Source organism: Rana temporaria (genome assembly GCF_905171775.1).
Source record: "Rana temporaria chromosome 4 unlocalized genomic scaffold, aRanTem1.1 chr4s, whole genome shotgun sequence".
NCBI lineage: Eukaryota > Metazoa > Chordata > Amphibia > Anura > Ranidae > Rana > Rana temporaria.
This window is the reverse complement of record NW_024404456.1, coordinates 602,930-675,018: the sequence shown is the minus strand read 5'-3', so window position 1 is coordinate 675,018 and position 72,089 is coordinate 602,930.

Here is a 72,089-nt window from a genome sequence, read left to right as displayed (position 1 = left end):
CCCTTGATCACCCCCTAGTTAACCCTTTCACCCCCCTTTTGCCAGCGTCACTAAGCGATCGTTTTTCTGATCGCTGTATTAGTGTCGCTCGTGCCACTAGGTAGCTAGTTTTTTTTGAGGTTCGCCGCCATGTTTTTATAGCGTTAGGTACCCCCATAAATTTTCTAACGCTATAAAAACATGGCGGCGAACCTAAAAAAAAAACAAGCTACCTAGTGGCACGAGCGACACTAATACAGCGATCAGAAAAATGATCGCTTAGTGACGCTGGCAAAAGGGGGGTGAAAGGGTTAACTAGGGGGTGATCAAGGGGTTAAAACCTTTATTGGGGGGGGGTAGGGGGCTATCCTGGACCTAACACTAACTGCCTGACACTAACTGCCTGTCACACTGACACTAAATGCAGTGATCAGTAAATGATCACTGCTATTTAGTGACAGTGTGACAGGGGGGGGCTGGGGGGGTGACCGGGGGGGGATTGTATGCCTATGTGTACAGGTGTCAGTGTAGTGCTTGTGTACTCACTGTGTGATGTCTCCGCTCCACCGCCGGACGAATATACCGGCGGGAGGAGCGGTGACATCACTTCCTCCTCTGCCTGTGTTTACAATGCAGGCGGAGGAGGGCGGGGGAGGAAGCGCATTGGCTGGGGAGCGATCCGGAGGGGGCGAACAAAAACGAACCGCCGCCCCCTCATCCCGGATCGCTCGTGAAGATTACCGACCCGCGGCATGTACCGGGGGGGTCCCGATCGGACCCCCGACCCCCGTCAAGCAGGGCACGTACAGGTACGTTGATGTGCCTGTCCGTGCCATTCTGCTGACGTAAATGTACATGAGCGGGTCGGGAACTGGTTAAATAACATCAACTCCATTATTTATTCAAAATTAATTCATCAAAAAGTCAAAAGAAACAAACATATTATTGTTCCTATATAAAGATAGGGATGAAAAAAAATAATCTATTGTACAGGCCCAGTATAAGGGTCAAAAAATAATTATAGCGGTCAGATGAATAGCAACTCATTTCTCCCCTATACGTGTATCCTGTGTTGTTACTCATATATACATAATTATGCAAATGATAATGGCTGCTATATTTATGCAAAAAAGGTGGCGACCAAAATGGCAAGATATAAAATCTGTCATGTTACCCCTGTCAGTGATTAATAAGGCGAGAATGCTTCCAATTGTTGAATACCATACATTTACGTCATATATCCATAAGGGTTTAAACAAAAGTATTATAATATACTTTGTTCTTCATCTTGCAGAGGTTCCTGACCAAATTCGGCGACAGCAGGGAAAAAAATTGTCCGCTCCCTATTGCGGGAGTTACGCAAGGTGCATGGCCGCACACATGACCACATGGCCATCTTAAAAAAGTGGTCTGACCTAAAGAGGCGCCACATGGGCCAGGTCAGACAGATCCGAGATGAATTTCATCCAGGTAAGTTATTGGTGACAGTTATGTAAGGTCATATGTAATTAACCTTAGGGCAGATGTTGTTAACCCAGACGCCATGTTGTGGTAACATATATCACCACCCACGGTATTCATAGTACTGTTGAAAAAAGACATGGGACAGCAGACAGGAACACTTATTAACTATAATTAAACTAAATAAACAAGACACACCATTATTGGACTAATACTGGCCGAGGCTGCTTTATTATTGGATTTCAGACATATATTTTAAATAAATACTTTAATAACTTAAAAAACAGCCTAGTCACTACGGCTCAGGCTGTACCTAAATATATTCCAACTTTAAAATTTATCCAACAACAACTAAACTAAACAGATTTGTCCCCCTTTGTATAATTTTATTTTATTTTATTTTTTAAAACAAAGGTGACCAACTGACCATCCCACATAATTAAAGAAAGGAAGAGGTACAGCGCGAATTCTAGTGTATAGAAATTCTGATGTGATACCAGAAAATTCCTGACGTGACACAAATAAGTGAAGGTGACACAAAATCGTAAGGTCAATTGCTATGCATCACTGAAACGAAACAATTGACTATAAATAAAAATGCACGTGAAAAGCAAAAATAACTTGTAAATGAAAACAATATATGAATGTGTATAAAATCTGTGAATGAATGAGATTGTGCAAGCAAAAAAGACTACAGGTGAGGTATTAGTCCATATGCTCCCAGATATCTTAAAGAAAACTTCTTTAGAAGAATGAACTTCACAGCGAATGTCTTCAGAAAAAAGGATAGTACAGGGCTGACACAACCTTCCACCAAGGCACACCTGAGTGACAAAACAATGCCCTTACCAGATGTGGAGACCACAACGGTGGTCAGACTGGACCCGGGTATATTTAGAGTCACCCAAATGACTGTATGTAGCACACTGGATCTGCTTCAAGCTATTTCCCATCAGTCAGAACGGATGAATGGCTCAGATGCAAAAAGAAAAGAAAAAGGGCCCATAGTGCAACTTTGCAAAACAATTTAATGATCAAAGTAAAATATTGCACTTACAGATAGGTGGAGAATCATAAGCCCAATAAGGTGCACAAAGTGCGGTTTCAAAAGCTGGATCTCGGCGTCCTCTATGGCTTCCGCTTCCTGGGTCAGTTCAGGTTAGCGTGAAAAACATCAGAGTGCAGGCCACACCTATGCATTTCGTCATACGTGACGTCGTCTGGGACTGGCTCATCCCACATAATTAGCAGCCGCGACAAAAAGAAAAGAAAAAGGGGGGGTTGGGGAACACCACAGTCCCGTCTACTGAGGCGACTGAGAGCAAGGCTGACGGAACCCTACTTATATACCCCTAACTAACACTGGATTTTTCCAGAACCAACTGGTACCAGGCCCACAGGCCTAAAAAGTGCGGGAAAAGCACGTGTAGGCCGCGTGATCACCTCGTGCTCACCAAAAAAACACGTTTTCCAGCTAACTAGGCCACGTGAGGACCATCTTACACCTAAAGAGCCCTATTAGGTTCCCAAAAGGGGAACTTGAAACCGTCACTACTAATTTTATTATGTCCTGTCGCTTTCCCATGAGAAAAGGGGGAATTGAAACCTTCTCCCCCTTTTCTATCATTATTCCATCAAGTTAAACCATGGAATTAAAGTGGTGGTGTGGTGGGTTAAAGGGGAAGGGGTGGTATTTTATAACTCAATTACCACTAAATTCCTGTGGTAGACGTGGGGTTATCATAGTAATCCCGTGTAATCCATCAGGCCCTTTTTTTAACATGAGATTGTCTGAATAATACAAAGGAAACACAAACAGCTAATTTTACCATGGTGGCAGCCCAGCTCACACTCAGTCCCCTGTAGTGCCAGCAAGACCCTTTAATATAACATTATCCCATTGGTTAACTGTCTATATAAATACATTTGTATTCATATACAATACAGCAGAGTACACAGAATTTGCATACGTTATTAGAAATCATTTTTACATATATGAACATTGTGTTATTATAGGAGCTCCTCTACCATCTGTGCGCCCCAAGCGCACAAGGCGACAGGCCGCAGAGGAGGAGGAGGATGAAGAGGAGGAGAAGGAGGAGGATGCAGAGGAGGAGAGGGATGAGGAGCAGCCAGGGCCCTCCCAGTCACCACCCCCAGCTCCTGTTGAGGAGCAAGAGGAGGAGCTGCAACCCCCCCCCCCAAACTCCTGGTGGTGAATCGGGTGATGGAGAAGAGGAGCAGGAGGATGAGACGGTTCCTGTGAGCCTCAGTCAGGAGGGTAAATATGTGCACAAAGATTAATAACATTTCAACAATAAGATGTAGATCGAAAAATGGACAGCATTTAAAGCGCACCCGTCAGATTTCAGAACAATAATATGGTATTTATGATAGAAGTATATGTGCTAGACAGTGACACATAACAATTGTATAGACATGATAATGATTGTTTAATAAGCAACATAAATATTTTATTTATTTGGTAACGGTCTTTGAAATCCTAATTTTTTTTTCTTATATCCTAACAGTTTTAAAAAAGATGGAGGAAAAACAAAGACTCCTCCAGAGGAACAATGAGAAAATCCGCTCAAATCGCCGGAAAATGCGGATCCTAGACCTCCAAAATCAACAGCTGGAGCAACAGCAGAGCAAGATTTTTGACGAGATGGCTGAGCTTCAGAAGCTCATGCATAATTACATTTAATTTTTTTTTCTTTTAATAAAAAATGTTATTCTTTTAAAATGTTTCCTTTCTTATTGAGATTGTTAGGTTTTTCAACACATCTAACTTCACATCTAACACATCAACATCAACATCAACACATCTAACTTCATAATAACCAAAAACATTTTATACTATTATTTTATTTAACACAAACCTAAGACAAACTAAAATACACGGACACAGACACGACTAACACAAACTAAACTGTTGAAAAATGAATATAACAAAAGCAACAATATATATATAGATATAAAGAGAGAGAGCGAGAAAGAGAGAGAGTGCAGATTTGCTCTTGCAGACAGGCTAATGGTTGCAGTATAAAGGCCGCAAACCAGGGTTTAACATAAAGTTCAGTGTTTTAGTCACACTTGCTGTTACGATCCGGTGTGGTAGCTTGTAGCGGAGGCTGTTGGTGGATCCGCTGTGCCAGAGAGGTCATGAAGCATTACTCAGCATGAAGGCAGCAGCAGTAGTATTAAAATATAATGTAATTATCACACAGGCAACATTTACAAGCAGTAGTGGTAATAGTACTAGATAGCATCTAAACACTTGGGCAGCAGTATTGGTAATAGTAGTATATAGTGGCAAATAACTTGTGACATAGGTGTCTGAGCAGCAGCAGTAGTAGTAATAGTAGACAATATAGTGTCAAATCACTCGGGAAAGAGGTGCCATGAACAGCAGCAGCAGCAGCAGTGGTAATAGTAGTATATAGTGGCAAATAACTTGTGTCCTGACATAGGTGTTGTGAGCAGCAGCAGTAGTAGTAATAGTAGACAATATAGTGTTTTACCACTCGGGAAAGAGGTGCCATGAACAGCAGCAGCAGCAGTGGTAATAGTAGTATATAGTGGCAAATAACTCGTGACATAGGTGTCGTGACTGAGCAGCAGCAGTAGTAGTAATAGTAGACAATATAGTGTCAAATCACTCGGGAAAGAGGTGCCATGAACAGCAGCAGTGGTAATAGTAGTATATAGTGGCAAATAACTTGTGTCGTGACATAGGTGTCGTGAGCAGCAGCAGTAGTAGTAATAGTAGACAATATAGTGTTTTATCACTCGGGAAAGAGGTGCCATGAACAGCAGCAGCAGCAGCAGTGGTAATAGTAGTATATAGTGGCAAATAACTTGTGACATAGGTGTCATGACTGAGCAGCAGCAGTAGTAGTAGTAGTAGACAATATAGTGTCAAATCACTCGGGAAAGAGGTGCCATGATGAACAGCAGCAGTGGTAATAGTAGTATAGAGTGGCAAATAACTTGTGACATAGGTGTCATGAGCACCAGCAGTAGTAGTAATATTAGACAATATAGTGTCAAATCACTCGGGCAAGAGGTGCCATGATGAACAGCAGCAGCAGCAGTGGTAATAGTAGTATAGAGTGGCAAATAACTTGTGACATAGGTGTCGTGACTGAGCAGCAGTAGTAGTAGACAATATAGTGTCAAATCACTTGGGCAAGAGGTACCATGATGAACAGTAGTAGCAGCAGTGGTAATAGTAGTATAGAGTGGCAAATAACTCGTGACATAGGTGTCGTGACTGAGCAGCAGCAGTAGTAGTAGTAGTAGACAATATAGTGTCAAATCACTCGGGAAAGAGGTGCCATGATGAACAGCAGCAGCAGCAGTGGTAATAGTAGTATAGAGTGCCAAATAACTCGTGACATAGGTGTCGTGAGCAGCAGCAGTAGTAGTGATATTAGACCAGTGTTTCTCAACTCCAGTCCTCGAGGCGCCCCAACAGGTCATGTTTTCAGGATTCCCATCAGATGAAAAGGCTGTGGTAATTACCAAGGCAGGGAAACTGATCAGATCACCTGTGCAAAATAATGGAAATCCTGAATACATGACCTGTTGGTGCGCCTCGAGGACTGGAGTTGAGAAACACTGTATTAGACAATATAGTGTCAAATCACTCGGGCAAGAGGTGCCATGATGAACAGCAGCAGCAGCAGTGGTAATAGTAGTATAGAGTGGCAAATAACTCATGACATAGGTGTCGTGACTGAGCAGCAGCAGTAGTAGTAGTAGACAATATAGTGTCAAATCACTCGGGCAAGAGGTACCATGATGAACAGTAGCAGCAGCAGTGGTAATAGTAGGATAGAGTGGCAAATAACTTGTGACATAGGTGCCGTGAGCAGCAGCAGTAGTAGTAATAGTAGACAATATAGTGTCAAATCGCTCGGGCAAGAGGTACCATCAGCAGCAGCAGTAGTAATAGAAAGTGGCAAATCTCTCGGACAAAAGGTGACAGCAGCAGTATAAGTAATATACACTTAGCCTTTTGGCATTAGCAGTAGGAGCCCATATGGTGGCAAAATTACAAAAGCTTGAAGTTGCAGTAGCATGGTGATTAAATTTGAAAAGCAGAATGACACAGGCCTTAAGTAGCTGTAGCCTGACTATACCATAGTGCCTCATAATTTAAAAGTTTGATTAACGTTATTTCTATGCTATACGTGATTTTTTAAATTCATGATGAGCAATTACTTTTCAATGTGGGCAGCCATGGGGAAGAGCACAGCCCGCTGTGACTCCTCATGGCTGCCCGGGTCCATGACGTCCGACTCTTCATGCTGGAGGCGCTGCTGCTCGCGCTCAGAGATGCCCAACCCCCGGACTATCGGTGCCCCCAACACCGGCTCTCCCTCCTGACCAGGCCCTGACTCCAGGACGTCACCAGTAACCTCCTCATCATCATCATCCTCCTCCTCCTCGTCCTGGGCCTGGTCTTGGTGGAGCAGTGTTGCCTCCTCCTGCTCCACCAAGGCACTCTCCCCAGCTTCGAGCAGGCGATCTAGTGCCCTGTCCAGCAGGAACACTATAGGGAGCACGTCATTGAGGCCAACATGCTCCCTGCTGACCATCTTAGTCACCTGCTCGAAAGGGGCCAACACATGGCAGACCTGGTGTATCTGCCCCCACTCCGCACTGGTGATGTACGGGAGTGTTTGTGATGGCCCGGCAGTGCCTTGCTCCAGCAGGTATTCCTTCACTGCCCTTCGCTGCTCCCACAACCTCTCCAGCATGTGGAGGGTGGAGTTCCACCGCGTCACACTGTCCACAATCAGCCTGTGAAGGGGCAGGCTGTTGTCCCGCTGCAACTTGGACAGGGACGCGGTAGCGGTTGGGGAGCGCCTGAAGTGGCTGGCAATCCTACGCACCCATAGCACAATGTCACTCAACCCGGGATAGGTGCGCAGGAACTTCTGCACCACAAGGTTGAGGACATGTGCCAGACAGGGCACGTGGGTCAGACTGCCAGCCTGGAGGGCGGAGAGTAGGTTGCTGCTGTTGTCACAGACAACCATACCTGCCTGGAGCCTTCGGGGTGTCAGCCACTTCTGGACCTGAGCCTGAAGTGCGGTCAGTACTTCTTGTCCAGTGTGTCTCCGGTCCCCTAAACTAACAAGCTGGAGCACGGCCTGACAGCGCACGTGCCCCACACTTGAGTAGAATACGGGGGCGCTTGCTGGGAGGCTCAGCAGCTGCAGAGACAGTGGCTTGACGGAGACCAGCAGTTCTCCCCTGGACACCCCGGGGCGACACCACAAAATCTGATGCCGCCGATCCCTCCCCAGCACCTCGGAGGGAAACCCAATGGGCCGTGAAGCTGATGTACCGGCCCTGCCCATGCCTGCTGGTCCAGCCATCCATTGTGAGATGCACCCTGTCGCTGACAGCGTGATCCAGCGACAGGGTTACATTCTGCACAATGTGCTGGTGTAGGGCAGGGACACCAGTCCTGGCAAAGAAATGGCGGCTGGGGACACGCCATTGGGGTTGGGCCTGCTCCAACATCTGCCTGAAGGGGTTGCAGTCAACAATGTTGAAGGGAAGCAGATGTTGGGCAATAACCCTTGCCAGGAGCCCATTGAGGGAACGCACACGTCGGTCTCCAGGGGGGAAGGGAGTGGTGCGTTCGAAGGCGTCGGAAAGCGACGCCTGGCGCCGGACGGCAGTGCAGGACACAGACGAGGAGGGTGCTGTGGAAGTAGAGGTCTGGCTGCCGGTACCAGTGCCTCTACTAGAGGGAGCGGAGGGGCATGACCTGCTGGGAACAGATGAAGCTGTGGCAGGGGCTGCTGTACCCTGCTCACTTGTGGTGGTGGCGCTGCTACCACCACCACGCTTCATCTGGTCATACTCCCTGTAACGGAATGACCCGGGACATCCAGAGACTTTGTGAGGATGGGGGATACTCCTGTGTCAGCGTCACTGATAACTCTTGGGTCTGAGTCCACCCTGTGCCTTTTGGGCATGGGGTGGCAAGGGAATCATAATTCATGTATTACATGAGATAGGACATCAATAATAATTAATATTGCAGGATCTTGAGAGATTGCAAGATGTGGGCCCAACCAGTCAATAGTGACTCATTTCTAGTGACATGCTAATTGCATCAGGGCTTGGAAGACATTCCATTGTCCTCGTGTAAAGGTGTTGTAACGAACAGGTGTTAATCCCAGGTCTGCTCCCAGAACTCTAATTATGCATGCTAAAAACTGTTTATGTGTGGAATGTACTTGCGGAGACGGAGTGGGTGAAGGTGTTTTGTTGTTATGCGGTTGATTAAGGAATGTTTAGTAATTAGTAGGGTTGTCCCGAAACCAGTATCGGTATCGGGACCGATTCCGAGTTTTTTCGGCGGTACTCAGACGCCGATACCCCGCCCCGATACACAAATAGAATACTTCCCCCCCAACGCCGCCGCCGCCACGATCCGCTGCCGTTATGCCGCATCCCTGCTACCGCTGACTGTGTAATACGGGCGGGAACATTACAGCTTTGAATAGCTGTAATGATTTGCGCCACGCATAGACAATCCCCCTTGCTCGGGTGAACTGTCCAATCACGAGCGAGGGGGAGTGTCTATACACGCAGCGCGGCGCCAATCATTACAAAGCTATTCAAAGCTGTAATGTTCCTGGCCGGCCGTAGTACTGTACACAGTCGGCGGTAGCAGGTAAGCGGGCCATGGCTGCATATGGGGGGGAGACACATGGCTGGATGGGGGGGGAGACACATGGCTGGATGGGGGGGAGACACATGGCTGGATGGGGGGGGAGACACATGGCTGGATGGGGGGGGAGACACATGGCTGGATGGGGGGGAGACACATGGCTGCATGGGGGGTGACAATGGCTGGATGGGGGAAGACAATGGCTGGATGGGGGGATACATTGCTGGATGGATGGGGGGATACATTGCTGGATGGGGGGTGACAATGGCTGGATGGGGGGTGACAATGGCTGCATGGGGGGTGACAATGGCTGCATGGGGGGTGACAATGGCTGCATGGGGGGATACATTGCTGCATGGGGGGTGACAATGGCTGCATGGGGGGTGACAATGGCTGCATGGGGGGAGACAATGGCTGGATGGGGGGTGAAAATGGCTGCATGGGGGGTGACAATGGCTGGATGGGGGGATACATTGCTGGATGGGGGGTGACAATGGCTGCATGGGGGGTGACAATGGCTGCATGGGGGTGACAATGGCTGCATGGGGGGTGACAATGGCTGGATGGGGGGAGACAATGGCTGGATGGGGGGTGACAATGGCTGCATGGGGGGTGACAATGGCTGGATGGGGGGATACATTGCTGAATGGGGGGTGACAATGGCTGGATGGGGGGATACATGGCTGCATGGGGGGAGACAATGGCTGGATGGGGGATACATGGCTGCATGGGGGGAGACAATGGCTGGATGGGGGGATACATTGCTGCATGGGGGGAGACAATGGCTGGATGGGGGGATACATGGCTGCATGGGGGGAGACAATGGCTGGATGGGGGGAGACAATGGCTGGATGGGGGGATACATGGCTGCATGGGGGAGACAATGGCTGGATGGGGGGAGACAATGGCTGGATGGGGGGATACATGGCTGCATGGGGGGAGACAATGGCTGGATGGGGGGAGACAATGGCTGGATGGGGGGATACATGGCTGCATGGGGGGAGACAATGGCTGGATGGGGGGATACATGGCTGCATCTGTGGGGGGACATGGCTGCATTTGGGGACACATTTTAAAAAAAGTATCGGTATTCGGTATCGGCGACTACTTGAAAAAAAGTATCGGTACTTGTACTCAGTCCTAAAAAAGTGGTATCGGGACAACCCTAGTAATTAGCCTTAGTGTATGACTAGGGGGGTGGAGATCTCATTGTTGCTTTAATGCCTGGTACTGTATAAAAAGCTGAGAAGAAACCATTAAAGTATCATTACATTTGGAACAAGCACAGAGCTGTGTCTCGTCTTGATTCTGGGCAAATGAAATGGGAACGGGTCCTGTTGGTTGGAGTGTCGATAAGCTGTCGTGACTGGGATGGAAGGTCGTAAACGGTGGTGACCGTTACAGTGGTGGCAGCAGTGGGATAATTCCATCCCTTAAAGGACGGCTACAAGGACACAGGACGACGGAGACGCTGTATGAACGGCTGAAGCTCTCTTCCCTCAAGGACTTACTGGAGAGCCGGGGCAGATCGGCCAGCAACCGTAAGAGAAGGGACATTATCACACAACTTGTCGAAATGGATAGAGCGGAGAGGCCCAGCGTAACAGACAGGACACCCGATGAAGAGTTTTGGGACCGGGCTGTTAGACGTGGACTGGCACAGTATGGACCTAATCCTCCACCGGAGATCATAGACCGGGTTATAGCGGCTGTGGATGCCACTTGGCTAGAGCAAAGAGGTGCTGCAGCAGCAGAAGTCACAGCAGCACCAACTGAAGAGAGGGGAGAGGTACAGATGCCAGTCACCATGAAAGTGGAGTTCCAGGGAGCCGGGGCAATTGGCCCCTCTCCCCAGCAACAAGCTGTGGTGGTAAAGCATTTACCCCCAGCTGAATCCCTGGCAGCAGGGCAGGATGTGACTGGCTGCGGAACACAACTGAAGCTGGAGCTAACATCGGGGGATGGGACTGTGGTCTCCCCTCAAAGCGACCCAGCAGAAGGGCTGGCAACGGAGCAGAGTGTCACAAGTCTCTGCTCTCAACTAGCAGGAGAGGGAGTTCCTGTGGGAGTGGATGGGACTGTGGTCTCCACTCAAAGCGACCCAGCAGAAGAGCTGGCAACAGAGCAGAGTGCCACAAGCCTCTGCTCTCAACTAGCAGGAGAGGGAGTTCCTGTGGGAGTGGATGGGACTGTGGTCTCCACTCAAAGCGACCCAGCAGAAGAGCTGGCAACAGAGCAAAGTGCCACAAGCCTCTACTCTCAACTAGCAGGAGAGGGAGTTCCTGGACCAGTGGATGGGACTTCAGTCTCCACTGGTATACCACAGGGATGGGGGCCAGTTGGCCCAGATCCCCAACCACATGATGGACTGAGCCCAGTCACCCTGTCTTCTCTCCAGCGGCTGAAAGGACTCCAGGGAGAAGGGCCAGTCCAGGCCTCTCCCCAGCGGCAGGCAGGTTCTCTGAGAGAGACAGAGGTTGGCGGGGTGAGTAAGGCTCTGTTTGGAGCAATTTATTTGGGGTACGGTACGGATACCAGCATTGGAGGACTGGATCTACTGACTGACTTCGGAGTCAACCCGTTCGGGGTCTCCTCCTGTGTCAGTCTCCCACCGAAAGGGGAGAGATGTAACGGAATGACCCGGGACATCCAGAGACTTTGTGAGGATGGGGGATACTCCTGTGTCAGCGTCACTGATAACTCTTGGATCTGAGTCCACCCTGTGCCTTTTGGGCATGGGGTGGCAAGGGAATTATAATTCATGTATTACATGAGATAGGACATCAATAATAATTCATATTGCAGGATCTTGAGAGATTGCACGATGTGGGCCCAACCAGTCAATAGTGACTCATTTCTAGTGACATGCTAATTGCATCAGGGCTTGGAAGACATTCCATTGTCCTTGTGTAAAGGTGTTGTAACGAACAGGTGTTAATCCCAGGTCTGCTCCCAGAACTCTAATTATGCATACTAAATACTGCTTACGTGTGATAACACTGTCTAGAGCCTATTAAAGCTCAGAGGTGTCAAGCTGTGTGCGGAGACGGAGTGGGTGAAGGTGTTTTGTTGTTATGCGGTTGATTAAGGAATGTTTAGTAATTAGCCTTAGTGTATGATTAGGGGGGTGGAGATCTCATTGTTGCTTTAATGCCTGGTACTGTATAAAAAGCTGAGAAGAAACCATTAAAGTATCATTACATTTGGAACAAGCACAGAGCTGTGTCTCGTCTTGATTCTGGGCAAATGAAATGGGAACGGGTCCTGTCGGTTGGAGTGTCGATAAGCTGTCGTGACAGGGATGGAAGGTCGTAAACGGTGGTGACCGTTACACTCCCGCCAGTGGTTAATTCTTAGTGCTGGTTGAGAGCTGTGGTACCCACCCGAGCCAAGCACTTCCCTCTCTTCACCCTGGCACGACAGATCTGGCAGATGGCTACAGTATGGTTATCTGCTACCAGGGTGAAGTAGGCCCAGACAGGTGACTTCAGCGCCGCCCTCCTGTCAGATGGGGTGACGCTGACTTGCACCTGCTGGGACTCGGTGCGCACAGGTGGAGCTGCCTGCTGCTGCTGACACCTCCTGCTGCCATCACCAGTGGAGACCCTGACGCTGGTCACCCTGGTGACCTGGCGCACCGTTTCCCCAGGGTGCCTACCTTCCTCGTCGTCACTGCTGCTGTGAACCGACAAGGCACTGGCAGGTGGCACCCATGTTGTGTCACCATCGTCTTCGCCCCCAGATATGTCAGACCCAGGGCTGGAATGTGGTGGTCTGAGGGAAACAGCTGACATGGAGCCGCTAGTCGGCTCCGCTGTCCCCTCACCGACGCCTGGGTCTGACTAGGTGCGGTTGTTTCCTGCACAAAAACACCAGCACCACTTGGAAGGGATGTCTCTGGGATACTGACAGCAGGTACCCCATCCTCCCTTCAAAAAGGTCCTGACCATCAGGACAGAACTGGATGTCTGCCTGCTGCAGGGCCTCCCCCAAGATATCCCTCTCACTGTCACTGTCAAACAGTAAGAGGCTGGACTCTTGGGGGCTGGGGGTGGGTACTAAAGGCACCGGTGTACTGGTGGTGCTACTGGGAGTCGGGACTGACGACTCAGTGGCACTGCTGTGCCCCATATACTCCACCACTACTGGAGCCTGAGAAGGCAATATCGGGCGGCTGCCCGAGGGAAAAAATCGCGGATGAGGCGGACTCCCCTTCCACCTGATCCTCTACCACTAGTAGGGGCGCGAGAGGTACCCCGTGCTGGCAGCGACCCAGCACTGGGAGTAACTCCCCTACCCCTGCTGCCACGGCCACGTATGCTGCTCATACTTGCTGATGTGGGGGGGGGGGTAAACTTTATTGGGGGGGGAAATGTGAGGAAGGAGTGTTTTTTTTTTTTTAGCAAGACAGGCACGCAGACAAAGACGCAGACAAAGACGTAGACAGCTACTAAACTATAATAAAACTAGTACACCTAAATTATTATTATTATTTATTTATTTTTTACACTGACTGACAAGGACAAAGACGAGGACTACAAAAGAAAAAAAAAATATGCACTAAACAAACACTAACTACTTACACAAAATTATAGGACTATAAACTAAAGCTAATTTTTTTTTTTTTACACAAAACACAGACACTAAACACACACGAAACTAAGCTACCTTAAAGAAATGTACACTTACACAATGTACACTTACACTAACTACACAGCAATCTAACACTAAGCTACACTAACCTGGACAAAACAACACAAATCTGAGCTTTTAAAAAAGCTGTTGGGTCTTTTGCTTTGAAAAAAGCAGTTTAGAATCAGGAAAATATGAACTGAAATCAGTATAGCAAGGAAGCACAATGCTGATGCTGTAAGCTGTAAGATCACACAGAAACACTCCACTCTCTCTAGCCACCTTGTGAATCTGCACTGAAATACTGCTGGGAGTGATCTTTTATAATGGTCATGCAGGCAGGTTCCTATTGGTTGCTATGGAGGTTGCTAACCTCTGACAACTGTGGTAGGAGAACTCTGATTGGCTCTGATGCAAAAGAAGGGCGGAGAAAATAATCGCGCAATATTCCTTTTCCCGAATATTCGCATTGCGAATATTCGGCAATATAAAATGATCGCTTCAGCTACTCGGCCCAGGGTCTCTAATCATACCAGCAATGCTTTCAGACGTCAATGGAGATCACTAGGATGTGATCTGTTTTAAAAATAAAATTGAAAAAATACGAATATTCGGAATAGCGAATATTGGCCGCGAAATTCGAGTTATTCGCGAATACTCGAATATGCAATATTCGAGCCGAATATTCGCAATGTGAATATTCGTGAGCAACACTACGACACACACAACTTTATTTTCTCTTCAATTCATTTTTTTATTATAATTTTACTTTTAAACAGATTACAGTCATAGAATCAGGAAATAGTAAAAAGGTAGAAATGCGATTGGTCAGGAAAATTACTTGTCTGGAATGTGGAGGCGGAGTCGTGCAATACAATACACAACGTGTTACATTATTATAACAAAGTATTGTAGAAAAGATCACACCATAGAAAATGGGGGAAAAGGAGAAAATAAACCCGGATATTAAGGTGACATTTGTGTACGAGGAACACCTTAACAATTACCACCATTTTATTCTCCAGGGCCTCTGCTATCACATAATATATGTTTGGGGGTTTTATCTAATCTTCAGGCCTAAAATAATGCAAAAAACATCTCTGATGGTGAAAGGGTTAATGTGAGCTAGATGGGATCACTCTGCTGTGCTCACACATTAGAGCTCCCCCTAGCTGCAGCCTGGTGATAACATTGCTAGGAGGTCTATTCATTTATCTGCTCCATACTTCCCATCTTTATATAAACGTCTCCTGACATTTAGGGGTCTATTCATAAAATATGTGCATAGCAATTCCCCCGGGGAAAGTCCATGTACATTCCTTCTGTGTGAATGGGGGAAGGATGAATGTTATTAGGATATTTGCTGTGCTGCTCGAATGGTTTCCATTCATTTACAATAGAAATGATTGCATTTGGCCACTAGATGGAGACAATTTCTATGGTACTTAGCGCCATCTAATGGCCAAATGTGGTATTTTCTGTTTTACGTCAATGGTCAGTATTAAAACCACAGGGCCAGATTTTTGCCACTAGATGGAGCCGATGATCCAATATGTGTCATGATTGGAGGAACGCATGTCACATTCATTCTACAATTTGTTTTATAATAGATCCCTAAATGTCTGTGAAATCTTCCACCACAAAATGTACTCAGCCAATGAGAGGGAATGACTCCATTTTTATTTTTCTCCTGCTATCAATGGCCAACACGGTACAACACTTCATCCATGTCTTTGGTGATCTCTGATCTCCTTATGAAGTGTTTCTTACATGATGAAGATCAGCCATGGAGTATATCTGAGGTGTATATCAGGGTGTGCTTCTTCCCCACATGTCCAGCAACATTCATATACAAGACATTTCCCGCACTCACTAATACACCTCGAGGGGTTGTGTGGGACCCCTGATGTACAGGAAGACAGGACTTCAGTGAGGAACATTTCCCTCACTCAGGACAGGAATACGGCTTCTCCCCTGTGCAGTGGCAGCTGGTGCTCAAAATTTTTGGGGGGCGCAAACAAAACGAAAAAAGCTAGCTGCTACCATAACAATGGTATTTAGCGTCGTGATGTCACTTCTGCTTTTCGTCTGTAAGATGAAACCCGGAAGTAACAGCTATAGCAATGCTCCCAGCGCCCATAGTGGATCCAGGGACACACAGGAAGCTCATCGGCGCTTTGCAAGGCGGGTAAAAAGCCCGCAAATGAAGCGCCATGTCTGCAATCTCGTGATTGCATTGACGTGGCGTTTCCTAGGGCACTGGTGTCCGGCGCCTAAGTTGACTTTCCTAAAGGACATTTTTTTTTGCCTACAGGAGGGGGGGTGGCGCCCCGGGTGTCCCCTATGGACAGGCTGCCACTGCCCCCGTGTGAGATCTCTGATGTGTGGAAAGATTGGCCTTCTGTGAAAAACATTTCCCGCACTCAGAACAGGAAAAAGGCTTCTCCCCCGTGTGTGCTCTCTGATGTTTGGAAAGATAGGACTGATCTGAAAAACATTTCCCGCACTCAGAACAGGAAAAAGGCTTCTCCCCCGTGTGAGATCTCTGATGTTTGGAAAGACTGGACTTATCTAAAAAACATTTCCCGCACTCAGAACAGGAAAAAGGCTTCTCCCCTGTGTGTGCTCTCTGATGTTTGGAAAGATAGGACTTATCTGAAAAACATTTCCCGCACTCAGAACAGGAAAAAGGCTTCTCCCCCGTGTGTGATCTCTGATGTGTGGAAAGACTGGCCTTCTGTGAAAAACATTTCCCGCACTCAGGACAGGAAAAAGGCTTCTCCCCCGTGTGAGATCTCTGATGTGTGGAAAGCTTGGACTTCTCTGAAAAACATTTCCCGCACACAGAACAGGAAAAAGGCTTCTCCCCCGTGTGTAATCTCTGATGTATGGAAAGACTGGACTTCTCTGAAAAACATTTCCCGCACTCAGAACAGGAAAAAGGCTTCTCCCCCGTGTGAGATCTCTGATGTTTGGAAAGATCGGACTTCTGTGAAAAACATTTCCCGCACTCAGGACAGGAATACGGCTTTTCCCCCGTGTGAGATCTCTTATGTGTGGAAAGATTGGATTTCTGTAAAAAACATTTCCCACACTCAGAACAGGAATACGGCTTTTCTCCCGTGTGTAATCTCTGATGCGTGGAAAGATAAGAATTCCGTAAAAAACATTTCCCGCACTCAGAACAGGAAAAAGGCTTCTCCCCCGTGTGTGATCTCTGATGTCTGGAAAGCTTGGACTTAATTGAAAAACATTTTCCGCACTCAGGACATGGAAACCTCTTATGTGTTGGAAAGACAGCACCATCCCGCACAGTCTGAGGTTCCTCAGGATAAGAGGAATACGATGGTCCGGCACCGTCCCGCACAGTCTGAGGTTCCTCAGGATAAGAGGAATACGATAGTCCGGCACCGTCCCGCACAGTCTGAGGTTCCTCAGGATAAGAGGAATACGATGGTCCGGCACCGTCCCGCACAGTCTGAGGTTCCTCAGGATAAGAGGAATACGATGGTCCGGCACCGTCCCGCACAGTCTGAGGTTCCTCAGGATAAGAGGAATACGATAGTCCGGCACCGTCCCGCACAGTCTGAGGTTCCTCGGTATAAGAGAAATACGATGGTCCATCTACACTGTGTGGTGCCGGATGGACATTTGAGGTAGTCGGGTTTTCTCCTGGACTATACTGTGTGATGTCCTCATCTTCTACTTTACAGTCTGGAGACAAAGTGAGACAATCCTCTGAGGTTTTCCTCATCTCCCGTCCATCTACTAAAATAGAAATACAAAGATTATTACTAGACATGAACAGATTGGTTCCCCTAAACCAGGACTCCGCCCACATCAGGCAGCTTTGTTTCTGAGGATCTTACAATTCCCCCCTCAAGGTAACTAGTAAATGGGTCCTCTGATCTCCTACCAGATCATTTCTTTATTCATGGACCTTAGTCAGAGAGTGAGGAAACAACGAGAACTGTCTTTTATAGAAGTGACAGTGATGAGGGGATTATAGGATGAGGGTCAGGAGTATGTAATGTACAGCATAGAGTATATAGTGCAGGGGTCAGGAGTATGTAATGTACAACATAGAGTATATAGTGCAGGGGTCAGGAGTATGTAATGAACATGTAGCACCCTGGTGTTTAGGAAGGGTGGCTAATAAATTGAGTTTCCCAGGTGGTAGTTATCCTTGCTTATTGTTAGGAGATCTACTGATTTCTCTCTAACTTTGGATGGCTGCACCTTTTCTCTTCTGTCACTAGATAGACAAGGGTGTAGCAAGGTCGGATTATGAATGAATGGGGTGCCTCAGCCAATTTGCAGGGGTTTCTTTGGTCCCTTGGCCTGCTGGGAGAGCCTACTTGGGTGGAGTCAGGTGATCGAGGTTCTATGCCACCTGGACAGCTGTCTGGGTGGACGTGTGTTATGTCGCCCGGGTTCTTAGGCCGGAAGCCTGAGGCCTTCCAGGAGCAAGAGAAGCAGCGCAGGGTTGGGAGTGCAGGATTGGATTCCAACCAAGAGTAAAGGTTCAGACGAATGGGGAACCAGTTGTGGTCGGAGGTGGAGGGGAAGCTGTCGCCACTAAGGGACCATCCACCTTGTTACCGGAGACTACAGTTAGTAAGCTGGAGCCAGTACCAGATCTTCTCACCAGCCTGGGACAGTGAAGAAGTGGGAAAGCTTCAGCAGGTGCCAAGCCAGGGGCCCAGCAGGATAGCGGGGGTGAGCGCTTGAGGAATATACAGCAGGTTAGCTGTAGAAGAGCTCAGCAGATTTAGTGGCAACTGAATCTGGAAGACCAGTGAGTAGGGAGGAGCCTAACACCTCCCGATTCGGTTCGCGGCAGAACAAGCGAATGGACCGAAAGTTTGTGCGAACATTCGAACACCGTTAAAGTTTATGGGGCCTGAACGTGAAAAATCAAAAGTGCCCGCAGACTCTATATACTCTGAGCAGCAGTATACAGGCGGTCCCCGGGTTACAAACAAGACAGGGACTGGAGGTTTGTTCTTAAGTTGAATCTGTTTGTAATTTGGAACTGGTACATTTTGTAAGTGTAGCTCCAGCCAAAAAAATCGAATTTTAAGCTTTTTGGAAAACATAGGGAAGGGTTATCACCCCTGTAACATTTGTTTTGCTGTCTGTACCCCGTGTTCAGAAGATTTCACCTCACTTTCTGTCACAATGACAATTGGATTTAGAAAATTTGGGGTTATTAGGTGTGATGCATTTGCCTATATGTCTCAGTCTAATTCTCCCTGCTTACCCTGTGTGATTCTGTCCTCGGCTAACAGGTTATTGACGTGCTAATGTCCCCTCACTATTTCTAAAGGTTAATTGATCTATTGTGTTGTGTGAAGGAGATCTGTGTTTAAGTGGCTTGTGTTAATTATTCTGATTGCTCCAGTGTGGTAATTATCTCTCTATATGCGGGGTCGAGCAGTCCAGTTAATGTATTTAGTACAACTAGTAATCAGCGTCCTTGATGTCATTGTCTAAAGAAAATGTGTTTTCAGCATCGGCTCCGTCGTGTCTGCCTAATCATCTGTATGGAAGCCCCAGTGTGAGGGGGGGCGGAGATTTGTCATTGTAACAGTTTTGGAAATGACATATAAGCTGTGTGATATAACATTAAAGTCTGTCTTGTTCTAGCAGTAAGCCTGGACTCATGTGTGGCTTAATGGGCGATCTCAGGAATATTCCTCCTAGTGGAATATTGGGTGATGTTCTTATGGAAGAAGGGAATCTTTGACGGGGATATCATACCGATACCGTCACAATTGGTTGGCAGCAGCGGGATTTTCCCTTCTACTCTCCTTTACACCCGGATTCCAAGCAGACACTGGAAGAACTACTGGAAGTTCGTGGAAGGATTGCTAGCAACAAAACCAAGCGGGTCATCATAGCAGAATCAATGGAGATAGACAAGGAGGACGGGATTGCAGCAACGCCAGCAGTACAAGAGATGGAGAGACCAGTGATTCAGGAGGAGGAATCGCCAGCCAACAAGCTAATGAGAGAGAAGCTAGCATGGTTCGGCCCGAACCCAACGCCGGATGTGGTGCTGAAAGTGATGGACCTGTTAGCGAAGGAGGCTAAACAAATAAGAGACGCAGAACTACAGAAGGATAAACAAATAAGAGACGCAGAGCTACAGTTAAAACTGGCAGCAGTCCAACAAGCAGCCGCACATTCTCCAAACAGTACAGCACAGCAGACGCAAGGAAGATTCCGTTTAGCGCTTTTAAAGCTTTTGATGAAAAGGACTGTGAGATTGATAACTACCTGGCAGACTTTGAGCGACAATGTAACCTGCACCGAATAGCTAGAGGAGAGTGGGTTGCAATATTGTCAGGCAAACTGTCAGGCAAAGCTTCTGATGCTTTCCGGACCGTGCCAGATCAGGATATCCATATCTACGCCAGGGTTAAAGAAGCGCTCCTGGCTCGTTATGCAGTAACCCCAGAGTCCCACCGACAGAAGTTCAGGGACTCACGCAAAACCACGAAAGACTCTTACGCGGAATGGGCATGCCAGTTGTCCCTGTCGGCCTCTAACTGGGTTAACAGCAGCCAGGCCACCACTGCAGAGGACATTTTGCAACTAATGCTCCTGGAGCAATTTTACAATCACATCCAGACGGACGTCAAAGATTGGGTGAGAGATCGCAGGCCCATGACTCTACCAGAGGCCGCAAAGTTGGCGGATGAATATGCGGATACTCGCAAGACAAACCAGGTCACACCACGGGTACAACCTCCACGACCAACGGCGCCCTCACACCCCCCAGCCGCTAGATACCAACCTCCTAACAGACCGGTGACATCTAGCCCTCGCTATCCACGCCAGGAGGACAACGAACAATGCTGCTTCCGGTGCAAACAGCTGGGTCACTTCAAGCAGAATTGCCCCATGAACGACAACACCAGGTCAAATTGGTCTCAACCTGGGTACCGCCCACCAGCAGCAGCCCATTGTGTAGACTCGGCTTGGGATCTCCAGGAGCTGGGTCCGGAAGAACCATTGGACACCATTTACGAAGTCCTCACGGTACAATCTGGTATTACGGACAACAGGGAACACCATTGTCAGCTGGTCATGGGATGACAGCCATGAGCCGGAGGGGCCCTGGAGAGAGCTGGGCAGAAAGAGGCACCGCCGGCTACCCCCCAAGAAGAAGAGGTCCTGGAAGCCGTATAACAAGCTGACCTGGGAGGAGAAGAAGCGACTGGAGGAGAGGGAGTCGCATCGGGCGTCCCAGATGCGGGCCGAGATGTTCGCCAAGGGCCCACCGGTGGCCCCTTACACCACCACCCAGTTCCTGATGAAGGACCACGTGGAGAGCCTGCAGGACATGAGCAAGCAGGAGCTGATCCGTGAATACATGGAGCTGGAGGAGTGCATAAGCCGCATGGAGGAGGAGAACAACCACCTGAGGTCACAGCAGGCTGACCCCCCCAGGCTCCATGAACTGGAGATGGAGCTGGAGAAGCTCAAAGAGGAGAACTGGCGGCTGCGGAGGGAGCAGAGGGTGGCTGACCCTATGGGGCCCTGATTCCCCCCCCCCCCGAACTCTGAGCACCGGTGCTACAGCATTTCAACAAATATAACTTTTTCTTTTTATGAATCTCCTGTGACTGTCACTTCAGAGCCATAACCTGCCCCTCCCATAGCGGGACACCTAGATGGCGGCGCATAGACACATTCGCCGTCTTCACACTGACTTCTGGTGACTCTGCAGATCGCACAAAGACTTGGGGACTGACCGGCGTGTGATCTGACGACCCGGTGGCATACCTGAGTCTGAAGCAGTTGCCAAGGGAGGTCAGTCACGCCAAACGGAGTTAACCTCGGACTAAAAGCTCTAAACCCGTCAACCCTACTGGACCAGGGAAGAGTCAACCGGGTTTGCCGTAGCAGGGAGAAAAAGGGGGGCCATTGTGATGCATTTGCCTATATGTCTCAGTCTAATTCTCCCTGCTTGCCCTGTGTGATTCTGTCCTCGGCTAACAGGTTATTGACGTGCTAATGTCCCCTCACTTTTTCTAAAGGTTAATTGATCTATTGTGTTGTGTGAAGGAGATCTGTGTTTAAGTGGCTTGTGTTAATTATTCTGATTGCTCCAGTGTGGTAATTATCTCTCTATATGCGGGGTCGAGCGGTCCAGTTAATGTATTTAGTACAACTAGTAATCAGCGTCCTTGATGTCATTGTCTAAAGAAAATGTGTTTTCAGCATCGGCTCCGTCGTGTCTGCGTAATCATCTGTATGGAAGCCCCAGTGTGAGGGGGGGCGGAGATTTGTCATTGTAACAGTTTTGGAAATGACATATAAGCTATGTGATATAACATTAAAGTCTGTCTTGTTCTAGCAGTAAGCCTGGACTCATGTGTGGCTTAATGGGCGATCTCAGGAATATTCCTCCTAGTGGAATATTGGGTCATGTTCTTATGGAAGAAGGGAATCTTTGACGGGGATATCATACCGATACCGTCACATTAGGGAAGCAAGGATTGGTGATAAAGCATCAGTGGAGAGGAGACACCTTTTTCCCATATCAACTCTTACAGGAGAGAATTTCCCTTCCTAGGGGTAGATTTCCTCTCACTTCCTGTTGTCTCCTTCTGTTTGTAAGTAGGAGTCGTTTGTAAGTCGGATGTTTGAAAGTAGGGGATCGCCTGTATATACTATACGGCCTGCCCTATATACTCTTCAGAAAATTGGGCCTTAGCTGTTGGTGGTACCAGAACACAGTAAGTCCTCACCGTTACTCTTGGTGGGTGCAGGAACGGGCCCTGCTGTGAAATATTAGATCAAAAAATGTAATTAACAGGGGCGTGTAAACAGGGGCAGAAAAATTGGGCCTTAGGCAGTGGTGGTAGTGCCCTGAAACAAAAATATTCTTAGAAGCTATCAACATGAACATTGAGGAGGAATAGGATAGTCACTCAGCATAATAGGATAGTCACTCAGCATAGGCAGTCTTCAAGGGATCCCACATCCATAGAAAAATCAATTGGTTACATCAGCATCGGGTGCTTGGTAGCTGGTGATCCAAGACTGATTCATTTTTATGAAGGTGAGCCGATCAACAGAGTCTGTGGACAGGTGCACTCTGTGATCGGTTACAACGCCTCCAGCAGCACTGAATGTGCGTTGGATGCAGGACAGACCAGTAGCTCAATTGCATATTGTGCAAGCTCTGGCTCAGCTGCGATTCCCCTGTTTTTAAACGAATTAGACAACGTTGTCTTCTTTTTTAATTGTGTAAACCAATCCATCTATCGGTCACCCCTTTTTGATTAACTATTGCTGTGTGTTTTTCTATGATTAAAGTTCATTGTACCATCCATAGTGGTCTGTTTTGGTCTACTTTGAGAGAACTTTATTTTCTCACTTTTTTGCAAAAAAATTCTAGACCATCAGAACTGAATTGACATAGTATTCTATGTGAATGAGACTTGGATAGATGCACTGAACTATATGTAGATTTATATATACTACCTCTTTGTAAGGTATTTATAATCGGTTGATCCAGGCATTACTCCATATTTTTCGCTCTGTCCAACAAGGCCAAGACATTGCCTTCCACATGCTGGTAGAGAGCCGGAATGGTCTTCCGTGAAAAGAAATGGCGTTTGGGAACATGCCACTGAGGTACCGCACATTCCACAAATTCACAAAAGGGGGCCGAGTCTACCAGCTGAAAAGGCAGCAGTTGCAGTGCTAGCAATTTAGCCAAGCTAGCATTCAGATGCTGAGCATGTGGATGGCTGGGACCAAATTTCTTTCTACGATTAAGCAACAGGGGTAGGGAAATTTGCCTGCTACAATCAGATGTTGGTTTACCGCTAGAAGATTTCCCGCAAGTACTTGGCACACCTAATTCTACACCTTCATTCCTCTAAGTGCAGGTTTCTGAGAGGACTGAAGGTATAGTGGGGTTGGAGATCCCAGCTGATGAGGAGCAAGGAGAGGTCCGCCTTCTTCTTTCATGTGGGTCTTTTAGGTACGCTTGCCAACAGGGAGGTCGTCATATGTCTGGTCAAGCATGTGGTGCCCAAGCGGTTGCTGTTTTGGCCACGCTTGATACGCTTCAGACATATGTTGCAAACAGAGCAATGGTGCGATCTGTTGCACATGTGTGAAAAAAGGCCCACACCAAAGAACTTTTCAAAATACGTGGGGAGTCAGCAGCGGGGAGTCAGTGACCTCATCATCCCCTCCCTCCTCCTCACTGGAGCAAACTTGGCAGTATGCTGCAGCTGGGGGAACATGACTGCCAGTTTCTTGTCCTTCTTGGGCATCCCCTCTCCCTAGGCTCACGTTACTCCCTTCCTCAACCTGGGTCCCATCATCTGAGCCTTCAAAACGCTGCGCAGCCTCCAGCAGCATGTACCCGACACTGTGGTCGAACAGTTCGGGGGACTCCTCCGTGCATGATGGTGGGGCTAGGGAAGGATTGACTGATGACATGGAGCCAATGGAATAGGCCGCTGTGGCAGCTGCATTGGCAGGCAAACTACTCTGAGCCTGGGTGACAGAGGATGAGGACGGCTTTGTTATCCACTCCACCAACTCTTCTGCATGTTATGGCTCAACGCCGAAAAAAAAGGAGATAGGCTTGGCTAGACTGGATGCAGTGGATATATATATGTAGGAGACTGTATATATGTATGTATATATATATATATATATAAATAATTTAATGGACTGCAGCTCACTGAATCACCTGCCTGCCTGAAAGTATATTAGAAAAAGTACACCAGGAACGGCCTGCAGTCAGATCTAGCTACACTGGATGCAGTATATATATATATTTATTTATTTATATTAAATACACTGCAGCTAACTGAATCACCTGCCTGCTCAATCTAAATTACACTGTCTTCATCCACGCCAACAACACACTACACAGGGCCGACGTGCAGACGGCCTTATATAGTGTGGGGCATGGACTTAGTCCCCCTGAGCCATGATTGGCCAAAGGCACCCTGCCTTTGGCCAAATATGGCTCTCTTAGCTGACGGCGCTGGGATTGACCAAAGTATGAGGGTCATAGTGCATGCTTTGGCCAATCATCATACAGCAATGCACTGCGATCTCGCGGCGCTCGAATATGGCGCGAACGCCCCATAATGTTTGTTTTTCGATGAACGGGCGAACAGCAAATGTTCGAGTGGAACTCATGTTCGAACCGAACATAAAGCTCATCCCTACTAGTGAGAGACCGGGAGCTCAGGGAGAGAATATCTACAGTGAGAGACTGTGTGAGAAGAAGAGAACTATTCTGTGTTACCAAGAGTTATGTAGAACTACCGTTAGTGACTGTAACAAGATTTGTTACCATAGGAGACAGCGGTCCTACCTATACAGAAGTGGTGTCCGACTGGAGGCCTTCCACTGTATAGCAGTCTACCTATAGAAGTCTCGGAGTCTGCCAATTGTCATTGCATCTACTCAAATGTGTCCTGGCCCTAAACCGGCTCTCCAACCATTCTTGTTGAGAGACAATAAAGAGTATGTAATGTACAACATAGAGTATATAGTGCAGGGGTCAGGAGTATGTAATGTACAACATAGAGTATATAGTGCAGGGGCCAGGACTCATGATATTGGTATTCAGTAATCAGTGGTGAGTGAAATGTTTACTGGAGACAAGTTGCAGAGATCCCACACCGCTGCCTCCCATCTCCTGAGACTGCACTCAGTGACTTGGGTCTGAGACTATACAGACATATCCCTCCACCCGGCACAGCCAGCAAATAACAGAGCAAGTAACCCCGGGAGAATTGTTCTGTCAGAGATCTCACTAGACCCGGGCATGGGGCAGAAGACCCAAGGTACATACCCCAGGTGTCTAGGTCAAGCAAACCCTATGGTGAAAATCAAAATTTTTCTGCCAGCTGAACCCCAGAATCTCCATAAATCCAGTCTAAAGACATAAATTGTGTCTGCAGCACAGAGAAGGAAGATTATCCGAGAGAAATACAGGAATACAGGATGGGGAACACAGCTCAGGAAAGTGACCAGGGGATTACAGGCTGATATCACCCAGTCCCCGCCCTACTCTGGACCAATCAGTGAGCAGTATGGGTGGAGGAATGGATTTAGTATTAATGACCCACCTGTGCTGATCTCTGTAGGAGTGTCCTCCTCTATAAATGTCCCCGTTATTCCATCCTCCTCCATAGACTGCTGATCATCCCTCACATACGTCTCTTCTTCTTCTGATTTCACCTCAAATTCTATATCGATTGGATCTCCACTCTAACCAAGAGAATGAGAGAGAATATCATCTGTAAGATATAAACTTACATACAAAATCCACACATCATCTCCACCAGTCCATGTTATAGATGCTCCGCCCCACCGACCTTGTAACAGTGGGGGATGGTGTGACCTTCCTGTGTGGAATCCTGGGAATACAGAGGACGGGGACATCTCTCTGGTGGGTTCCTGGTATTAGATGGCTCCATCATATCCTTGTGTCCTTCTGAAAACTCCTCCATCACTCCATACTCCTCATCCTCCTCTTTATACTCTTCTTTAATATCAATATTATCATCCCCGAGGTTTCCACTCTGAATATATAATAAAACATTCATTATAATAAACATGTTTGTGTATAAATCATAACCACCAATAATTGTTCCTCATCTACCTGATGATGGTGGGGGATGGTGTGACCTTCCTCCATCACCCCATCCTCCTCTTTTATCTCTTCTTTAACCTCAACTTTAGAATCTCTCAGGTTTCCACTCTGAATATAGAATAAAAATGATATCAATGGTAACAATGCAGATAATGTACAGATCCTAATGATACTATCAGTGATTGTTCCTCATCTACCTGATGATGGTGGGGGATGGTGTGACCTTCCTGTGTGGAATCCCGGGAATACAGAGGACGGGGATATCTCTCTGGTGGGTTCCCATTACTGGATCCATCTGTAGGAAACACACACACTGACTGAATACATTGTTTCTATGTGTTTATCAGATGATGGGGGATCTAGGTGGAGCCTCCGTACTGCTCTCTCCTTTACAATAAAGTCTCCTCTTACCCGGTGATGTGAGGGGCGGCCGATTGTCCATCATGACGTCCTTGTAGAGATCCTTGTGTCCTTCTAAATACTCCTACATAGGGAAATAGACAGTGACATCACCTGATACTTACAAAGATAAAGTCATCATCCAGACACATCCCTTGTGTTGAACCTTCACAGACATCAGGAATAGTTATTTCCTCCTCCATAAAGATTATAAAATCAAAATCAACTATCATAAGTAAGAATGATCTCCGGTGTGTTCGCATTGAACATGTGCGGAGCCCGCCAGGAAGTCGGCACCCGCGCTGCGCTAATCACAGCCAGGCAGACATTTCCCGATCTCTGCAGCCGAGCATCGGGAAATGATTAGCACAGCGCGGGTGCCGACTTCCTGGCGGGCTCCGCACGTGTTCAATGCGAACACGCCGGAGCTCATTCTTAATCATAAGTCCACCTCTAAAAAAAAAAAAAAACAACCCGTATTATCGTATAATCTGTTAGTATAAACTGAAATGAAGAGAATGTTCCGGTCTTGTAAGTGGGGGAATGTTCTGACCCTGAAGGGGTTAATCTATGTCTCCACACTATATATGTGTGTATCATCATCTGCTGGAGATAAAAGACGTCACAGTGACTATGGAGGAAGAGGACGGACATGACGGGGTTACTGGGTGTAAATAGAAGATAAGATCTTATTACCTCCTCTGCTGCCGATTCCAAAGATGTCTCCTCACTACTTCCTCCCGACTCACCTCTCACCCGGAACTTCCTGTCTGTCCCTGACATCATTTCCTGTCTTCCATAGAGACTTCTTCTCTCTATGGTAGAAGTGAGATCACCATCTTGTGGAGATCAGAGGAACTGCAGCCCAGAGAAACGTCTCATAGGTGTCCTTTTATGAAAGTGCGGTAAAATACCGCTATTCAGTTCTCAGGCATTCTCAGTGCCTGTTTATGAAGCTTTGTAGATCGATTCTCATGTTGAGATGAGGAGCGATCTACAAAACGGCTGGAAACTCCTGAGAACTGCTTCTCTCACTGTAATCTTGCGTGATGTAGCGGGATTACAGTATGAGGAAGTGAAAAATACAGAAAAAGTTGAACACGAATCAGCACACATTATACACCACATATTAATAAAATAATAAAGTTACATTCCCACCGAATAATATACATTAACCTAATTATTAAAAAAACATTGTTTTTATCAATATTTAAAGCTCATACATGTGCCTATTTACATGTGAATGGTGTATAGGAAATGAATGGAATCCCACATATGTAATGCAGCTATACACCATTCATATCAATGAAAAATACATTTATAATAATTACATTTTTTTTTTTTTAATAAAGTATACAAATATAAACCCCGTATAACTGTAATAGAACAGTCCATGGGTAAAAAGATATTTTAGGGTTTACAATTTTTTTTTACTAATAAATAAAAAATTATATAAAAATGACTTTAATAGCATTTTAACATTTTAATGCAGGTAGACTAATATATATATATATATATATATATATATGTGTGTGTATATACATATATATATATATATATATATATATATACACACACACACATAGAAATAAACAAACACACACACACATATATATATATATGCTATATGATGATGTGTATACATATACATACACTATAAATTCCTAACCTGCTCATTTTGGGGGGTGTATTGGGGGGAAGATGGAATCTGACTGTATAGCTGCTTGTGTGTGAAGCATGGAAGACAAAAGACTTCCTTCTTCCTCCACAATACTCAGCCAGCTTCGGCTTCTCTCTCGGATTCTCCACCTCTGAGATGGTGAATCAGAAAGTGAGAATTCTGTCACAGATCGCCAGTGAGGTGCTGAGATCGCACCTTCATAAACTGCTTTCCGTTTCTGTGACAGTCAGTTACAGATTCTCACTGTGCTGAGATAATCAGTGGAGAGAACATGTTCTCCGCTGATTACCTCAGCTTCATAAACTGTGTATGACCCAGGGGAGGGCTGGCAGCCTTAGGCCTGGGGGGCAAGTCCAGTCAAGTGGCCCATAGAGCGTGGAAAAGTTATGGATTGAGGAAAACAGTATTAGATTTTTCATGATCACAAGAGTCTGCACAGAGGCCCCCCTTACATCAGAGTCTGCACAGAGGCCCCCCTTACATCAGAGTCCGCACAGAGGCCCCCCTTACATCAGAGTCCACACAGAGGCCCCCCTTACATCAGAGTCCGCACAGAGGCCCCCCTTACATCAGAGTCCGCACAGAGGCCCCCCTTACATCAGAGTCCGCACAGAGGCCCCCCTTACATCAGAGTCTGCACAGAGGCCCCCCTTACATCAGAGTCCGCACAGAGGCCCCCCCTTACATCAGAGTCCGCACAGAGGCCCCCCTTACATCAGAGTCAGAGCACCCTTTTTTATACACTGGTAGCCAGGAGAGGCAGGAGAGACTAGAGAGGGTGAGCTTACCAGGATGAAGGTTTGATGCTTTTTTGGGCTCAAACTTCCTGTCCAGTGCCCACACATGCCCAGGGAGTTTGGGCAGGGCAGACTCAGAAGAAGGAGGAGCATATGAGCTCTATCTCTCCTCGTGTCTTTGCAGAGAGAGAAGGGGATGTCAGCGCTGGTGTGCGCTGAGGCTGAGCTATGTGTGAGACGAGACATAGCTCTGCAGCCATCTACCTCGCAGCTGACACAGGCACGGCTGCACAGTGGGAGGTGAGCGGGGGCAGTGACCTGTGTTAACAGAGCTCCAGCAGGCATATTCCTGCTCTGCAAAAACAGCATTTGGTAGTGGCGGCCGGTGGCTGTGCATAGTGTCACCAGCCCGGGGGGAGATTTCCACCCTGCCACCCCCCCTCCCCTGGTATGACCTGAGATCAGCGGTGAGAATCGGGATCGCCGCTGATCTCACTTTCATAAAAGCACACCATAGTCTGAACACGGCCTTGTGCTGTGTGTGTATGTATTGTATATCCTTATAGATGGGTCATCTCCACTCCCACCAAGGGGGAGGGAAATATATTACTGCCTAGTCCAGCCTTTCTCAGCCAGGGTTCCCCCAAAGGGTTCTAGGGGTTCCTTGAACTATGGACAATTTCTGTCTCTCAGTAACAACTGACATCAATGATCTGTAAGGAGGGCAGTCTTCCCACTGATGACATATAAGAGGGTCCTTCTCCCATTGGTCACCAATGTAAGGAACCACTACACTGACCACTGATATAAGGAGAAATTCCATCCAAACCGTGAGATTGGTCAGAGACTAATTGGTATCATTCTGGGCATTGCCAGACTAGGTCTTGGTGACAGAGTGAAGGGTGATGCTGCCCATACTATATATGACCCTCATCTACATCATGGACATCTTCTTCAGCTTCTTAGTAAATAGGATGGAAATTTTCACAATCCTATATGTAGCTCCTGTTGAGTAGCCCTATTTTGTCAATTTAGTTATCTGAGCTGTAGTTGGCTCAGAATATTATGCCAAATTGTGGGTTTCTGTTCGAGTTCTGCTGTGTTGCACATTTTCCACTTGACTGTGGGTGTCGCTGTCACCAGGAGTCAAGGTCCAGTCTTGGGGCCTGCTCGCCCGAAGCTCCACAACTGAGAGTAGGCCCAGGAGTTTTTGGGGCCTACTGTTCCAGTGGTGGTCCTGTGCTGTTTTCCCTACGGGAAGAATCCGAACAATTGGGGGCTCAATTGGAGGACGCATCCTGGCCAATTTACCTCACTGTGCTGCTGGCCTGGCTGAAAGATCCTGGCACCGTGGACTGTGTGCTTTCTTTGGAGCTTTGCAGAGTGTGTGTGTGTGGTTACATGATCTTGTGGCAGAGGCTTTGCACCGGCTGCTAGGTCAGTGAGAGAGGCCTATCCGGTTGTTGCTGAATCCAGTGTGGAACCGATTTGTCCTATGGATCTAAGACGGTACCCGTGATCCACAAGCAAGGTACCTGAATCTCCCCTATCCCTCCACCCCTCTGATGAACCTTGTTTAATAAAACCCTTGAAGAAAAAGAAATTAAGTGTTGGTGCGGACATTTGTGAATAACTCTTCAAGAGGGACCCCTGGGACGAGTGTGGTGAACAGTAAGGTAATGGCAGGCCCAAATCTAAACCAGCAGCTCCTTCGGGGGTAGTGCTACATATAGAAGAGGTTGGGGGTCCTGAGTAGTCATAGAAAGGCCCAGCACCCCAATAGTAGAGGAGGAGGTGGTCTGGTGACATGGAGAAGAAGACTCCGGTCAGTCTCTGGATCTCCATCATTGGAAACATGGTGAGACAACAAATACAGCGGGATGGTGGAGGAGATGTTGGTGTCGGTGTGGAAATCGACAGAACACGGGATGATGACACTGAAAAAACAATACGGCTTCATTCTACGATATGTCAAGGAGAGAACCGTACAGGAGAGACTTTTCTCTCTAATTATTGTCAGTAGAAGACCCTGACCTCTGTATATGATATACTCCTGACCCCTGTATATGATATACTCCTGACCCCAAGTCTTTTTCTATATATCTACATTATTTTAGGATGTGGCACCTTATACTAAGGGGTGTTTGATTACCACCCCAGGGCAATCGTAACTCTAAATATAACTATACTCCTGACCCCTGCATATGATATACTCCTGACCCCTGTAGATGATATACTCCTGACCTTTGTATATAATATACTCCTGATCACTGTATATGATATACTCCTGACCCCTGTATATGATATACTCCTGACCACTGCACTCTAGGCCCATTATTCAGGGTTACCTTTTAACCACTTCCCACCCGGCCTATAGCAAAATGACGGCCCGGAAGTGGTTCAATTATCCTGACTGCCCATTATATGATGTCCAGCAGGATAAGTCGCGATCGCCTGCCATACGGGGCACACAGCCCGGTGATCTCTGTTGTGGTGTGTGAGTCTGACACCCTGCAACACCGATCTCGATAAAGAGCCTCTAATGAAGGCTCTTTACCACATAATCAGCTGTGTCCAATCATGGCTGATCACAGCGTCAACAGAAAGAGCCGCTTATTGACTTTTTCTCACTCGCATCTGACAGACGAGAGTAGAGGAGAGCCAATTGGCTGCTCTCCCGACAGGGGGGTCTGTGCTGATTGTTTATCAGTGCAGCCCCCCAACCAGGACCACCAAGGATGCCTACCAAGTATGCTACCCTGGACCACCAGGGATATGCCAATCAGTGCCACTCATATATACCCTTCAGTGCCCATCAGTGTTGCCTATCAGTGCCCATTGTCAGTGCCCACCAGTGCCATCTCATCAGTGAAGGAGAAAACGTACTCATTTACACAATTTTATTACAGAAACAAAGAATTTTTTTTGTTATTATTATTAATTCATTACGTTCCATTCGTTTAGATGCAGCATTTGTTATTTCGGGTAATTCGTAACTTCGGATAAATTCGTATTCATTATGTTCACTAACAGCTAAATTACGAGGAACACCTTAACAATCACCACCATTTTATTCTCCAGGGCCTCTGCTATCAGATAATATATGTTTGGGGGTTTTATCTAATCTTAAGGCCCAAAATAATGCAAAAACATCTGACAGTGAAAGGGTTAATGTGAGCTAGATGGGCTCACTCTGCTGTGCTCACACATTAGAGCTCCCCCTAGCTGCAGCCTGGTAATAACATTGCAAGGAGGTCTGTTCATTTATCTGCTCCATACTTCCCATCTTTATATAAACGTCTCCTGACATTTAGGGGTCTATCCATAAAATATGTGCATAGCAATTCCCCCGGGGAAAGTCCATGTACATTCCTTCTGTGTGAATGGGGGAAAGATGAATGTTATTAGGATATTTGCTGTGCTGGTCGAACGGTTTCCATTCATTTAAAATGGAAATGATTGCATTTGGCCACTAGATGGAGATCATTTATATGGTACTTAGCGCGATCTAACGGCCAAATGTGGTGTAACGGAACCCCAAATGGGACAGGAGTTAAAGCCGTTTAAGATATTCCATTCCGAACCCAAGACAGCTATCGAAACTCCACAATCCGGCGAACACGACCCATACGGATTCTCCCAGAAACGAGAGACAGTTCTGTTTGAGGTTCAAAACGAATAGACTCTTTAATGAGAAAATCAGACTCTTATATACAGTTAGTAACCAAAAATGAACAATGACTCAACTCCACCCACAACACGACACAATGAGCCCAATACACATCTTTTTAGTAGACATTCTGGCACCAGCTCTTGGTCTAATTAGCATGAGCTAATTAAATACAGCTGATAAGTCAGACATCTGACCTTTAGACTGTCTGTTTAACTCACAATACACATGTATCATCAATAGAACTTCACACAATACAGGGTCAATTGGCACAACACAATGACAGGTTCTTCAGGGCCATCCTAGATTCATTTACATGACAACAGACGACATTAACACCTAACGGTCTGTGTTCCCACATTGAATGAGTCACTCTTTCAATTAACCTGTTGAGTTCAGAATCAACAACCTGTAAATAGTTCTTACAGATATCCTGGAATATATTGTGGATTACAGACCCATGTTAAAGCAATCCAAGATATGTCCATTATTTCCTGGCTCATACTTTGCAAGAGCTTCTGGATTCCACGGGCCCTCCCGTTACATGTGGTAATTTTAGGTGTACAATTGATTTTTCATATATGTGATTGATTCATACATATTTATGTTTTCTATACATTTTTAATGAATGGACAACGAGGTCCTAATAAAGATAGAATTTGTCCCCGAAGATAAAGATATACATAGTGTTATATTCTTAATATCTAAAATGTGATTTGGTTATAAAATATTATTAAGAATATGAATTCCTATAAATGGTATGGATGTTGGGCTTTGAGTTAATAATCTCCTGATGTGACATTTGAACCCAGTTATCAATTTCTAGAAGCTGTGAAGACATATTTATTCATTTTGTAAATATCTTATGTTTAAAAAAAAGGTATTTCATATGACTAATGTTCTGTTTGAAAGTTGCATTCAAAGGCAGACGAATCCCTTCCCCCATTTCCTGTGTCTGTAAGTAATTAGGAGATAGACCACTTCCTATGGTAAGCCTCATATTCCTCGTCGTCATCCCCTCCATTCTGGGGAGTGATGTAGGAGGAGCGCTTTACTTTTTGGCGGGAAAGTCAAAGAAAGGATCTTGAAGTTTATAAAAAGCTTGGGTGGAAAGCTTCTCCCTCTCTTCTACCCTTCCCCCATCTTCAGAAGCACACATACAATTTTCTCCAGCAAACACAGGGCTAATCGGCCATCTTTAAAGCACATGTTCTCGAAGAACTTTCTTTTATGTATTGAACTTCTATTTGAAGCTATGAATGTACTGTAACTGTACTTATTATCTGTAATGGTCAGGGGTTAACTGCGTTTACGATATTCCATTCCACCAACCCACGACAGCTTATCGACACTCCACAATTCGGCAGACAGGACCCATTGGATTTCCCCCAGAATTACGAGACACACACAGCTCTGTTCTCTGGTTCCAAACGGATAGATACTTTAATGGGAAAATCAGGCTCTTTATATACAGTCAGTAACAATGACTCAACTACACCCACAACATCATACAATGGGTACTAACAAGCCAACCTCTATACACATCTTTTAAGATGGACACCTGCTTATACAATACACATTCCTTTAGTCAGACATTCTGACTCCAATTGTAATAACCTACAGCTGGCAAGTCAGACATCTGACCTTTTAGACTGTGCTAATTCACAACACACATTATCATCAATAGAAATTCACACAAAACAGTGTTAATTAGCATCACACAATGAAAAGGTCTTTAGAAGCCAGACTGTCTACCAAGCTCCAATCCACATCACCACAGTAGCAGACTTAATTAGCACAATAGACAATAGAATGCAATCACAGCAAGCTTTTATCGTACACTACAGCCAGGTAGCTGAAGGTGATGACGTCTTTCAATTAACCTGTTGAGTTCAGAATCAACAACCAGTAATAATTCAAGATATTCTGAATATATTGTGGATTATCATTACTGTCCCATCTCATGTAATCCGAGATATCAGTTCTCAGTCATCCTATGCCCCTAGTGGACATAGGATGTCCCTAGACACAAGAGTCATTGGTGAGGCTGAAACAGAAGTACTCCACACCTTTCAAGAGCCTCTGGGTCCCACGGGCTCTACCGTTACATTGTCCTTTATAGTGTGTATATTAAAACACAGTTTTTATTCACGTTAATTCACAAATTTGTCTCACGATTCGTCATTCATCCAGAACGCAAAGTAAAGCCTTTAAACAGCAGAAGCTGCGCTATTTTAACATTAGAAACCCTCGGGTTTTATCACATAGGAACATCTTTTCATTTTATTTTAGACTTGTTTTTTTATTGTATGTATATGGCGATACATCGCACACTCATGTGGAGATTAGATTGTAACGGGACATTACCATGGAGCACAGCGGTGTGATCGAGTGACAGCGCCCTGCTGGTTTGCAGATTTGCGTGACACGCTCTCCAGCTCTATGAATGTGAGCTCTGTAGTCACAGGAAGAGGGCGTGTCCTCACAGACTGTGGTGATGCCTGAAGGGTTGCCTAGGCAACAGGCAGGTATATAAGGTTTCACCTCATTTGACCCACCCATCTACTGACGAAGGCCAATGAGAGGCCGACACGCGTTTAGAAGGGAGGAGCCCTATCTGTGATGTCAGGCGAAGCGCCGTGGGTCTAGATCGGTGGTGAATGAGCTGGTGATTTGATACTTGCTGTTTTTATTGTTATTTCTTGTAAGTGTAACTTTTTAGGGGACTCTCGCTATGACTAAGCGCTAGTTTTAGTGCGAAACGCGTCAGCAGTCGGGTTTTATTTTGCTGTGACTTGTAGTGCTGTCCTTCTTTTAATAAAGGCGACAATTTGTTCAGAGTGCGGCTGTCCAGAGACAATTTTTGTTCCTGTGTAACTTTTTAGGGGGGGGCTTTTATAATAAATTCAGAAGCAGAGAGCACTATGGTACTTGTGTTTTTTCTTTCATGTCCTTCCCCCCGGGATATAGAAGTGGAATTGATTATTAATAAGTGAATGGAGGAAGGTGGTGTTTGGAGACAATTTATACATTGATTCCCCACACAGAGGTGCAGTCTGGAGACTGTAGGAATTACTACCATTGGTAAAGTGGACGGATCGTGATCGGACACGAGGAGTGATCTGTCTATGAGTTTTATACTCACCCTTGAGGTGAGCATGCATTTTAGCAGGTGGGGGTGCGCACTGAATATTGGATCCATTTAAATCGGATTTTTTACAGCGGTGACAGCTTTGGAATCCTCCATATGAACTGTTTTTTTATCATTGATTTCTTTTTTCATAAATAGTTTTATGGAATGTATAATTATTTGTTTCTATAAGATTTATAGATACGCAGCGCTGCACTATTTTCACACAATTAATACGCAGCTTCTACTTTTCAGAGGTGCGATATCGTTCTCTGTACAATCCGTGTTTTATTGATTGCATGGAATATTGGAATTTTCTGAGATTGTGGATTTGGGGTTTTCATGAGCTGGAAGCCACAATCATCACAATGATGACAAATCACGGCTTGAACCCTCTTGCTTTGCATGTAATGAGTCTCTCTCATATATTAGTCTCGCCTTTTAAGTTGCATTAGTGAAATAAATGAACTTTTGCACCATATTCAAATTTTTCGAGTTTCACCCGTATATCAGGGTGTGCTTCTTCCCCACATGTCCAGCAACATTAATATACAAGACATTTCCCGCACTCACTAATACACCTCGAGGGGTTGTGTGGGACCCCTGATGTACAGGAAGACAGGACTTCAGTGAGGAACATTTCCCTCACTCAGGACAGGAATACGGCTTCTCCCTCATGTGAGATCTCTGATGTGCGGAAAGATGGGACTTCTCTGAAAAACATTTTCCGCACTCAGAACAGGAATACAGCTTCTCCCCCGTGTGAGATCTCTGATGTCTGTAAAGACTGGACTTCTCTGAAAAACATTTCCCGCACTCAGGACAGGAAAACGGCTTTTCCCCCGTGTGAGATCTCTGATGTCTGTTAAGTCTGGACTTCACTGAAAAACATTTCCCACACTTAGAACAGGAAAAAGGCTTCTCCCCCGTGTGAGATCTCTGATGTGCGGAAAGACAGGACTTCTGTGAAAAACATTTTCCGCACTCAGAACAGGAAAAAGGTTTCTCCCCCGTGTGAGATCTCTGATGTTTGGAAAGACTGGACTTCTCTGAAAAACATTTCCCGCACTCAGAACAGGAAAACGGCTTCTCCCCCGTGTGAGATCTCTGATGTTTGGAAAGATCGGACTTCTGTGAAAAACATTTCCCACACTCAGAACAGGAAAAAGGCTTCTCCCCCGTGTGAGATCTCCGATGTGTGGAAAGACTGGACTTCCCTGAAAAACATTTCCCGCACTCAGAACAGGAAAACGGCTTCTCTCCCGTGTGAGATCTCTGATGTGTGGAAAGACTGGACTTATCTGAAAAACATTTCCCACACTCAGAACAGGAAAAAGGCTTCTCCCCCGTGTGAGATCTCTGATGTGTGGAAAGATAGGACTTATCTGAAAAACATTTCCCACACTCAGAACAGGAAAAAGGCTTCTCCCCCGTGTGAGATCTCTGATGTCTGAAAAGCTGGGAGTCAATTGAAAAACATTTCCCGCACTCAGGACATGGAAACCTCTTATGTGTTGGAAAGACAGCACCGTCCCGCACAGTCTGAGGTTCCTCGGGATAAGAGGAATACGATGGCCCGGCACCGTCCCGCACAGTCTGAGGTTCCTCAGCATAAGAAGAATACGATGGTCCGGCACCGTCCCGCACAGTCTGAGGTTCCTCAGGATAAGAGGAATACGATGGTCCGGCACCATCCCTCACAGTCTGAGGTTCCTCAGGATAAGAGTAATACGATGGTCCGGCACCGTCCCGCACAGTCTGAGGTTCCTCAGGATAAGAGGAATACGATGGTCCGGCACCGTCCCGCACAGTCTGAGGTTCCTCAGGATAAGAAGAATACGATGGTCCGGCACCGTCCCGCACAATCTGAGGTTCCTCAGGATAAGAGGAATACGATGGCCCGGCACCGTCCCTCACAGTCTGAGGTTCCTCAGGATAAGAGGAATACGATGGTCCGGCACCGTCCCGCACAGTCTGAGGTTCCTCAGGATAAGAGGAATACGATGGTCCGGCACCGTCCCGCACAGTCTGAGGTTCCTCAGGATAAGAGGAATATGATGGTCCGGCACCGTCCCGCACAATCTGAGGTTCCTCAGGATAAGAGGAATACGATGGCCCGGCACCGTCCCTCACAGTCTGAGGTTCCTCAGGATAAGAGGAATACGATGGTCCGGCACCGTCCCGCACAGTCTGAGGTTCCTCAGGATAAGAGGAATACGATGGTCCGGCACCATTCCGCACAGTCTGAGGTTCCTCGGGATAAGAGGAATACGATGGTCCATCTACACTGTGTGGTGCCGGATGGACATTTGAGGTAGTCAGGGTTTCTCCTGGACTATACTGTGTGATGTCCTCATCTTCTACTTTACAGTCTGGAGACAAAGTGAGACAATCCTCTGAGGTTTTCCTCATCTCCCGTCCATCTACTAAAATACAAATACAAAGATTATTACTAGACATGAGCTGATTGGTTCCCCTAAACCAGGACTCCGCCCACATCAGGCAGCTTTGTCTCTGAGGATCTTACAATTCCCCCCTCAAGGTAACTACTAAATGGGTCCTCTGATCTCCTACCAGATCATTTCTTTATTCATGGAACTTAGTCAGAGAGTGAGGAAACAACGAGATCTGTCTTTTGTAGGAGTGACAGTGATGAGGGGATTATAGGACGAGGGTCAGGATAATGTAATGTACAACATAGAGTATATAGTGCAGGGGTCAGGAGTATGTAATGTACAACATAGAGTATATAGTGCAGGTGTCAGGAGTATGTAATGTACGACATACAGTATATAGTGCAGGGGTCAGGAGTATGTAATGAACATGTAGCACCCTGGTGTTTAGGAAGGGTGGCTAATAAATTGAGTTCACTAGGTGGTAGTTATACTTGCTTATTGTGGACGTGTGTTATGTCACCCGGGTTGCTAGGCCAGAAGCCTGAGGCCTATCCAGGAGCAAGAGAAGCAGCGCAGGGTTGGGACTGCAGGATTGGATTCCAACCGAGAGTAAAGGTTCAGCTGAACAGGGAACCAGTTGTGGTCGGAGGTGGAGGGGAAGCTGTCGCCACTAAGGGACCATCCACCTTGTTACCGGAGACTACAGTTAGTAAGCTGCAGCCAGTACCAGAGCAATCTTCTCTCCAGCCTGGGACAGTGAAGAAGAGGGAAAGCTTCAGCAGGTGCCAAGCCAGGGGCCCAGCAGGATAGAGGGGGTGACGCTTGAGGAGCATCAGTAAGTGCCAAGCCAGGGACCCAGCAGGATAGCGGGGGTGACGCTTGAGGAATATACAGCGGGTTAGCTGTAGAAGAGCTCAGGAGATTCAGTGGCCACTGAATCTGGAAGTCCAGTGAGTAGGGAGGAGCCTAACACCTCCCGGTTCGGTTTGCGGCAGAACAAGCGAATGGACCGAAAGTTTGTGCGAACATTCGAACACCGTTAAAGTTTATGGGGCCCGAACGTGAAAAATCAAAAGTGCCCGCAGGCTCTATATACTCTGAACAGCAGTATACAGGCGGTCCCCGGGTTACAAACAAGACAGGGACTGTAGGTTTGTTCTTAAGTTGAATCCGTTTGTAATTTGGAACTGGTACATTTTGTAAGTGTAGCTCCAGCCAATAAATCGAATTTGAAGCTTTTTGGAAAACATAGGGAAGGGTTATCACCCCTGTAACATTTGTTCTGCTGCCTGTGCCCCGTGTTCAGAAGATTTCACCTCACTTTCTGTCCCAATGACAATTGGATTTTGAAAATTTGGGGTTATTAGGGAAACAAGGATTGGTGATAAAGCATCAGTGGAGAGGAGACACCTTTTTCCCATATTAACTCTTACAGAAGAGAATTTCCCTTCCTAGGGGTAGATTTCCTCTCACTTCCTGTTGTCTCCCTCCGTTTGTAAGTCGGAGTCGTTTGTAAGTCAGATGTTTGCAAGTAGGTGAAAATTGTGCCTTAGGTTTTGGTGGTACCAGAACACTGTAAGCCCTCACCGTTACTCTTGGTGGGTGCAGGAACAGTGTAACGATACGCCAAATTGGGTTTAGATCTATGGATCGCAACTGCGGAGACTTCTCAGGTACGAACCCAGGTTCCACTCTTAACTTAGTTCAGAGTTGGGGTTCTATCATCACAGCCTCAGTAAGGTAAATGGCGCTTATTCCGGCATAGGCGACATTAAAGAAAAACTTGTATTTAGAGACGTCAAAGGTAAAGGGAATTAGAGTAGATGCAGTAAAAGGACGGTACACTAGGGGTCTCTCTCGCCAGGGTGAGAGGGATCAGTGGTCTTTGTATAGTTTAGACTAATGTGGAGTCCCTGTGGACTGCTTGGTCTGAGTATCACAGTTTATGGGTAAGTAGACAGTACCTGATTGACAAGATTGGTTGTAAATAGTATTTGACACCAATAGCACAGATTAATGAGATGTGTAGTACTGAGCAGGACTTGGGTGCATTACACTATTAATAGCATGGAAGGGACTGAACAAGCATAAGATGTAATCAGCAATACTTTGTGATATTAGCAATGAACATAGGCATGAGAGCAAACAATCAGGCATGGGGAGAGCTCCATAATACTTGGTAACATTAGCACTGAGGACAGACTTGACAGCTATAGATCAGGCTTGAGGAGAGCTCCATAATACTTGGTAACATTAGCACTGAGGACAGACTTGACAGCTATAGATCAGGCTTGAGGAGAGCTCCATAATACTTGGTAACATTAGCACTGAGGACAGACTTGACAGCTATAGATCAGGCTTGAGGAGAGCTCCATAATACTTGGTAACTTTAGCAGTGAATCACAGGCATGAGAGCATACGATCAGGCATGGGGAGAGCTGCACAATACTTGGTAACATTAGCAGTGAAGACAGACATGAGAGCTATAGATCAGGCTTGAGGAGAGCTCTACAATAGTTGGTAACTTTAGTAGTGAATCACAGGCATGAGAGCAACGTTCAGGCATGGGATGAGCTGCACAATACATGGTGATATTAGCAGAGTACTTGCGGTTATAGGATGCTGGGATCGCACGGAGGTTCTGAAGATTCCTGGCTGATGTGAGCAGTTGAGCCCAGCTAGAAGTCCTGGTGGTCCGGTACAGGGTGATGTAGGTCAGAGCGAGTTGGTGTGGATCCCCAGCTGACAGTGGCGTCCTGACACAATAGAGGAACGCCATACTGTCAGTGCTGGGGGTTTAAATAGGCCGCGCTGGAGCGCATCAGGAAGTACAGCTAGGTGGCGCACTTCCGCAACCAGCGTGGAGCGCAGGGCACAGAAGAAGTGAAAAGAAATTCAAAGAGACGGATCACAGTTGTCAGGGAAGGAACCAGCTGTGGATGTGCTTAGAGCAAAGTTAGTAGTGGCGTTACAAACAGGCCCTGCTGTGAAATATTAGATCAAAAATTGTAATTAATAGGGGCATGTAAACAGGGGCAGAAAAATTGGGCCTTAGGCAGTGGTGGTAGTGCCCTGAAACAAAAATATTCTTAGAAGCTATCAACATGAACATTGAGGAGGAATAGGATAGTCACTCAGCATAATAGGATAGTCAATCAGCATAGGCAGTCTTCAATGGATCCCACATCCATAGAAAAATCAATTAGTTACATCAGCATCAGGTGCTTGGTAGCTGGTGATCCAAGACTGATTCATTTTTATGAAAGTGAGCCGATCAACAGAGTCTGTGGACAGGCGCACTCTGTGATCGGTTACAAAGCCTCCAGCAGCACTGAATGTGCGTTGGATGCAGGACAGGCCAGTAGCTCAAGTGCAAACTCTGGCTCAGCTGTTGTCTTATTTTTTAATTGTGTAAACCAATCCATCTATCTGTCACCCCTTTTTGATTAACTATTGCTGTGTGTATTTCTATGATTAAAGTTCATTGTACCATCCATAGTGGTCTGTTTTGGTCTACTTTGAGAGAACTTTATTTTCTCACTTTTTTGCTAGATTTTTCTAGGCCATCAGAACTGCATTGACATAGTATTCTATGTGAATGAGACTTGGATAGATGCACTGAACTATATGTAGATTTATATATACTACCTCTTTGTAAGGTATTTATAATCGGTTGATCCAGGCATTACTCCATATTTTTCGCTCTGTCCAACGAGGCCAAGACATTGCCTTCCACATGCTGGTAGAGAACCGGAATGGTCTTCCGTGAAAAGAAATGGAGTTTGTGAACCTGCCACTGAGATACCGCACATTCCACAAATTCACAAATGGGGGCAGAGTCTACCAGCTGAAAAGACAGCAGTTGCAGTGCTAGCAATTTAGCCAAGCTAGCATTCAGCCGCTGAGCATGTGGATGGCTAGGACCAAATTTCCTTCTATGATTAAGCAACAGGGGTATGGAAATTTGCCTGCAACAATCGGATGTTGGTGTACCGCTAGCAGATTTCCCGCAAGTACTTGGGACACCTAATTCTACACCTTCATTCCTCTCAGTGCAGGTTTCTGAGAGGACTGAAGGTATAGTGGGGTTGGAGATCCCAGCTGATGAGGATGTGGGTCTTTTAGGTACGCTTGCCAACAGACTGCATGTGAGGTCATCATATGTCTGGCCAAGCATGTGTTGCCCAAGCGGCTCCTGTTTTGGCCACACTTGATACGCTTCAGACATATGTTGCAAACAGCAACGGTGCGATCTGTTGCACATGTGCTAAAAATGCGCCCACGCCAAACAACTTTTCAAAATACGCGGGGAGTCAGCAGCGCCCTGCACATGCTTAGCTCTGCAGTGTGATGCAATAGGGTGGCTGCCCTTAAGCTGCCCTCTGGAGGGCATTCTGCCTCATTGGAGATGTTCCTCCTCCTCCTCCTCTCTTCTATCAGGCACCCAAGTAGAGTCAGTGACCTCATCATCCCTGGAGCAAACTTGGCAGTATGCTGCAGCTGGGGGAACATGACTGCCAGTTTCTTGTCCTTCTTGGGCACCTTCTCTCTCTGTGCTCACGTTACTCCCTTCCTCAACCTGGGTACCATCATCAGAGCCTTCAAAACGCTGCGCATCCTCCAGCAACATGTACCCGACACTGTGGTCGAACAGTTCGAGGGACTCCTCCGTGCATGATGGTGGGGCTAGGGAAGGATTGACTGATGACATGGAGCCGATGGAATAGGCCGCTGTGGCAGCTGCATTGGCAGGCAAACTACTCTGAACCTGGGTGACAGAGGATGAGGACGGCTTTGTTATCCACTCCACCAACTCTTCTGCATGTTGTGGCTCAACACAGCCAGCTGCCGAAAAAAAAGGAGATAGGCTTGGCTAGACTGGATGCAGTGGATATATATATATATATATATATATATATATATATATATATGTATATATGTAGGAGACTGTTGGCCCTGTGTAGTGTGTTGTTGGCGTGGACAGAGACAGAGTGTCAGTTAGATTGAGCAGGCAGGTGATTCAGTTAGCTGCAGTGCATTTAATATATATATATATATATATATATATATATATATATATATATATATATATATATATATATATATATATATATATATATATATATATTGTGACGGACCCATCCGTATACTGGACATATTGTGTTCGTCTGCTTGCTATTCCCCAATAATATGCCCTCAGTTCCAGGCTATCTGGGGATACGTTATATGAATATAAAATGTTTGGCAGTTATAAAGTTATAAACTGTGATGCATGCTGGGAAATGGTGGGGATGTATGTTTGAAATGTCCCCACGTCGTTCTGTTATTTCAGTCTCCCATCTGGTCCCCTAGGGGAGTGTCCACCAGGTGGGAGACCTGCATAAATACGGGCGGGTAGCCCACAGTAAACAGTTCGTGTTTTACCCTCATGATGGAGCTTGGTCTCGTTACTGGAGGGGATTGGGTTACTGGCCACTAAGGACGGTGTATGGAGAGGGTTGCCGGTTGGAACCTATTGCACTTTGGCGGTTAGCGGCGGTTCGTGTACTTTGGAGCTCGGGAAGAGAGGTACCGCAACAACTGGTGGCAAGCGACGGGATGAACCTCAGCGCCCAAAGAAACCACTACAACCAGGACCAAATGGAATTGCAATACCAAAACCTGAGAAGAGCTACCTTAAAGGATTTATTAGAGCAAAGAGGCGGACAGGCCAGTAACCTCAAAAAGGGGGACATTATCACATTATTGCTGGAAATGGATGGAGTGCCAGCAGTAGAGGGAACCAATGGACCCAGCCCAGACGACAGAACCCCCGAAGAAGAGAGATTTGACCGGGCGGTAAGAATTAGGCTGGCCCATTATGGTCCCAACCCATCTGCGGAAATTATCGCCCAAGTCCAAGCCGCTGTGGAGGCCAACCTGCTACGCCAAAGCGGCACTGCAGCAGCCCCAGTCACAGCAGACACGGGGGAAAGAAAGAAGGTGCCGTTTGCAGCATTTAAAGCCTTCAGTGAGACAGAAGGAGAGATCGATGGGTACCTTGCTGATTTTGAGCGGCAATGTGCCCTGCACAAGGTACCCCTGGAGGACTGGATCCCTATATTGTCCGGCAAGTTATCCGGCCGGGCCAGTGAGGCTTTTCGGGCCATCCCTGACGAGGAGATCGGGGATTATGTGGCCGTCAGGAAAGCTCTACTCTCCCGGTATGCCATTACACCCGAGGCATACCGAAGGAGGTTCCGGGACACTGTAAAAACGACTGGGGACTCCTACGTTGAATGGGCATGTAAGGTGCACCGCACCGCCGCACACTGGATGGCGGGGTGCCAGGCTGTGTCCGGAGAGGAGGTGCTACAGATGTTTCTGTTGGAACATTGCTTCGACAAATTACCAACAGGGGTCAGAGAGTGGGTAAGGGACCGTAAACCCTCCACTCTCCATGAAGCAGCTCGCCTGGCGGATGAGTATACGGATGCCCGAAAATTGGACAATTCAGCCACCAAGGCTCCCGCCAGGGTTGAATACAAGCCAGCAGCTACTATTTACCAACCCCCTATGAATCGGCCCTCAGCACCCCCTCCGCCGACCCAGTATCCCCGCTCACCCCGGTTTAACTCTCGGGAATACTCCCAACCCAGTCGGTGCTACCTATGCAATCAGCTGGGACACAAGCGACCGGAGTGCCCGATGAACAATGCCAACCAAAGTCAGTCCTGGAAGAGACCCCCAGGGGCCAATCCACGACCACCTCTCCCCGCAACTCACTGTGTGGAGGAAGAGGAATGCTGGGGTATTCTGCATGAGGCCGACCCCGTTCAGGCGGCCCACCGAGATAACAGGCAGCACCACAGACAGTGTGTCAAGGTCAACGGGAAGGAGGTCAGTGGCCTACGGGATACCGGTGCGACCATGACTTTACTCCAGAAGCACCTAGTATCCGAGAACCAACATACTGGGGACACGGTCGCAGTACGAGTAGCCGGAAATGCCGTGTTCAGACTACGCGTTGCCCGGGTACATTTGGATTGGGGAGTGGGCGCTAGACAAGTGAACGTGGGGGTTATGAAAGACTTACCCGCCGATGTCCTCCTTGGCAATGACTTGGCCCCCCTCCTTTCAGCCTATACTCCCATGGGCCCCGCTGCAGTAGACGCTGTCACGACCCGGGCCCAGACCCGTGCCGCCGAAGCCGGCCCACCTGCTGCTGCGACCCAGGTAAGACCCTCTACCCCGACGTGTATGTTAGATCCGGCCCCTTTAGGCTGGGATACCCCAGAGATGTACGGAAGGGAGACTAGGGAAGACCCGACGTTAGCGAAGTACAGGGCCAGGGCCGACTCAGGGGAGGAAGGAGTAGATGGGGAGCACTACGAGTGGGGGGGGGGATAGGCTGTACAGGATCCCGAGACCGTCCCAAAAACCGAGCACCCCTCCGCACAAGCGACAGCTAGTGGTACCTGCCAAGTACCGGCAGGAGATTTTACGGATTGGGCACGATGTGCCGTTAGCGGGCCATCTAGGCTCCCACCGCACAGCTCATAGGATCACTCAAAACTTTTTCTGGCCCAATTTGAACCGAGACGTGCGGATGTATTGTAGCACGTGCGACACCTGTCAACGGGTAGGAAAGCGGGGAGATCACCCAAAAGCTAGGCTTCAGTCGATGCCTATCATTGGGGAGCCCTTTTCCCGCATAGCCGTTGACCTTGTAGGTCCACTGGCCAGGGCTAGCCCCTCCGGTAAGAAGTACATTCTTACCGTGGTGGACTATGCCACACGTTACCCAGAGGCAGTAGCGCTGTCTAATATCGAGGCAGAGACAGTAGCTGATGCCCTGGTTAAGATATTCACTAGGGTCGGGTTCCCTCAGGAGATTCTCTCTGATCAGGGAACTCAGTTTACCGCTGTGCTCACCCAGCAACTGTGGAAGGTGTGCGGCATTAAACCGCTGCTTAGCTCACCGTATCACCCACAGACCAACGGCCTCTGTGAGCGATTTAATGGTACCCTCAAACAGATGCTGAGGACCTTTACTGATACTTGCAGAGACTGGGAGCGATTCCTGCCTCATCTGCTATTTGCATACAGAGAGGTGCCCCAGGAATCTACTGGGTTCTCCCCCTTTGAGTTACTCTATGGGAGAAGGGTCCGAGGACCCCTAGATCTCATTAGAGGACACTGGGAGGGGGAGACGGAGCAAGAAGGGACCCCCATAGTACCATATGTCCTGGAACTCCGGGACCGCATGGAGAAACTATCCCTGATGGTAAGGGAAAATCTCCAGGCGGCCCAGGGGAGACAGAAGCGGTGGTACGATCGGGGCGCCCGACAGCGGGTCTTCCAGGTTGGGCAGAAGGTTCTAGTGCTCAAACCTGTGAAGGCAAACAAGATGCAAGCATCTTGGCAGGGCCCGTATAAAGTATTAGCGCAGATATGTGATACTACCTACCTTATAGCCAGCTGTTCAGATGAAGGGATCCAGCGATCCTTTCATGTGAACATGTTAAAGGAGTATCAGGAGCGACCAGAAGATGTTGCGGCAGTCTGTGCCCCAGCTACGGATGACCCCGAGAACTTACCTTTACCTGACTTGTTAGAGAGGAATCCCCAGACGGACCTTACAAGCCTTGTGCAGCTAGGAGACCGGTTAAACCCAGCAAAGAAGGTACAGGCAAGACAGCTTCTGTGGGAGAAGCAGGCGACGTTCTCCCAAGAACCCGGGTACACCACACTAGCTATGCACAAAGTCGAGACGCCCGGACAGAACCCCCTACGACAACCCCCATACCGTATCCCTGAAGCAGTCCGAGAGGAAATGCGGACGGAGATACAGGAGATGACTCGGCTGGGGGTTATCGAGCCGTCAGACAGCCCTTGGGCCTCGCCTGTAGTTCTGGTGCCTAAGAAAGATGGGACCACCCGGTTCTGCGTAGATTACAGGCGGCTCAACGAACGGACCACCACTGACGCGTACCCGATGCCCCGGGTAGACGAATTATTAGACCGCATTGCCAGGGGGCGCTACCTGACCACCATTGACCTGTGCAAGGGTTATTGGCAGATCCCCCTGGCCGAGGATGCTATCCCTAAGTCGGCCTTCGTCACCCCATTTGGCCTATACCAGTTTAAGGTTATGCCATTTGGAATGAAGAATGCTCCGGCTACCTTTCAGCGTATGGTGGATAGACTCCTCGATGGCTTCCAGGACTTCGCGTGTGCGTACCTGGATGACATTGCGGTCTACAGCGAGACTTGGGAAGACCATTTAGTCCACGTGGGGGTGGTGCTGGACAAGATTCGGGCTGCCGGCCTGACCTTGAAGCCAGATAAGTGCCATTTAGGCATGGCAGAAGTGCAGTACTTGGGTCACAGGGTAGGATGTGGGACCCAGCGACCAGAGCCAGCTAAGGTCGAGGCGGTAGCTAACTGGCCCACACCTATCACCAAGACCCAAGTGCTAGCCTTCCTGGGGACGGCAGGGTATTACCGACGTTTTGTCCCCGACTACAGTACGGTGGCCAAGCCCTTGACGGACCTGACTAAGAAAAACTTACCTAAGCAGGTCCTGTGGTCGCCAGCTTGTGAAGCCGCGTTTCGGGCCCTGAAGCAAGCTCTAGTGAATGCCCCTGTCCTGGCTGCCCCAGTGCCTAACAAACGTTTTCTCGTCCATACCGATGCTTCCATGTATGGACTGGGGGCTGTGCTAAGCCAGGTCGGGGAAGATGGAGGGGAGCACCCTGTCGCGTATCTCAGCAGAAAACTACTACCCAGGGAAGTGAGTTATGCGGCAGTGGAGAAGGAGTGTTTAGCCCTGGTCTGGGCACTAAAGAAATTGAGTCCTTATTTATACGGACAAGAATTTTCCCTCATTACAGACCACAACCCCCTAGTTTGGCTTAACTGGGTCTCAGGAGACAATGGCAGACTGCTGAGGTGGAGTCTGGCACTACAGCCTTACAATTTCACCATCAGCTACCGACCCGGTAAGCAGAATGGGAATGCGGATGGATTATCTCGGCAAACAGACGTCTCTACGCCTTCTCCGTCCGGTCATCCCCAAGTTGACCTGCCAAAGGGTCAAGCCGGGTCTGCCGGAGTGTTCCACAAGGAGGGGGCCATGTGACGGACCCATCCGTATACTGGACATATTGTGTTCGTCTGCTTGCTATTCCCCAATAATATGCCCTCAGTTCCAGGCTATCTGGGGATACGTTATATGAATATAAAATGTTCGGCAGTTATAAAGTTAGAAACTGTGATGCATGCTGGGAAATGGTGGGGATGTATGTTTGAAATGTCCCCATGTCGTTCTGTTATTTCAGTCTCCCATCTGGTCCCCTAGGGGAGTGTCCACCAGGTGGGAGACCTGCATAAATACGGGCGGGTAGCCCACAGTAAACAGTTCGTGTTTTACCCTCATGATGGAGCTTGGTCTCGTTACTGGAGGGGATTGGGTTACTGGCCACCAAGGACGGTGTATGGAGAGGGTTGCCGGTTGGAACCTATTGCACTTTGGCGGTTAGCGGCGGTTCGTGTACTTTGGAGCTCGGGAAGAGAGGTACCGCAACATATATATATATATATATATATATATATATATATATATATATATATATATATATATATATATATATATATATTGTACAGGACGCCATGGCTGGGTCCTGGAAGGACGTTATATTTCCCCTCTGTTTGGACTGTGGTGCCTTTAAGGGAATGGAAAGGGTTAATGCACCTGTGTAAGGAAGTAGTTTAAAGCAGACAGGAAGTGCAGGTGAGAGTGGAGGAGTGTAGGAGAGTCCAATGCATGGTGAATGGTGGACAAGGAAAGCTGTGGAAGCTGTGGAAGCTATGAAAAGCTGTGAAAAGCTGTGAAAGGACTTGGCAGTGTCCTGCCTAAAAACCTGCTACTGAAGGACTTACCTGGAAGGACTGTTTAACTGCGTTAGCAGTTCTGAGCTGTAAAAGTCGGTGAGACTGTTATTTCTTTTGTTTTTGCTGCTGCTAAGCCATTTAAGTTTAATAAACCTCAGTTTTGATTTAAAAAGCCTGTGTCCTGCGATCAAGCTGGTCCCCCAAACATTACACTGGTGCTCGAATGCGGGCAGGACTGAATAACAGGCATAAGAAGAGAAAAAAAAAAAAAAAAAACGTTTTTTCTTTTTGCATTGGACTTTATGTTGAACTGACATTTAAAGGGACAGTACATTGGATTTATGTCCTGGGTTAAAGCTGCACAAATGTTGAAAGCTGAAGCAATGGAGGAGCTAATTAAACAGCTGACCTTGGCTAACATGCAAGCGCAGACTCGCCATGAGGAAGCTAATCAACTTCACAAAGAGGCGCTGGCTCTGCAGCAAGAAAATACTCGCCTGTTGTTGGCCCAGTTAGCAGCCCAGCAAGCAGCCCAGCAAGGGGTTATGCAGGCTCAGGTTACTGCCTTAAAGGAAGCGGTGCAGCGGCTGTCTCAGGTTCAGGTGACTGTGAGGGCAAGCCATTTTTTACAGAAATTGTCCCTAAGCGATGATGTCGAGGCATTTCTTGCTACGTTTGAGAGGACAGCGGAGAGAGAAGGATGGTCTCAGGACCAGTGGGCTGGCCTCATTGCTCCTTTTCTCACTGGAGATCCTCAAAAAGCCTACTTTGACCTGCCACCAGATGATGCCAAAGACTATCAAAAGCTAAAGGCAGAAATTCTGGCTCGTCTGGGGGTGACTACGGCCGTTCGGGCCCAACGTGTACACCAATGGAAATATCGTCCAGATCGGCCACCCCGGTCTCAAATGCATGACCTGGTGCAACTAGTAAAAAAATGGCTGCAGCCTGAGGTGTTGTCCGGCCCCCAAATCGTGGAGCGGGTCGTGCTGGACCGATACCTGAGGTCCCTTCCAGATGACCTTCAACGGTGGGTCAGCCATGGAGACCCCAAAACCGCAAACCTCCTTGTTGAGATGGTGGAACGATATACCGTGGTGGAGGACCTGCTCGGACCTACCAAGCGCATAGGGCCTAGTCTGCCACGGCCTGTTCGACCAACTGCTGCCCTTCGAAAGGATGTTCCAAGGAGCCCTGGGACAAACACCCTGGAAGGCCAAGAGTCACTCCCGGTACCTCCTCAGCGTTCTGTTCTTGTTCGGAGAGGAGGGGATGTACAATGTTGGCGATGTCATTCCTGGGGTCATACCCGGACACACTGCCCACTGCAAGAGGAGCCCATGGAATGCGGGGTTCTTCGGAGGGGGTCTTTTTGTGCCCATAAAGTGTGCACCACACACCTCGACCTGGATGAGGAAAAGTTTGAGTGTGAAGTCCAAGTGAACCACCTCCCTGCCCGGGCTTTGTTGGACTCTGGAAGCATGGTAACCCTGGTTCATCCTAGAGTGATTGGGAAGATCGGTCCGGTAAGAAAAACTTTACGGGTGGTATGCATTCACGGGGACACTAGAGAGTACCCGCTCATCACGTTGTCTATCTCCTCAGCATGTGGCACTGTTACTCAAGAGGTGGGGGTGGTAAAGAACTTGGTGCATGATGTTATAATAGGACGAGACTGTCCATTGTTTACAAAACTGTGGGAACAAGGAGAACAGTTCAGAGACTGGGGAGAAACTAGCCCCCCTGTTCCTGCTGCTGAGAGGGATAACCCTGAACTGCCAAACGTTAATGTGGACCCAGATGAGGAAAATGCTAATGATTGGGTTAATGGTGATGAAAGTAGTGTTGATACTATTGAGGATGTCAAGATATGTGGTCCACAGACCTACCAAAACACTAAGGGGGAGGAGCCTTTCCCACTTCAGGTAATGCTGGGGGAAGAGGATGAGGAAGTGGCCTCAACCCTGCGCTGCCGGATTTGGGTGTTCCCCAGGGGGCATTCGGGACTGCTCAGATGCAGGACCCCACTTTGGCCCATGCACGGGAACAAGTTGTAGTAGTAAATGGGGTTCCCCAAGAGCCAGGTGCGAATGAGAGGTGGCCACACTTTGCAATATATAATGAATTGCTGTATCGGGTTACCAAGGAGAGAGAAAATGTGGTAGAGCAATTGTTGGTACCCCAACAATATAGACGAAAGGTTCTGGACCTGGCCCATGACGATGTGTTAGGGGGACACCTGGGAGTTGAAAAAACGGAGGCACGGATCACCGACCGGTTTTACTGGCCAGGTCTGAAAGCAGAGGTAAAGAGATACTGTACCTCTTGTCCCACCTGTCAGTTGACTGCGCCGGTGACTCATTTTCGGAGCCCTTTGGTCCCTCTGCCCATAATTGAGGTCCCATTCGAGAGGATAGCCATGGATATAGTGGGTCCCTTGGTAAAGTCAGCTCGAGGTCACTCCTACATATTGGTGATTCTTGACTATGCCACCCGGTATCCTGAGGCGCTACCCCTGCGGAATACCTCCTCAAAGGCCATTGCCCGGGAATTATTCCAGATGTTTACACGGACTGGTTTCCCCAAGAAAATACTCACAGACCAGGGTACCCCGTTTATGTCAAGGGTTATGGCCGATGTGTGCAAGCTGTTCCGGATTAAACAGCTACGCACATCGGTCTACCATCCCCAAACGGACGGGTTGGTGGAACGCTTTAATAAGACCCTTAAGTCTATGCTCAAGAAAGTGGTACAAAGGGATGGGAAAGATTGGGACTGCCTGTTACCAGCTCTCCTGTTTGCTATCCGGGAAGTGCCCCAGGCCTCCACGGGGTTTTCGCCCTTTGAGTTGGTATATAGGTGGAGACCTCGCGGACTTCTTGACGTGGTTAAAGAGGAGTGGGAAAGTGAACCTGTTCAGCATAAGAGTGTCCTGGAATATGTCTCCCAAATGCAGGAAAGGATCCAAACCGTGATGCCGCTAGTCAAAGAGCATTTGCAAAAGGCCCAGGAGGCTCAACGATGGGTCTATAACAGGGCTGCTAAAATAAGGCACTTCCAAGTGGGGGATCGAGTAGCGGTGCTAATTCCCACTGTGGAAAGTAAGTTCTGAAGTTGTGGAAAAAGTGGGAGAGGTCAATTATAGAGTCCACCAGCCAGGCAAGAGGAAACCGTATCAGATATATCATGTCAACTTGTTAAAGCCCTTGACAGACAGGGAACCGGTGACCTCCCTGGCTAGTGCAAGACTTGAGCCTCAGGTTGGGGTGGAGAGTGTCCAAGTAGCAAATACCCTATCTAAATACCAAAGTCAGCAGGCAAAGGAGTTCTTGCAGAGAAATAAAGAGAAGTTTTCAGACTTGCCGGGGCTAACTAGTATCATAAAGCATGATATTATCACGGAACCTGGAGTCAAAGTTTTTGTCAGGCCCTACCGCATCCCAGAGGCTCAAAGGAAGGCCGTTTCAGAGGAAGTAAATAAGATGCTAGACCTGGAGATCATTGAGGAGTCGCAGAGTGAGTGGTCGAGCCCGATTGTGTTGGTACCAAAGCCCAACGGGACTCTGCGATTCTGCAATGATTTCCGGAAACTTAATGAGGTTTCACGGTTTGATGTCTACCCCATGCCCCGGGTAGATGAACTTATCGAGAGACTAGGTCCAGCCAGGTATATCACAACATTGGACCTTACCAAGGGGTATTGGCAAATCCCATTAACTAAGGCTGCTAAAGAAAAAACTGCTTTTTCTACTCCAGAGGGGAGTTTTCAGTACAGACGAATGCCTTTTGGACTGCAAACTGCTCCAGCCACGTTCCAGCGAGCAATGGATAGGATTTTACGACCTCATCGGGAGTATGCCTCAGTGTACTTGGACTACATAGTCATTTTTAGCAGAGACTGGGAGTCGCACTTGCCCAAAGTCCAGGCAGTACTGGACTCTCTCTGGAAAGAGGGGTTTACAATAAGCCCTGAAAAATGTGCTTTGGGAATGGAGGAGGTGAAATACCTGGGCTATATCGTGGGTATAGGGGTGGTGAAACCTCAAGTCAGCAAGGTAGACGCTATAAAGAGTTGGCCCCGCCCCCTCACAAAAAAGCAGGTACGTGCATTCCTGGGCATGGTGGGATACTACAGGAGGTTCGTACCCAACTTTGCCACATTGGCGGCTCCATTGACCGATCTGACTAAGGGTCGGAAATCGGTCATGGTGGAGTGGAATGCAGACGCTGAGAAGGCTTTTTTGGAGCTTAAGTCAGCACTGTGCCAACACCCTGTCTTGATAGCGCCCAATTTTTCTGAAGAGTTCATTGTCCAAACTGATGCTTCCGATGTAGGATTGGGAGCTGTATTATCACAGGTTGTTCGTGGTGAGGAGCACCCAGTAGTCTTCCTCAGTAGGAAGTTGACACCAGCGGAGAAAAACTACGCTATTATTGAAAGAGAGTGTCTGGCCATTAAGTGGGCTCTGGAGTCCCTCAGATATTACCTCTTGGGGAGGAAATTTAGGTTAATTTCTGATCATGCCCCTTTAACGTGGCTGAGGCAAGGTAAAGGGACTAATGCCAGGATTACCAGGTGGTTCCTGGCGCTCCAAGAGTTTAAGTTTGTAGTGGAGCATAGGCCCGGGAGACTGCATCAAAATGCAGATGCCCTCTCCCGAGTCCATTGTTTGAGCTCCACTGTTGCCTCCACCTCCTTGGCATTGGGGCACAGGGGGGGGGATATGTACAGAACGCCATGGCTGGGTCCTGGAAGGACGTTATATTTCCCCTCTGTTTGGACTGTGGTGCCTTTAAGGGAATGGAAAGGGTTAATGCACCTGTCTAAGGAAGTAGTTTAAAGCAGACAGGAAGTGCAGGTGAGAGTGGAGGAGTGTAGGAGAGTCCAATGCATGGTGAATGGTGGACAAGGAAAGCTGTGGAAGCTGTGAAAGGACTTGGCAGTGTCCTGCCTAAAAACCTGCTACTGAAGGACTTACCTGGAAGGACTGTTTAACTGCGATAGCCGTTCTGAGCTGTACAAGTCGGTGAGACTGTTATTTCTTTTGTTTTTGCTGCTGCTAAGCCATTTAAGTTTAATAAACCTCAGTTTTGATTTAAAAAGCCTGTGTCCTGCGATCAAGCTGGTCCCCCAAACATTACAATATATATATATATATATTAAATGCACTGCAGCTAACTGACCTGCCTGCTCAATCTAAATGACACTCTGGAGGTTATTTACTAAAGGCAAATCCACTTTGCACTACAAGTGCAAACTACAAATGCAAAGTGCAATTGAAATTGCACTGAAAGTGCACTTGGAAGTGCAGTCGCTGTAGATCCGAGGGGGACATGCAAAGGAAAATAAAATCAGCATTTTAGCTTGCACATGTTTCGATGATAAAATCAGCAGAGCTTCCCCTCATTTCAGATCTACCCCTCAGATTTACAGCGACTGCACTTCCAAGTGCACTTTCAGTGCAATTTCAATTGCACTTTGCACTTGTAGTTTGCATTTGCAGTGCAAAGTGGGTTTGCCTTTAGTAAATAACCCCTTCTGTCTCTGTCAACGCCAACAACACACTACACAGGGCCGACGTGCATGTGGCCTTATATAGTGTGGGGCGTGGACTTAGTCAAAGTCCACGCCTTTGGCCTTTGGCCAATTATGGCTCTCTTTGCTGACGGCGCTAGTGAGAGACCGGGATCTCAGGGAGTGAAGATCTACAGTGAGAGACTGTGTGAGACTGTGTGAGAAGAAGAGAACTATTCTGTGTTACCAAGAGTTATGTAGAACTAGCGTTAGTGACTGTAACAAGATTTGTTACCATAGGAGACAGCGGTCCTACCTATACAGAAGTGGTGTCCGGCTGGAGGCCTTCCACTGTATAGCAGTCTACCTATAGAAGTCTCAGAGTCTGCCAATTGTCATTGCATCTACTCAAATGTGTCCTGGCCCTAAACCGGCTCTCCAACCGTTCTTGTTCAGAGATAATAAAGAGTATGTAATGTACAACATAGAGTATATAGTGCAGGGGTCAGGAGTATGTAATGTACAACATATAGTATATAGTGCAGGGGTCAGGAGTATGTAATGTACAACAGAGTATATAGTGCAGGAGTTAGGACTCGTGATATTGGTATTCAGTAATCAGTGGCGGATGAAATGATTACTGGAGACAAGTTGCAGAGATCCCACACCGCTGCCTCCCATCTCCTGAGACTGCACTCAGTGACTTGGGTCTGAGACTATACAGACATATCCCTCCACCCGGCACAGCCAGCAAATAACAGAGCAAGTAACCCGGGAGAATTATTCTGTCAGAGATCTCACTAGACCCGGGCATGGGGCAGAAGTCCCAAGGTACATACCCCAGGTGTCTAGGTCAAGCAAACCCTATGGTGAAAATCAAAATTTTGCTGCCAGCTGAACCCCAGAATCTCCATAAATCCAGTCTAGAGACATAAATTGTGTCTGCAGCACAGAGAAGAAAGATTATCCGAGAGAAATACAGGAATACAGGACGGGGAACACAGCTCAGGAAAGTGACCAGGGGATTACAGGCTGATATCACCCAGTCCCCGTCCTACTCTGGACCAATCAGTGAGCAGTATGGGTGGAGGAATGGATTTAGTGTTAATGACCCACCTGTGCTGATCTCTGTAGGAGTGTCCTCCTCTATAAATGTCCCCGTTATTCCATCCTCCTCCATAGACTGCTGATCATCCCTCACATACGTCTCTTCTTCTTCTTCTGATTTCACCTCAAATTCTATATCGATTGGATCTCCACTCTAGGGAATGAGAGAGAATATCATCTATAAGATATAAACTTACATACAAAATCCACACATCATCTCCACCAGTCCATGTTCTAGATGCTCCGCCCCACCGACCTTGTAACAGTGGGGGATGGTGTGACCTTCCTGTGTGGAATCCCGGGAATACAGAGGACGGGGACATCTCTCTGGTGGGTTCCTGGTATTAGGTGGCTCCATCAAATCCTTGTGTCCTTCTGAAAACTCCTCCATCACTCCATACTCCTCATCCTCCTCTTTATACTCTTCTTTAATATCAATATTATCATCCCCGAGGTTTCCACTCTGAATATATAATAAAACATTCATTATAATAAACATGTTTGTGTATAAATCATAACCACCAATAATTGTTCCTCATCTACCTGATGATGGTGGGGGATGGTGTGTTCTTCCTCCATCACCCCATCCTCATCATCCTCCTCTTTTATCTCTTCTTTAACCTCAACTTTAGGATCTCTCAGGTTTCCACTCTGAATATAGAATAAAAATGACATCAATGGTAACAATGCAGATAATGTACAGATCCTAATGATACTATCAGTGATTGTTCCTCATCTACCTGATGATGGTGGGGGATGGTGTGACCTTCCTGTGTGGAATCCCGGGAATACAGAGGACGGGGACATCTCTCTGGTCGGTTCCCATTACTGGATCCATCTGTAGGAAACACACACACTGACTGAATACATTGTTTCTATGTGTTTATCAGATGATGGGGGATCTAGGTGGAGCCTCCGTACTGCTCTCTCCTTTACAATAAAGTCTCCTCTTACCCGGTGATGTGAGGGGCGGCTGATTGTCCATCATGACGTCCTTGTAGAGATCCTTGTGTCCTTCTAAATACTCCTACATAGAGAAATAGACAGTGACATCACCTGATACTTACAAAGATAAAGTCATCATCCAGACACATCCCTTGTGTTGAACCTTCACAGACATCAGGAATAGTTATTTCCTCCTCCATAAAGATTATAAAATCAAAAACAAGTATCATAAGTCCACCTCTATAAAAAAAAAAACAACAACCCGTATTATCGTATAATCTGTTAGTATAGACTGAAATGAAGAGAATTTTCTGGCCCTGTAAGTGGGGGACTGTTCTGACCCTGAAGGGGTTAATCTAGGTCTCCACACTATATATGTGTGTATCATCATCTGCTGGAGATAAAAGACGTCACAGTGACTATGGAGGAAGAGGACGGACATGACGGGGTTACTGGGTGTAAATAGAAGATAAGATCTTATTACCTCCTCTGCTGCGTCTTCCAGCGACGTCTCCTCTCTGATTCCTCCCGACTCACCTCTCACCCGGAACTTCCTGTCTGTCCCTGACATCATTTATTTTCTTCCATAGAGACTTCATCTCTCTATGGTAGAAGTGAGATCACCATCTTGTGGAGATCAGAGGAACTGCAGCCCAGAGAAACGTCTCATAGGTGTCCTTTTATGAAAGTGCGGTAAAATACCGCTATTCAGTTCTCAGGCATTCTCAGGGGAGATCGCTCTCCTCTGAGTGCCTGTTTATGAAGCTTTGTAAATCGATTCTCATGTTGAGATTGTAGTGATCTAATTTGTCCAATAAATGTAGTGATCAAGATGTGTACGCATAGTGCCCAGTAGTCCGGTTAGATAATTAATATCTTAGATGTTAGTATGATGACCATAAATTAAGTTGTTTCGCAGCAACACACCAGGCTCTCCAGAGAACGCACAATTTAATTAACTTCCAATAACATACAAAGTCCACAGACGATACAAAGATCCAACAGAGTATTTCAGAATCCCATCTTTTCCTAGACCTGTACCATATTCTCCTTAGAGTGACAAGACTACACACTTGAATGCCAGCTTGAGTGTCTCAAATATTGGTCTCACACTCAAAAGGGAGGGGTTCCTTCAGGTCAATCAACTGTTTCCTTGAATGAAAACTTCCCTCAAGTCTAATTACCATCAATAAATACTTCCTTCCTTACCAGGCCATCTCACACACCTAGGTCGTCTTAGATAAGATTAACACATCAAAGGGTCCTCTGTACCTTTTGATACGTGTCGTTTGACCACTAACCCTTTTGGTCAGCAAACACCCTTTGATGTGTAACCTTGAATGCCTGTATGTAAACCATGATATATATATATATATATATATATATATATATATATATATATATATAAACATGATATTTTAAATACCTACACATCTATATTAATATTACAACATATTCCCCCACTTGAGTCGGTTCTAACTACTAGAACTGACTCATAATTCAAACATTAAACGTCATTATGGTTTGAGGTACTGGATGCTTTACAATGGCTCATATGAAATATTAAGTTGAGACTGGTTACATCTCTCTTCACCAACCTCTAAAATATCCCCATGAAACAGTTATTAGATAATATAACTTTAGACCATGACTGGAAAAGGATTCAGTAAACATCCGTGGCCAGTATAGCCGTTAGGCCTCATTTCAAAGATTGCTCCTTGTTTTGTAAATCACATCACCATCTTAAAAATTGTGCAAAAACGAGCTGATGTCACCGTCCATTCTGACTCCATCACATCTCTCACCATCTCACTGAAAGTAAAGATTGGTATGTTTTGGGAGGTCCAATCCACATAAGTCCAGGATTCTCTCATCTCCAGAATTCTCTCATCTCCAGGATTCTCTCATCTCCAGAATTCTCTCATCTCCAGGATTCTCTCATCTCCAGGATTCTCTCATCTCCAGGATTCTTTCATCTCCAGGATTCTCTCATCTCCAGGATTCTCTCATCTCCAGGATTCTCTCATCTCCAGGATTCTCTCATCTCCAGGATTCTTTCATCTCCAGGATTCTCTCATCTCCAGGATTCTCTCATCTCCAGGATTCTCTCATCTCCAGGATTCTCTCATCTCCAGGATTCTCTCATCTCCAGGCTCAAAGTTTTCATTTTTTTTAAAGATGCTTTTACACAAACACCAGCAATTCCTGAAATTCTTCCATCTTTGTAGTAAGAAGAACCATTAATGTATCAGCAGTCCCTTTCAAGGTCAAAAAGGTTTGGAAAAATTCTGTGCTGCAAACTATTTCCTTGCACTTGACACCTTCAATCATCAATCCACCAATCAGGACACTTATTTCCTTTAACATCAATATTCTGAATTTGTTGATTGCCAGCGACAATTTGCTTTTGTAATGTGCTGTAGGCCGACCCCTCGTTGCCTTTAATAGAGCTGTTTTGTATCATTCAGTCCATAATTCCACCAGAATGGTCTACCAACATATATGTATATATTCCCTCATGCAATAGTTTAGAGCAGGGGTCTCCAAACTGCGGCCCGAGGGCCAGATGTGACCCTTTGCTAGCCTTAATCCGGCCCTTGGGGCACAATTGCTTCCACTGATATGAAGCACTATTCCTCCAACTGACACCAACAATGGGGCACTATATCTTCCTCTGATACCAATCCTGGGATACTATTCCTCCTACTGATAGGGGCAATTCTCCTCCTCCTATTGACCACCAACCCTGAGGCCATATTTATTCTCACTGATGCTGAGCCCGTGACATTTTCTGCCCCTGTTGGCCACAATCCAGCCCTCCTAACGTCTAAGGGACAATAAAGTGGCCCTTTGTTTGAAAAGTTTGGAGACCCCTGGTTTAGAGTATCAGCTTGACATCAGTGTTTATCAGATCTTCTGTGCAGACAAATCGGCAGTGGAAATTCTTGCCAGTATTTTTTATGAAAGGTAGGAAGGTCTCTTTCATCCATATGTGTCACAGCCTTCAGCATATTATAAACAACTGATTCAACAATATTGCAAATCATGACTAGAGTGACGAATTTCACTCACTCCTCCTATAAATTTAGGAAAACCATCCAACCTACTATAATGTATGCTATGCCCAGCCATTGTGCAGCATCACCTCAGAGGTCAAATCTATTGATATCAATATGCATTATGTCATATGTATATGTATATGTATGTATGTTATAATAAGTTTAAATGCTTCACTCTGGTTTTAAGATTAGGTTCAAGGAATAAAACATGATAAAAAAGCAAAATATATCGGGGAAAGGGAGAAAATGAAACAATGGGGCATTGGGTAAGTCCATTAATAAAATAAAAATAAAAAAATGAAGAGAAAAAAAAATGAATGTTAAAAAAAAAAAAAAAAAAGGCCCATTGCTTGATGAAAATTGAGAGAGTGTCCATGAATTCTTTATAATTTCTTGTATAGTGATATTGTCCATTCAGTGTCTCTCCCCCACTAGCCAGCAATTACTCCAGCTATTCACATGCAAACGCATATCTCCAGCAACGTACCTGAAAGACAAAACCTCTCAGACAAAACTCATTAGCAAGGACCTTAAACAAAGAACTATTTACATGTTTACACTTTAAAGCTAATTCACCCCCACTGCTATAGAAGTTTCATTTTCATTCAAAAACAGATCTGTACCATTCAACTGTTCTAATAGTGTGTAATATTCTATTTTCATCTGAGGCCCCATACACACGATAGAATCCATCCGCAGATAAATCCCAGCAAATGGGTTTCTGCGGATAGATCCTATGGTGTGTACACGCCAGCGGATCTGTTTCCGCGGAGAAATCTCCTCTGGGATGGATTCCAGCAGATCGGATATTTGCTGACATGCACAACAAATCCATCTGCTGATGGATCCGCTCGTCTGTACAGACTTACCGGATCCATCCGTCCAAAGGGATTCCCCGCACGCGTCGTAATGATTTTACGCATGCGTGGAATTCCTTATATGACAGCGTCGCGCCGTCGCCGCGTCATAATAGCGGCGACGGCGCGACACGTCATCGCCAGAGGATTTCAGCGCGGATTTCAATGCGATGGTGTGTACACGCCATCGCATAGAAATCTTCTGAAATCCTCGAGAGGATTTATCCGCGGATACGGTCCGCTGGACCGTATCTGCGGATAAATCCTCTCGTGTGTATGGGGCCTTATACTCAATCTTCAGGTGGTCATATTTCTGTTTTAACTGAGGAAATGGTATCCAGGTCCTTTTCTTATTATTATTTTGGTCAGCTCTGTTTTTCATGTGAATATCACCAATGTTTGACCCAGAGTTCCGTCTCTTGTTGTGATCATTAGATATTATCTTCTGATCTTTCTGTTCAGTGTTTGTCCTAAACAATGTAGCTACATCAATTCTGACAGCTTGCTCATGTGACTTTCTCCATAAATGATCTGCTCTCAATAATACGTCTTTTAAATCATGAGGATTCGGGGTAACTAATAAAATATTTTCTTTGATATCTTCATGCAAAGCATCTAGAAACATACTGATATGTATCGAGCCTCCCCGTTCAAATGCAAGATTATTACCAACCAACAATTCCATAATCGTATATATCCTGTGCGACAATTCATAGGGAGACTCACCTTGCATCTGCTCAATCTTCCCATGAATCGTAACATCGGAACGCACTCCGTACAGAACACACAATAATTCCAGTAATATGTCCCTTGTCCTCAGAGGCTGAAGACAGATCTGTTTGATTCTCATCCAAAGACTATTCCCTATAGAATGTTGCAAAACTCTTTCTAAGTCAGATGGGTTGATATTGTACAAATCTCTGACATTCTGCAAGTCACAAAACCATTTTAAAAATCAGTTTAAATCATGGCAGGGAACCATTCCTATTTCTTTAAGAATTGCATCCAGTTCTTTTGGTTTCAAATGCTGTATTATTGTTATTATTATTGTTATAAACTGTGGTGGTCACAGTGGGTGCGGCTGGCAATGAATTATCAGATTTAATATGAGGTTCTGTTTCATTTGATAGAAAGTTTGTATTTTGCTGCAGATTGCTTAATCCAAGATTTGATGCACATCTGCATCCCTGAGATCTCTTCTCTAATTCCATAATTCTTAATTTTAATCTCTCATTTTCCTCTGATAATTCATCACAACGTTTAGATTTCTCAAGCAAAGCTCCACCAATGGTAACTGCATGCAATTTTAAATTTACTGTCTCGGTTTCTGATTGGTTTTGTAACCTCTGGCAAATCTTATGGCTATTATCAACTGCACTCTGTAACTGCGCAATTTCCTCAACTTTATCATTCAAAGAACTTTCCATTGTTAAACAGCAAGATAACAAGCCCTGCACAATACAACCTTTTCTTTTACTTTCTGAAATTTTGCTATCAAAAACACTTTCCTCTAAAAATTCCTTCATCATAGTCCACGTCTGCTTACATTTTTCTGGCATTTCATAAGGACCGCCATGACGCCTAATACATTTTAATACCCATCTATTAACTTTATCAGAACTGACACTAGCTTCACACTGAGTAAGCATTTCGACTATAGTACTAATAATTTAAAATAGAGGAAATATTTTACTCACCGCATTTGAAGCTCCACCTTGCCAGTTCCGGTCTTCTAGTACACAACAGTCTTTTCTTTCTTCAGTTTCCAGTCTCCAGAGAATAATTCTGGGGTTCCAAACCTGTATAGTCTTGTATATCATACTCTCATATGTCACAACCAGACATTAGAGGTCACAGCACAGCTCTTGGGTCTCCATCAGACTTCTGTCCAACTCACAGGATTTTTCGTCATCACCGACTTCTGTTACTAAGTCCTGAAAATGCGCTTCTGGTCACTTGAACGGCACCAATGTAGTGATCTAATTATATAGTGTATATTGTCCAACACCGAACCATAAGATCCAATGTACTGAAGTCAGAGAGTAAATTTAGTTGACTTCTAATAACAGATGATACAAGAGTCCAACAAAGTAATGTAGTGTCAAAGTCTCATCTTAGAGAATACATGTTCTGATCCCTTCTAGACCTGTGCCTTCACATGTTCATGCAGAGAATACGTGGGGGTATATTCTCTAACTGATAGCCAGAAATTCCCAACATTATATATTGTTTCCTTTGAATAGCTGAGCAATTGATTGGCTGTCTCTTAATTGAAAAACAGGAAATATTTACCTGCCACTCTAAAAGACAGGATGTGACTTCAGCCGAAGTCACTAATTAGTATGCATCCTTGCATACTAATAACCCCCCTCTAATAAGTAATTAGATTGCATGTGATCTGAAAGAGACTCTTCCTGTCTCTTTGAATCACAGGTTTGAAATACGGCCTGTATATGTTAGACTCATACAATATATATATATATATATATATATATATATATACACATACATATCCATATATTACAACATATACTACTACAATTACATACTCCTGACTTATGCTCTCTCCCCTCTACCCACTGCTATATATACACATAATGGGCCAGATTCACAAAGAGATACGACGGTGTATCTACAGATACACCATCGTATCTCTGACTTACACTGGTCCTATCTATGCGCCTGATTCATAGAATCAGATACGCATAGATAGGACTAAGATCCGACAGTGTTACACTGTCGGATCTTTTTTTCAATTAAAAAATGGCGCCGGGGGCGTTCCCGCTGATTTACGATAAATAATATGTAAATCAGCGAGATACGCAAATTCACGAAGGTACGCGGACCTGTCGCAGTGTTCTTACATCGTTTCCGTAGCGGTTTTCCCGTCGTATACTTACCCCTGCTTTTATCTGGCGCAGCCAATGTTAAGTATAGCTGGCGTTCCCGCGTCAAATTTGAATTTTCCAACGTCGTTTGCGTACGCCGATTCACGAACACGCGCGTCGCAAGTCCCGCTCATGTCGAAACCACTGACGTCCTAGTGACGTCAGTGGGAGCAATGCACGCCGGGAAATTCCCCGGACGGCGCATGCGCATTTAAATCGGCGCGTGAACGCGCCTGATTTAAATAGTACACTCCCCTAGCCGCGGAATTTGAATTCCGCAGGGGGATTTAGGATCCGCCGTCGCAAATTTGGAGGCAAGTTGTTTGTGAATTAGCCACTTGCCTCCTAAACTTGCGGGAGCGGATCTTAATTCACGTAGATCGAGTGGATCTATAGATCCGCTGCGCTACGTGAATCTGGCCCAATATGTATTCTCTTTTGTTACACCCATTTCCTACCAGCTGGACATTTTATATCTGATGATGTGATTTGAGCACAGACTTTTACATGGTGATAATAATGTGATAACATCCTAAAATTTTGGAACCTTAAAGCGGGGGTTCACCCTATCGACGGGAAAAAAATTTTTTTTTTTCTTTTACCTTAAAATCAGGCATTGTAGCGCGAGCTACAGTATGCCTGTCCCGTTTTTTTTAGCCCCATACTCACCTTGTAGTCGTCCATCGAAGATACCGGGGAATGGGCGTGCCTATGGAGACGGAGGATGATTGACGGCCGGCTCTGGCGCGTCACGCTTCTCCGGAAATAGCCGAAATAGGCTTGGTCTTCACGACGCGTGCGCATAGCCTGTGCGCAGGCGCCGTGAAGAGCCGAGACCTACTCCGGCTGTCTTCGGAGAGAGTGACGTGCCAGGGCCGGCCGTCAATCATCCTCCCTCTCCATAGGCACGCCCATTCCCCGCGGGAGCCGAAATCTACGATGGACGACTACAAGGTGAGTACGGGGTTAAAAAAATCGGGACAGGCATACTGTAGCTCGCGCTACAATGCCTGTCTCGATGGTAAAATGTGTCGGGGGGGGGGGTGAACTACCGCTTTAAACAGAAAGTGAAAATGAGGGAGGAGTCAATAACCCAATGATGGTGGTCTTCAGGATCAGTCCAGTCTTCATCTTGGTTGTTCTCCCCCCCATCCTCACTCTCTGACCTCTGGTAGGGCTCAGCCTCGCTGTTATTCATGACTAAATCATGGACTAAATAAGGAAGTGCAGGACTTCTTGTGTTGGGAAGATGGTAATGTGTAATAGAGGGGGTGGGGACACTTGTCCTATAATCCCCTCATCACTGTCACTCCTATAAAAGACAGTTCTCGTTGTTCCCTCACTCTCTGACTAAGGTCCATGAATAAAGAGACAAAGCTGCCTGATGTGGGCGGAGTCCTGGTTTAGGGGAACCAATCAGCTCATGTCTAGTAATAATCTTTGTATTTCTATTTTAGTAGATGGACGGGAGATGAGGAAAACCTCAGAGGATTGTCTCACTTTGTCTCCAGACTGTAAAGTAGAAGATGAGGACATCACACAGTATAGTCCAGGAGAAAACCCGACTACCTCAAATGTCCATCCTGCACCACACAGTTTAGATGGACCATCGTATTCCTCTTATCCTGAGGAACCTCAGACTGTGCGGGACGGTGCCGGACCATCGTATTCCTTTTATCCTGAGGAACCTCAGACTGTGCGGGACGGTGCCGGACCATCGTATTCCTCTTATCCTGAGGAACCTCAGACTGTGAGGGACGGTGCCGGACCATCGTATTCCTCTTATCCTGAGGAACCTCAGACTGTGCGGGACGGTGCCGGACCATTGTATTCCTCTTATCCCGAGGAACCTCAGACTGTGCGGGACGGTGCCGGACCATCGTATTCCTCTTATCCTGAGGAACCTCAGACTGTGCGGGACGGTGCCGGACCATCGTATCCTCTTATCCTGAGGAACCTCAGACTGTGAGGGACGGTGCCGGACCATCGTATTCCTCTTATCCTGAGGAACCTCAGACTGTGCGGGACGGTGCCGTGCTTCCAACAGAGAAGAGGCTTTCCTGTACTGAGTGCGGGAAGTGTTTCCGTTTTAAATCTGATCTTAACGTGCATAAAAGATCTCACACGGGGGAGAAGCCGTATTCCTGTCCCGAGTGCGAGAAATCACGGGTACGCCGCTTGGTATTTACCAACATTCTCACGGCGTACTGACAAGCGCACTGAGAAGGGGGGGTGTCTGCACCGAGAGGGGGGGTCTGCACCGAGGGGGTTCTTTACTGAGGGGAGACTATAGTTGGTGGGAGGGGGGCTGTGACACAATTTTTTCTGCAGCGGGTGACACCAACCTTAGTGACGCCACTGCAGTGGGGGAGATGTGGATATTACAGTGGGGGAGAATTTTTTTTTTTTTTTTGCCGATCCGAAAAATTATCCGATCCGTGACTCCTGATTCGAGGAACAATGCGAACCGTGAGTTTTTTGATCCGTTGCACCCCTAATTATCATGATATTGTTGTTACTGAGAGACAGAAATCCCTAGAATCCTTTGGTGGATCCCTGACTGATAAAGTCTGGACTAGTCAGTAATATATTTCCCTCCCCCTTGGTGGGAGTGGAGATGACCCATCTATAAGGATATACAGTACATACACACACAGCACAAGGCCGTGTTCACATTACGAGATGTTTTTCTGGGCTGCAGTTCCTCTGAGCTCCACAAGATGGTGATCTCACTTTTACCCAGGAAGTCTCAATGGCAGGCAGGAAGTGATGTCAGGTACAGACAGGAAATTTCAGGTGAGAGGCGAGTCGGGAGGAAGTTACAGAAATAGGTGTAAAGGGAAAGCAGTGGATCTGCAGAGAACATCATCCTGAGTACAAAGCTCTTTATGTTGTATATGAATTTGCACATGGATCAGATTACTTCATTTATTGATAAACCCCATAAGATGAATGAAGTAGGTGTAAAGTGGAAGCAGTAGATCTGCAGAGAATATTATTGGGGCCCCTAGCACTTTATATATGAATGTCTCCACATATTTTAGTGTATTTGTGATAATTGATGGGCGGCACACACAATAGGACAGCGCTGTGACACATAATGCTCTTCTAGGTGATAAAGGGAAGACTTACCTTTGTTACAGCAGCAGTCCGGTAGAAGTTATTTCTGGAGGTATTTGAGTTGTTACACATAGCGCAGGTTTTTTTCTATTTATATTGGTGACATAATTGCCCAAATCTGGGGATCAGGAGCCATTTCCACCCTTTACTCTCGGCTGGGGTTCTTTGTATCCATATAACAGATGTTCTACATGACTAAATCTCACATCAATTTTACTGCAAAATCAAAGGGGCCAAAATGTCTCCCCCCCTCCCCCGAGCAGTAATATATTTCTATCCCCCTTGGTGGGAGTGGAGATGACCCATCTATAAGGATATACAGTACATACATACACAGCACAAGGCCGTGGGGTAGATTCAGGTAGCAATTATGCTGCGTATCCATAGATACGCAGCGTAATTGCTAAGTAGCGCCGGCGTATCAACTTTCTGTATTCAGAAAGCTCGATACGCCGACTGTAGCCTAATATACGACTGGCATAAGACTCTTATGCCGTCGTATTTTAGGCTGCATTCTGACGCTGGCCGCTAGGTGGCGTTCCCGTAGTTGTCAGCGTAGAGTATGCAAATTGCATACTCACGCCGATTCACAAACGTACGCGCGCCCGGCAGTCGTGTTTTACATCGTTTGCATTCGTCGCTTTCGTCGTAAGGCTGCTCCTGCTATTAGGAGGCGCAGCCAATGGTAAGTACAGACGTCGTTGCCGCGTCGCGATTTTCGGAATTTACGTCGTTTGCGTAAGTGAATCGTGAATGCCGCTGGCCGCCATTTACGTTCACGTCGAAGCAAATGACGTCCTTGCGACGTCATTTACCGCAATGCATGTCGGGAACGTGCCTAATTTAAATGATCCACGCCCCCTACGGGATCATTTAAATTACGTGCGCTTACGCCGGCCCCTTTTACGAAACGCCGCCGCAAATTACGGAGCAAATGCTTCGTGAATGAAGCGTAGCTCCAGTAATTTACGGAGGCGTAGCATAAAAATGGTACGCTGCGCCGCCGTAGCAGTGCGCGCCCCTACCTGAATCTACCCCCGTGTTCACACTACGAGATGTTTCTCAGGGCTGCAGTTCCTCTGAGCTCCACAAGGTGGTGATCTCACTTATATACAGGACGTCTCTATGAAAGACAGGAAGTGATGTCAGATACAGGAAGTGATGTCAGGAACAAAGCACATTCCTAAGGACGTAGTGAGGAGACGTTGCTGGATCTGGCGGCAGAGGAGGTAATATGAAGATTAACCCCTTCAGGGGGATCAGTTGATGAATAATATATCTTTCTTCCAGAGCTGGCCATTCATGGATCAGTTTTATCATTCAGTCAGCGGGGTGAGAGGAAAAAACTGAAGCGTTTCCCTCATCCACACATAGGAGGGGGATGGGGGAATCCTCCCCGCTGCACTATTGTATTCTGACTAGGGTTGTCCCGATATCACTTTTTTAGGACCGAGTACAAGTACCGCATAGTTGCCAACATTTGAAAAAAATTTCCAGGGATACTTTGCAGCACAGCTATTAATTAAGGCGAAGGTGCATTTTGCCGCGCCCCCCCCCCCCCGGCGCGCATGCGCAGGCACACACACACACACCACACATTATATCTGTGCTCCATTAAGCTTTAATGGTTATGATGCTTAAAGTGATTGTTTAACGTATTTATCTTTTACAGAGATAGATAGCGTTATTCTGCATTGTGCTGTATAATGTACTATTGCTGGGACTTGTAGTCCTCTATAGCTGGTGGTATTCTCCATTACGCTGTATAATGATTATACTGCGCAATGCAGATTACCACTGACCAGTTATAGAGGAACTACAAATCCCAGCAACAATACATTATACAGCGCAATGGAGAATACCAGCAGCAGCTAGAGAGGACTACAAATCCCAGCAACAATACATTATACAGCGCAATGGAGAATACCAGCAGCAGCTAGAGAGGACTACAAATCCCAGCAATGATACATTATATAAAATGCAATGCAGAATACCAGCAGCTAGAGAGGACTACAAATCCCAGCAATGATACATTATATAAAATACAATGCAGAATACCAGCAGGTACAGAGGACTACAAATCCCAGCAATGATACATGATATGTAGACTTTCCCTGTGTAGGTTCTCCCTGGCAGTAGAAGATGCCCGCTACACAGGGATGTTGGCATTGTGTATAATAGAGCGCCCACTAGGAGCAAACATACCCAGCAGGCATTCATGACACACCGTGTGCACACTCAGGGCCGATCCTCGGGTCACAGGCGCCTGGGTGCAGAAATATTTCTGGCGCCCCCCACATGGGTGTGGTCATCTTACTGACTCCTCCCCATTACACACGTTTCTATGGCAACAACTCAGACACAGAGATGCTCCCCTAAGGAGTCTTCATTACCCCGGGATCCTCCCATGATCTCTTACCAATAAACACATTATAGGAAGAGAGTACACTAATGGAGCCGGAAGGGGAGTCTCTGATGGACACAGAGGGGGTTTCTGTTAGAGAGTCTGGTAGAAAGAGCCCCCAGACATACTACAGACATAGTACAGGAAAAGGTCAGAGACTGCAGACATGATACCAGAGAAGGTCAGAGACTGCAGACATGATACCAGAGATGGTCAGAGACTGCAGACATGAAACAAGGAGATGGTCAGAGACTGCAGGCATGATAAAAGAGATGGTAAGAGACTGTGGACATGATACAGGAGATGGCCAGAGACTGAAAACATAATACAGGAGATAGCCAGAGACTGCAGACATAATACAGGAGATGGTCAATGCCTGCAGACATAATACAATCGAGGTTGGTCAGAGACTGCAGACATGATACCAGAGATGGTCAGAGACTGCAGACATGATACCAGAGATGGTCAGAGACTGCAGACATGATACCAGAGATGGTCAGAGACTGCAGACATGATACCAGAGATGGTCAGAGACTGCAGACATGATACCAGAGATGGTCAGAGACTGCAGGCATGATAAAAGAGATGGTAAGAGACTGTGGACATGATACAGGAGATTGCCAGAGACTGAAAACATAATACAGGAGATAGCCAGAGACTGCAAACATAATACAGGAGATGGTCAATGCCTGCAGACATAATACAATCAAGGTTGGTCAGAGACTGCAGACATGATACCAGAGATGGTCAGAGACTGCAGACATGATACCAGAGATGGTCAGAGACAGCAGACATGATACAGGAGATGGTCATAGACTGCAGACATGATACAGGAGATGGTCAGAGACTGCAGACATGATACCAGAGATGGTCAGAGACTGCAGACATGATACAGGAGATGGTCATAGACTGCAGACATGATACAGGAGATGGTCAGAGACTGCAGACATGATAACAGAGATGGTCAGAGACTGCAGACATGATACAGGAGATGGTCATAGACTGCAGACATGAAACAAGGAGATGGTCAGAGACTGCAGGCATGATAAAAGAGATGGTCAGAGACTATGGACATGATACAGGAGATGGTCAAAGACTACAGACATGATACAAGAGATGTCCAGAGACTGCAAACATACTACAGGAGATGGTCAATGCCTGCAGACATAATACAATCGAGGTTGGTCAGAGACTGCAGACATGATACCAGAGATGGTCAGAGACTGCAGACATGATACAAGAGATGGTCAGAGACTGCGGGAATTATATTAATATTTTAAAGATATCAATGCATCAAATGCAGCCTACCAGTGCCCACCAAATGCAGCCTACCAGTGCCCACCAAATGCAGCCTACCAGTGCCCACTCCAGTAGCCAGCAGGATCCATAGGTCCGTGGCCAGTTCCCAGCAGGACCTACAGCTTGTGGATCCTGCTGGGAGCTGGCTGCGGACCTGTGGGTCCTGCTGGGAGCTGGCTGCGGACCTGTGGGTCCGCCTGGGAGCTGGCTGCCGGACCTGTGGGTCCGCCTGGGAGCTGGCTGCCGGACCTGTGGTTCCTGCTGGGAGCTGGCTGCCGGACCTGTGGTTCCTGCTGGGAGCTGGCTGCCGGACCTGTGGTTCCTGCTGGGAGCTGGTCATGGGCTATGAGCCATGGCTAGCTTGCAGTCAGAGTTAGAGTGGGTAAACACTGCAGACAGATTTAGAGGGGGTAAACACTTGAGCTGGGAGAAGAGATTTTTGGAGGGAAGAGGTTTGTGCTGGGAGGATACATTTTTTGGGGAAGGAGGTTTGTGCTGGGAGGATACATTTTTTGGGGGAAGGGGGTTTGTGCTGGGAGGATACATTTTTTTGGGGAAGGGGGTTTGTGCTGGGAGGATACATTTTTTTGGGGAAGGGGGTTTGTGCTGGGAGGATACATTTTTTTGGGGATGGGGGTTTGTGCTGGGAGGATACATTTTTTGGGGAAGGGGGTTTGTGCTGGGAGGATACATTTTTTGGGGGAAGGGGGTTTGTGCTGGGAGGATACATTTTTTGGGGGAAGGGGGTTTGTGCTGGGAGGATACATTTTTTGGGGGAAGGGGGTTTGTGCTGGGAGGATACATTTTTTGGGGGAAGGGGGTTTGTGCTGGGAGGATACATTTTTTGGGGGAAGGGGGTTTGTGCTGGGAGGATACATTTTTTTGGGGAAGGGGGTTTGTGCTGGGAGGATACATTTTTTGGCAGAATGGGTTTGTGCTGGGAGGATACATTTTTTGGGGAAGGGGGTTTGTGCTGGGAGGATACATTTTTTGGGGAAGGGGGTTTGTGCTGGGAGGATACATTTTTTGGGGAAGGGGGTTTGTGCTGGGAGGATACATTTTTTTGGGGAAGGGGGTTTGTGCTGGGAGGATACATTTTTTGGGGAAGGGGGTTTGTGCTGGGAGGATACATTTTTTGGGGAAGGGGGCTTGTGCTGGGAGGATACATTTTTTGGGGGAAGGGGGTTTGTGCTGGGAGGATACATTTTTTGGGGAAGGGGGTTTGTGCTGGGAGGATACATTTTTTTGGGGAAGGGGGTTTGTGCTGGGAGGATACATTTTTTTGGGGATGGGGGTTTGTGCTGGGAGGATACATTTTTTGGGGAAGGGGGTTTGTGCTGGGAGGATACATTTTTTGGGGAAGGAGGTTTGTGCTGGGAGGATACATTTTTTTGGGGAAGGGGGTTTGTGCTGGGAGGATACATTTTTTGGGGAAGGGGGTTTGTGCTGGGAGGATACATTTTTTGGGGGAGGGGGTTTGTGCTGGGAGGATACATTTTTTGGGGGAAGGGGGTTTGTGCTGGGAGGATACATTTTTTGGGGAAGGGGGTTTGTGCTGGGAGGATACATTTTTTGGGGGAA